General features: G+C 41.3%; 1 protein-coding gene across 1 annotated transcript; it reads right to left on the minus strand.

The window, feature by feature from the left end:
- Window positions 1-14,374: 14,374 nt before the first annotated feature.
- LOC114643268 (carboxy-terminal kinesin 2-like) lies at window positions 14,375-57,358 on the minus strand. Its single transcript, XM_051935581.1, has 11 exons — window positions 57,263-57,358; window positions 56,837-57,001; window positions 53,602-53,724; window positions 53,212-53,499; window positions 52,880-53,044; window positions 52,656-52,788; window positions 21,408-21,544; window positions 21,216-21,282; window positions 16,387-16,393; window positions 15,447-15,522; window positions 14,375-14,419 (listed from the first exon to the last, which is right to left on the minus strand). The coding sequence occupies exons 1-11, from the start codon at window positions 57,356-57,358 to the stop codon at window positions 14,375-14,377; spliced, it is 1,302 nt and encodes a 433-aa protein (XP_051791541.1).
- Window positions 57,359-72,089: the final 14,731 nt, after the last annotated feature.

A 72,089-nucleotide genomic window follows, 5' to 3' on the forward strand; every position in this document is an offset into this window, starting at 1 on the left:
AAATCATTAATGCCTATAGTATGAAACCTTGCAAGATACTAACAGATCAAGAAGTCCTTAACTTAGTCCATATTACTCTCCTTCTAAAATCATTTCAACCCGGCGAAGTTCTGCTTTTAAATTTTTATTAAGAAGAAAAGAAAACCTTTTAAAATTGAGGTAAAATATACAAATAACAGTTTGTTAAGGATCTGTTCTTTTGTGAAGCTGCCTTCACTCGAGTGATCACTTCGAGCTTTAAGCCTGAGAAATCACCCCGTAAATACACACGTTTAATTGCACATCTGTTAATATGTATGCTTACACAGTATTAAAAGACACTCAACAATTAATAATAATAATAATAATAATAAATTTTATTTATATTGCACTTTATATTTTAGCAATTGCACTCATGAATATATCTGTATGTGTCAGTCGCTGAAATCCCCGCGCTTGGCACCGGCGAAGTACTGCTTTTAAACTTTTATTAAGAAGAAAAGGTGTCATTTTGCTTGGCTTTTCTCTACATTAAGAAGAAAATCTTGAAATCTCAGCAGGAATTTCTCCCTAGCCAATTAGTTAAGCTAATTCAATTAATTCGAGAATAGCATTAGAAAGGTTTGCATTGTATTGCTTTACTTCGGGCGGCACGGTGGCGCCATGAGGGCTGTTTAACCTTGTTAAATAGATCACTTGATGTTTTAAAAATCGGGAGATTATAAAATTACTAAACTCCCGTACTGAGAAATGCCTGGTAGAATTTGAAAAGTAAGCGCTTGTTGGTATAGATTTGTTTTCTTTTAAAGTGCCTTGGGAAGGCATTGCCTCTTGAAAGGCACTATATGCAATACCATAAGCTGACAATAATCACGCCGTTTACCTGCTCTTTTCCATAAAAATACTCTCATGCAGCCTTGCAATGGTGATCACCATCGAAAGACGCTATATTTGTCATGGAGAAAAGTAAATGTATATCAGCCATATGAAAAAGTAAGTACGCCCCATTATTATTATTATTATTATTATTATTATTATTATTATTTTTACTTTTGTAACGAAAAGCCCAAGATTTGCTCTCCATTTAAACACTATCTTCAGATGAAGGTGAGCCAATAACCTAATTGACTATGCAAACTGTTGAATTTATGTCCAGGGATGTTATGCTCAAACTTTATAATGCACCCATAAGACATCATCTGGACTACCATGTGCAATTCTGGACACCTCGCCATACAAAAAAGACATGGTGGCACTTGAGGATGTGCAGAGCAACCAAGTGCATAATGGGACTTGATGACGTTTCCTAGTATGACAGACTCAGAGAGTTAAACCTGTTTAATCATCCAGGTCTTCAAACTTCTTAAACGCAATGAAGCAGAATCCAGAGAAAGTGCATTTAGGACTGAGGCAGTGGCATGGAGGCTAGAAGATGCCCGGGGCAAACTCTCTGATTGTATGCCCCCTTAGGTGAGGTGCTGTCAAAGAGAATGGTAAGGAAGGCATGTGGATATGATAAAGAAAGGCTTATTAAATAAGAAATAAACACTTTATTCCAATTAAATATTCATTTAAGTTCGTTTCCCCTTTAGATCAACTGTACAAACAATTACTACAACTACTATGTGAGGAATTCTTTTTCAATGCTGATTAAAGTCAGGTTGGTCAGACGCTCTCGTGACATGGAAGATCTCAGATGAGTTTTTATTGATTTCAGTTTCAAAGGTCTTGAAGACGAACACGGCAGGTCTTCATTTTTCCGTTTTCATCCATCTATTATCCAACCCGCTATATCCTAACTATAGGGTCACGGGGGTCTGCTGGAGGCAATCCCAGCCAACACAGGACGCAAGGCAGGAAACAAACCTCAGGCAGGGAGCCAGCCCACCCGGATGGGTGGGTGGTTCTTATATGTCTGTGCAGGTTTGTTGTTGACCCTGCTCTAACGGATATTTTCATATTACAAATTCTGCACTTAGCTTTGCAGTCTCCAATATCACTGAAATGCAGCCAGATGCTGCTTCTTTTTCGGCTTTCACTCATTTCTTCACGATGCGCTTGTATTTAAATCTGGCTCCTCGTCTGTCTTCGGAGCATCTGCCCCCCTTCCTTCTTTCACATAATGGTACGATCCTAGTCCGATGTATGGTTCGTGAACGAGCCGGCATTATGAGCCAATGCTCTGTGTGCCTATATAAGTAAAGTCCCGCCCCTGCCGAATGGATTTTCAGTAGAGCTGAGCAGCAGAAGCTTCGTCTCTGCTCGACGGGCATCGGTTCCTCTCGTTCGCTTAAAAGCATCGGCTCTTTGAGCCGGCTCGTTCGCGAACGACACATCACTAGTGAGAGTTGAGTTCTGACAAATTTGGATTGAGTGCCGGTGCGCATGTTGTGAATTTTTTCTTTCTTCCTTTCGGAAGCCAAAGTGATCCTTGAGTTCAAAGAGAGAGACAGCGGTCTGAATTTACAAGCGTCTCAGGTAAGGATGCACCGATACCACTTTTTTGGAAAACGAGTACTTGCATTTCAGTACTCGCCGATACCGAGTACTTAATAAAAACATGATTTAAATTTACAGGTAACCGCTTTAGTCATATAATTTAACAAAAAAAACAGGAAACTCTCGTCTATCCACTGGGAGGTTAGGCTAATTAGCGACACGGGGCTAACACTGCTTGTCCAAATATACGTGGTGAAACTAAACGCAGAGGAGGGTTGCAGTAGGCTGTGGATATGTTTTTTCATGGAGTCGTGTAGTTTAGGCCAGGGGTAGGCAACGTCGGTCCTGGAGTGCCACAGTATGTGCAGGTTTTTGTTCCAACTCAGTTCCTTAACGAGAACTCAATTATTGCTGATGAAGCACATATTGCTTAAGTGACATTTTAATGCTTCATTTTAGTGGTCTCGCTTGTTAAGGTTCTCCAACCTTAATTGCTTATTTCAATCTTAAACTGCTGCATTCAGTGTTTTAATTGCTCCTTATTAGCAGTAAGATGTAAAAGACAAAGCAGCCAGCAGTTCTCCAGCTAGCTTTTTTCCAATTACATCTGTGTGTGTTCATCATGCACGGTTTGATTTAATAAAACACTTAATAGAAAAATGTGACAGACTGAAAATGATCTGTTTTAGGCTTCAAATCATTTGGATGATATCCTTGGAAAGGAAAAAAATCTACGATATAAAAGCCTTACATTGCACAGACTAACAAGCCATAAAATTAAATAAGGTCTGAGATTGGCAATGATTGGTTTCTAATTAAGCAATTGGGTTGAATGAAAACCTGTAGCCACTGCGGCTCACCAGGACCAACATTACCTACCCCTGTTTTACATCTTATTGCTAATGAGCAATTAAAACACTGAATGCAGCAGTTTAAGATTGAAATAAGCAATTAAGGTTGGAGAAACTTAACAAGCGAGACCACTAAAATGAAGCATTAAAATGTCACTTAAGCAATATGTGCTTCATCAGCAATAATTGAGTTCTCGTTAAGGAACTGGGTTGGAACAAAAACCTGCACATACTGTGGCACTCCAGGACCGACGTTGCCTACCCCTGGTTTAGGCAGCTCCGTGTCAGTCATGTAGCGGCGGCTTGGGACATCATATCTGGGCTCCAGAACATGGAGGAGACGCAGGAATCCCACATTTTCTACCTCCGAGAGTGGCTGGTCACTCAATGCAATGTACTCGATAATTGCCTGTGTTATTTTCACAGCACGTGGATTGTCTCTGGACATTTTCTCTCCTCTTGCAAGAGTTTGCTGCAGCGTGGGTTGTGTTGGTTTAGAAGCGTGGGTAAACTTTGTACTCGTTGTCGTGTTGGGATTTTAGGTGCTTGATTAAATTACTTGTGTTAAATGCGCTACCTTTTGAGCCTCCTCTGGACAATTTCGCTGAGCATAATTTGCAGTCCGCCTTTGTTTTGTCGTCTTCATTCACTTTGAAGTAGTTCCACACGGCTGACATGTCTCGCCTCGCCTTCTCCCCCTCTGAGCTGCAACCGGGGCCTGGAGGCGGGCACTCGGCGCCTGTGATTAACCCCTTACACGCCGCTCAAACAGACATTTCTCAGACCGTGGTATCGGGGGACTTTTAACGAGTACGAGTACTTTAGAAAATGTGGTATCGAGACCATTGTACATTCATCTATAATTAATAGTGTGGCAAGACGGATGTCACGTGTATTGTTACTGTGCATTGTCATAGTGGATACCGATGTTTCTGTGATTGGGACCGGTATTTGGAATAAGGAGTGACGTGTTTTTGGAGCCGACACATTTTTTTCTTCCACGGTTTCAGAAGCGCTTTGTAGGTCTTGATTTGTTTCAGGGTGCACTGTTCCAATGCGATGTAATATTTGTCCACATACGCGAAAGCAGTATGGGTCATTGCCTTTTGGTGACCTGATATTTAATCCAGTAGATGCAAAGTCAAATGAACTATTGTAGGATGTAATGCAGTTCATAAAGTTTTTACTTTCAGGTACTTCGTTAGTTAGAAGCTTCTGTAGATATGCAGGATATGAATGTAAAGGAGGCAGTGTAATTTGAATTTGACAACAACATGTAAATTCATTCCTTGTATTGCCATTTGTTTCTTCAGGGAAGTTAAGTGAATGACAATGATTGCAAATGACATTCATTAATTCCAATGAATTTTCATGAAAAGTGGACTTATTATTGAACACGCTGTCAGCTAACTGGCGCAATCGTTAGTGTGGTCGTGGGTCTGAATCGTCCTTTTTGTGGACGTTTCTCGTGCTGTGTCCGTAGTCTGTCCCGTTTCGTGTCCAATGGGCTTTGTGTGTCGCTCGCGGCTTTTTTTTTTTGTGTGCTGGGGGCTTGTTGCCGGAGTTTTTATTTTTGTTAGTGGAGGGGGTGTTTGTGTGTCGTGGGGATGAATCGTCCTTTTTGTGTGCGAACCGTTTCGTGTGCCTGTGTGTGACTCCTTTGTTTTTGGTGTCCTAGGGGCGTGTGGCCTCATATCTTATTTCAGTTACTGGAGGGGGGGCTTTGGGTGTCGTGGGTCTCAATCCTCTTCTTTGTGTTTCCCGTTTAGTGTGCAACTAGGGGGCTCTGCCCCCTGCTCGCTTCGCTCGCCAACCCCTGGTGTTCTGAAATTACAAACAGCGTGATGTATGAATGAGATATAGCATAGTGTCAAGGTGTAGATGACGCATATAGGAAGAAAATAAAGTTGTGCATGTAGGGGAAATTAAGATGGTCATTGTCGTCATCAGAGTCAACTTTGTCAGAGCTTAGAAAGAGCTGTGCAACTCCAGGAAGTAATGAAATGACCTGGTTACTAATGTGATCAACATTAATATTTTTTGGACATAATATAGTTTGTTGTGTTTAAAAGGGGTATTTGGTGTAATGAGATTGCTGTTCCAAATATCTCCGTAACTCTTTTGAAAGCAATGCCAATTGTCTGCGTATTTTAAGGTGGACTGCAGAATAGCTGAGCGCATGGAATGTGGAATAATAGCTAAGCACTGTGTAAAATCTCCTCCTAATTAAAGTACCTTTGCTCCAAAGGGAATATTATTTATCAACGTTTGTAGAAGTTTATCAATGGTGTTGAGTAAGTGACTGGATGGCATTAGATGCAAAAGCAAATGAACTATTGTAGGATGTAATGCAGTTCATAAAGTTTTCACTTTCAGGTACTTCGTCAGTTAGAAGCTTCTGTAGATATGCAGGATATGAATGTAAAGGAGGCAGTGTAATTTGACCCTTTTGACAATAACGTGTAAATTCATTACTTGTATTGCTAGTTTGTTCAGGGAAGTTAAGTGAATGATAATGATTGCAAATGACATTCAGTAATCCCAATGATTTTTCATGAATTGCGTTTATTTATTTTGTCCCTTCGCTGCCGTTTTTGTATCTCTGAGACTCGGTGTTTCGTTTTGAACCCTTGCCTGTTTCGATGCAGCACTTTGAGACGCGTGCTGTATGCGTGTACGTTCATTGTCTGTCCATCTGCGCTCGTTTCTGTTAATGTGTTAGTTGAGCTTTGCGTTTTTGGAGCCGAGACCTTTTTTCCTTCCGGGGTTTCAGAAGCGCGTTGTATGTGCTGACGTGTATTTTTTTTTTTTTTTTTTCATGCGGGTTCGTGTGTTTGGTCCTGTCACTTGAGCCGTATCGTTTTGTACCTGTGATCGTGAATTCATCACTTGTTCTTCAGCGTTAGAGATATGGATAAGTAATAAGGAGGATCGCACTCACTGTTAATATGTAGCCTTTTCTGTGGTTAAACGGTTAATAGTGGATGAGTATAATGAGATCGACCTATGCTGCCTAATTTGAATGTGTTCAGATGACGTATGTTTAATACGGACGGTTCGTTTAGTAATGGGCAGGTTTGCCACCCGTCCTGTAAAATACGGAATAGTCCCGTATTTGAGAATGAAATTGCGCGTCCCGTTTTGAATCAATACGTGCGCGGTGTAGACATCTGCGTTTATTTTGTCCCCTCGCTGCCCCGAGACATTTTTTCTTCTAGAAATATGGATAAGTGATAAGGAGGATCGCAGTCACTGTTAATATGGAGCCTTTTCTGCGGTTGAACGGTTAATAGTGCCTCATTGTAATGAGATCTACCTATGCTGCATATTGTGAACGTGTTGAGATGACGTATGTTTAATACGGATGGTTCATTTAGAAATGGGGCTTTGTGTGTCATTTGTTGTTTGTTACTGTGGTCGTGGGTCAGAATCGTCGTTTTTTGTGTACGTTTCGTGTGCTATGTCCGTAGTCTGTCCCGTTTCGTGTCCAATGGGCTGTGTGGTGCTCGCGGCTTTTTTTTGTGTGCTAGGGGCTTGTTGAATCCTCCTGTGTGTGTGTCCCGTTTCGTGTGCAATGGGTTTCGTGCTCCTTTTTTTCTGTGGTCTGACTCCTTTTTTTTTCTGTGCGCGACGCCTCATTTTTTATTTTACGTTGCATTCCATCCGGTTCCCGTTGCTTGCGGGGGGGGGGGATTTGTGGGGCGCCTGGGCAGTACGTCTTTTGCGGCCACGGCCCATTGCCGGATGTCCCTGCGTCCATCCGGTTTAGCATTCTCAGTTAGTAATATGGAATATAGAGCTCACTGTGAATGAGTAATCAATCTGTTACAGTCCATAGCACGCTATGATGCACTCTGTTTACTCGTATGGTGACTGTGTAAAGTGGATAATTGACCTGTCGTGCATACCTTTAGGATGCTGGAGGACACAGGAATATCCATTGAAAGTCCAAATGTGTAAAGAGAGAATGAATAACGTCCCGTCTTTAAGCCTGGGATCAAAATCGGGTCATTGAAGTGGTGGCTCCATTTTGTTGCTTTTTTGTTTTGACTTTCAAAATGTTTTACGTGTTTATGCATAGGAATGTATGATCACAAAAGGCACCATGTACAATAATATCTGATTAAGTGTCAACAAAGTTTTGTACTATTTCTTCAACATTTAAAAAAATTTTTTTTTTTAAATTAACCAAAAGAATAAATTCTGTTATATGCAAAAACGTGAAATGGTTAGATCCCTAGTCAAGGTCCCCTTTTTGTGAAGTTTCCATGTTCCTGTTGATTTTTCTCCCACAGTCCAAAGGCATTCTGGTCTCCTGATTGCACTCTGAGTAAATGCTGACATGTCCAGGATTTGTAGGCTAGGTAAGGTAGTTATTGTTACATGGCATCAGAGTGTGAGAACGTGTTGCACGTTGATTAGCACATGCAAGGAAGAATTTCTCTGTACTTGATACATGTGACACTGTTTATAAAACTAAAACCTGCTTATCCTGACAGACTCCAGGTTGAGAATATGAATAGAGGGAGTTAACCATATCTGTGGCCAAGCAATTTGTTTTGCTGAAGCTCATAAATATTTACAGTAGGCCAATGTTTTGACCTTTGGTCCTAGAGATGAGTTACCTTTTTATTATCTTTTTTTAAACAAGAAGCCCATGCCCTCTTAGGTTTACAATTCATGGCTGGGTGCTGCTATGTGGAGTTTGCATGTTTCTCCAGGATGTGTAAGCCATTTACCATTTTTTTTCCCCCTGGCCCGCTTTTTTTTAAAAAAAAAAAAAAAAAAAAAAAAAAATCGTGCGTGTTCAGTTGGTTGGTGATTTTTAAATTGGCCCAGTTTTGGGAGGAGGGGTGGGTAGGGGTGTGTGTGTGCAAGAGTGAGCTGTGACATGCAGTGGTGTGCCATCCAAGGTTGGTTTCTACCGTGGGGTATGAATTAGATTAGGTTAGTTTGAGAATCACTTATTACCTTTCTGTACACCAAACATTTTTTTTTTTTTTTCCTCTTCCCTGTTTGAAGGTTCCTTTTGTCGTCTTGTTTAGCTTTAAGCTTAAATTCAAAAAACTGAGGCACTATATATTCTAACACAATTTTTGAGTTTGAAGTTTTTTTGTTTTTTTGCTGCATATGCAGGATTTGGTTCTAAAGGTGAAATTTGCATAGTATCCATTCCCTTAATGACTTTATGTCAAAATGTTACCCAATGAATATCAGGGTGTGCATCTTCACCTGAATTTTTTTTTTTTTTTTTAAATATAAAAGTTCACTGGAACATTTCCATTACTGCAGATCTCAGAATCCATACTGAATTTTTCCTCAAATATTTGCTTCACAGATTATTCCTTTTATAAGAACTGAGCAGTATGGCATTCCAAAATATATTTATTGTAGACTTGCACTATAACATGAATATTTACTTTGCTTGTTGCTTAGACTGATGATTTCCCAAAGATAAGCTGAGATAGCATGTCATTATTAGACCGCCTCTTCACAATAAGAGATTTAAATTCTCCACAATTAAACTAAATCTGAAGATACTAACTACATTTTCTTGACTAATATTGATTTGTGTCTACAACTGTTTCTTTGTAAAGTTAATAAGTGAAATTTTAAAGGTACTGTATAAAGCAGCTATTGATTCTGCAGTTTTCTTCTGCTCCTCAGGACAAAGACTGAGCATTCCTGTTTAGTTTAGAGCAGCCTGCTTCAATGGCAGGAAGTACAGTGCATCCAGAAAGTATTCACAGCGCTTCATCACTTTCTCCACGTTTTGTTATGTTACAGCCTTATTCCAAAATGGATTCTATTCATTTTTTTCCTCAGAATTCTGCACACAACACCCCATAATGACAATGTGAAAAAAGTTTACTTGAGGTTTTTGTTAATTTATTAAAAATAAACTGAGAAATGACTTGTACATAAGTACATGGGCTGAGGATGGTCTGTCTATTCAGTGAAAAAATATTGGGATGGTGAATATGGTGATAAGTATTTCAAAGCACCACAAATTTGTCCTAGAGCAGAAGTGGGCAGCTCTAGTCCTGGAGGGCTGCACTTTTTTGCAGTTCCTTAATTTGATGTTTACTTGTTTTTCATTTTTCAGTTAAATCAGAAACAAATACTAATGCACCATATGGCTCACTCTGGAAATCAAAAAAAGTCACTTAACTCCTGGGGTAGCATGATGGCTCAGTGGTGAGCACTGCTACCTTACAGAGTCGGAGTTCTTGGTTTGAGTCCCACACCTGGTCCTTGTAGAATCTGCATTTTCTCCCCATGTCCTCGGGGATATGCAGGTTAGGGTAAGCAGTGTTTCTAATTTCTCCTTCAGAATTTGTGGGAGTGTAATAGTAAGGTGTAGTTATTGAAGATTAGTCACTGCTGTAATAGATGGTTTCCTTATTTGTAGTCCAAGCAGTCGTTTGACTGCAAATAATAAAACACACTCTGGTACCTCTGCCCGTCACAGTAAAGGAAGATAGGGTCTGAAAACAAGCTTTTCTGTTTCAGTTGCATAGCCTTATGCATCGTCTCTTCTATATTTCTGTGTGCTTCATGAATGTTAGCTTTTAGGTCAGTAAGCAGTTTTGCTTACTGTCTGTCAATGTCAACATATGACCAGCGAATTCCATACCACTCCTCATCCTAAAAGTGAAGTTAAGGCTTTGCATTCCTATTCCCCATAAAGCCCTGATCCCTTGTTCTAATTTCTTGTGTCCCAAGGAGTCAGTTCTACTATAGCAGACAATGAGCTTGTGATGGGAGGAAGCCTGGGTTCTGCTTCAGGCCCCCCTTTTCACATTGCCCCAAACTTTCTTCATTTGTCACATGACAATTGGGGAAATGGCTGTACAGGTAGTCATGTGATGGGAAGTGGTCCAGAATCGCATGTATTAGACTTGAGAGAACTTTTACTTTGTGTCTCTAGTATTTTAGTGCTTTGAGCTTTATGTTGGCACCTTCAAATGTTTTTGTCCGTATTTTGTTGTATACTTTGTTCCTTGATCCTCTGAACTGTAATTTTTGATTATGGAACTAAATAAAATATTCACTTTATTTTTACTGTCTATCTTTGCAGATTCAATATCCGTGTGAATCGCATTTGCTTTCTGTTTGGAGTTTACACATCTGTAAGGGTGTGCTTTTTCTTCCTCTGGTTCTCCTCCTACATCCTATGTGGGTTAGCATTATTGCTGACTTTAAGTTGCCGTTCTGCGGGTGTGGTTCTTGCCTGGTGCTTACCTCGTTCTCCACTGTTGCTGAGACTTTCTAGTCTAGTCACCTAAAGCCAGTTATATTTGATGCCTGCTGTGCTCCATTTGGTTCACATGGAGTGGACTTGAATAATAAAGTGATCTTCCTCGGTCTGCCTAAAACTTGGCAAGCAGGTTCCAACTGAGCAAAACTAATCCTTTCTAGGATGTACTGATTGGCGCAGTGTATCACAGCATGTGTGAGGAGGAAGTACAAACTCCTTATAAAGTGGTCAGACTGGTAATCAAACCAGGTCCCTGGGTCGCAGTCCACTGTGAAAAAGGCGTTGATATCTACTGGTCTGATTTTTATCTTTTAGCAGTGCAAGGTATTCTGGGCCTTGGATATTTAAACTGAAATGGATAAATCGTGACATCTTGTGAAGTATCTTTGTGTAACTTTTTTTTTCTTTCTTCAAATCGCTTTATTTTGTTAAAGCAGATTTATTTTTTCTCCTCTGGGTTTTTTCCATGGCTTCTATGAATTGATATCATGGTTTCGGTTTGTTTTTTTCTTTGTGTACCCCAGGATGTACAGTAGATGACAAAGTTCATGGTTCGGTTCACACTATGGTTTGGACATCACAGATTGGTACGAGTTCAATACAATGAGATTTAAGCAACAAAAAATTGAAAAGCATAAGGCTAGGTTTCCCATCACTTATTTTGAGCAGACAGCAGTAAATGTTACCATCCACCAACCCCTACAGTAGTCTAGTTGATAGCCCTGTAGTGACTGAAACATCTCTTGTTATTTAAAGAAAACACCCTTAGTAGTAGAGAGAGCAGCTACAGTTGGGTATCATTTTGCCAACTGCCAGCTTTGCTTCGTTCTTTGTAAAAAAAAAAAAAAAAAAAAAAATGGGAACTAAAATGTTTTCATGTATTACATAGTATAAACAGCAAACAAACTCACACTGAACATTTTGTATATGCTGAAATGTATTTCTTATGCAATGAAAATATTACAAAATAGCAATACAGTGCTGATTAACAAAATTAAATACCTGTGCCTTTTAAGAGCAATGAATCACATTTATGATGAACTTTGTGATTAATGGATTGATACAGTAATCAAACACTTTGTGTACACCGGTAAAGTGTCGGGACCACTGATTTGCACATAAACCAATGGGATGGAATCTTTTATCGAGTCTTGCGCCCTTTTAATAAATATTTGAAGCCGAGATCATCTTCCACTGCATATGGCTGCATAGCTAATGAAATGTAAATGCCAATTGCTTCTGTCAATTTTTTTTTTTTTTTTTGCTCTGTCTGCAGTCTCATCTAGAGGCGGCTTAAAGACATCGGGGATCAGTAGTTGGACTACTGTTCTGTTGTGTGTGTTTGGTGATTGGAACATATTGTATGGGTGATACTGTCGAATACGTGTTAGAATGTTTAGATGTTTCCACACACTGTTGTCTGATCTACCACTTCCTAACCATTATTACTATAATTCACTGGATACCCAAAATGTTCCACAGAGCGGATTTTAAAAGAATAAGGTGGGTCTTCCAGCTCCTCTGAAGCGTTTACATTTGCCATAGTGTGACTGATTTCATGAGATGCCAATCAGCTTGTGGCTAAATGTGCTAAAGGCTTAGTTTAATGTAACGCGGAACCAAAATTACAAGCATAATCTTCGCACATTCACAGCATATTCTCTGTACAACTGTATGTACCAAAGTACAATGCCTGTAACAGTGATGGCTCCTATGAATACATGTACTGTTGCAGCTCTAGTACGTTCCATTTCAAAGAACTCGATGGCAATCTGAAAAACACTTTGTCGAGGGAACATATTTGTATTTTCTACAATGTCCCCTGTTCCTCCAGGTGAATGGGGATGAGAGACTGCCCTAAGTGTCCACAGTGGTCCAGTCAATGTGAAGCTTCTAGTTTATTACCTTTCCTTTCCAACCTTTGTACGTCTTCCCTTTCCCAAATCACTGTCCACATTCAACATTAAAACACAAGACGTCACCTGAAAGGCCAGACTTTTGAATGCTAAAATTTGTATTCTTCTTAACACTCTTAACCCCAACTAGATGGTGAAATTCATCACTTCAGCCAAAATCATGGCCAAAAGAAATGCATAAGAAATCAAGCAAACACCACAAACGGCCAATATGGAGTCAACATTAACTCAGTATTTTTAGGTGACAATCTTTACCATAAGAAGTAATAAATTAATCATTATTAATACGGCTGTTTCTTACATCCCCATTGATAAAACACTGTTACCATCATAGAAACCTCCTTAAGGCTGAAAACAAATAAGGGTAAAGTACGACAACACAAAATTGACCATAATTTTAATCCTGAAAACTTTGGCCTTTTTCTGTCTCTCTCTCTATGAAAGCCTGTCTAATTTATCACATGACAGGCAGGCAAACAGCTCTTGTGTGATTTGCTCCTACCTTTTATATTCAGACTGAGACAGTACCATAGTGCACAAATAATAAAACCAACTAAGTAGGTCTGTACAATACCAAGACCATGCATCTCGGCATTAATGAGAGATCTTTTGGCCTGAAAACCCTAGAAGACTTTTTTTCCCCCCTTTGCAGCTTAACTGGAGTTTTTGGATTTCATTTTGTTTTTCTGTCCACGCTAGCCCAATGACCTTAATATCAGACCACCATTTAGAGACTGAAAGAAAAAACACACATGGAAAAACTAAGGATTTCTATTTCTCAGTGTTATGTAAGTGCATTTTTGAATGCCATTTTGAATTATTTTTCTTTAATTTGTTTTTTTTTTTTTTTTTTTTTGCAAGCAATGACTTCTTAAGCAACCTGTAGAGCACTTTGAGGTGCATCACTGGTATGAAAATGGGCTACAGAAATGTAGTGATGCACAGAGGAGGAGGAGAGAGAAAAATAAAATATCAGGATTGAATGCTTTATACCTCACAACCGAGTCGGTCTTATTTTTTTGTACATTTGGTTTTGTGCTATTGTATACGGCCTACGTTCAATACATGCTATTCAACAAAATCAAATTAATGATGTTGGTTAAAAATCCTTTAATAAAGTGTAAAAGGAAATATAAAAAAATAGATAATTGGATAAAAGAAAATAATAAAATGTGAGCCATGTTAGATGGTCAAGGTGTTTTGTCCATTTTTGGCTAACAAGTCGTATGGATCCACATTGTTTATGAAGCTCAATTTGTTTAAATGGCATTGCTTTGGATCCAAATTCGATTTGCTCTGAATGATCCTTTATCTTTCTCCCTTTCTTTTTATATTTGCTTTTATAAAAACTGTTGCAATTCCTAGCAGTTATGTTACAACTGCTCATTCCTTGTTGTAAACAAACCAGTACAATCCTCTAACATTTATTTCCACATATTATAATGCAATGTCAAATCTCACATACACTCTAAAGAACATTCCAGCATCATTTCTATCCCCCCCCCCAAATCACACTCACAAATTGACCTGCATTTTGAACATTGCAGGTGACAATATGAATTTTAAAAATGTCCACACCCATTGGCCAGTCCACACTGCCCAGATTAAGCTACAGAATGATTGTATTTCACTTCTGGAAATCTAATCATTTGTCTCTGCATGCATTTTAATCATTCAATAAGGGTACAATGAAGTCTACATTTCAAAGCTTTCTTGATCACTATTTAAAACAGTTACATTAAATAAAAAAAATAAAAAATCTACTACTTTACATGATTACATGCATTGCACAAATAAAGCCTGATTTGAAGGTACTAAAAAATGCAGATTTGATTTTTAATGTATAAAATGTATACAAGAGATTGTTCTAAAAGAGAAAAATCACATTTTATTTGCCATTTTTGTATTTACAAAAGTAAAAGTATCACTCATTTTCTGTTGGCAACTGCTGTCCCAATCACGCATTTATTCACCTAAATAGAGAGAGAAATCCGATTAAAACAGAATCGGACCTGGAGTCAGTGTAAAGGCTGTACAGCATATCCCAAAGATCTGTGCCAGAAAGATGCTCAATGCCCATAACCAGCTGCTCCATCTTATTTGTTAGAGAAGGTGTACTTCCAGATCACAAAATTCATGTACAACTAGAGCACCACACGAGAGAGACTACCACCATCTACCCAAAGCACCATGATGTTCCAACAATGATGGATGGATTAAAAGCCAGAAGTCTGTATGACCATCAGCATCAAGTGACTCCGTGAGAACCCTAACTACAAAGAGGACCATTTCATTTGTTAGGTAGAATACCCAGAGGGGACTGGGTGGTCTCGTGGCCTGGAACCCCTACAGATTTTATTTTCTCCAGCCTTCTGGAGGGTTTTTTTTTTTTTTTCTGTCCACCCTGGCCATCGGACCTTACTCCTTTCTATGTTAACTAATGTTGTCTTATTGTAATTTCTTATTTTGTCTTTTATTTTTCTTCTCTTCATTATGTAAAGCACTTTGAGCTACTTTTTGTATGAAAATGTGCTATATAAATGTTGTTGTTGTAGATGAGTCTCAGGTTCTGCCGCAATCTGCCTCCCTAGATCTAGAAACATTCCTGGCCAAAGTAGACCTACAGAAGACTTAATTAAATTAAACACAAACTATAAAGAGCAGCTTTTGAGTACACAATTTGACAACCATGTTTGAAATGCAGAGGTTAACTTTAAAGAAAAGCATAAAACTTCACCCACTTCTCCTAACTCAACCATAGGGCAACAAGGAGCCAGTGCCTGTCCTAGAGCAGCACTGAGGGCAAAGAAATAGCCAGCACTTAATGAACTGGAAGTGTAGTTGTTAAAACTGAAGTTGGAATGTTTAAAATGGTCTCTTGAGGGTGTGAGGAAACTACCCTAACCAGGTCACCATCATTAAATTATATAAAAACACTCCAGCTTCACCATAAGTGAACCTACCCACATTACCTAAAACCAATAAAATAGTTGTACTGACCTTGCTAGCAAATCTCAGCGAGTTGAGAGATTCACCAAAGCTGCTGTTCTTTGGTGAAATGTTCACAAACATCAGCCTGTGGAATGAAAGATCAGGAGTTCAGTTTTAATCTTTCACAAATGAAATATTTCAAAATTTTCACCTCATTAACCTAATCTCATATAAAAGGTAATTACATTGATGGTTTGAAGTTTTGCATTTAAATCATTCTTTAAAAAAAATGCTTAACGATGTATTTTAATTTCATCAGGGTCTGTCCATTTTTTTTAAAAGACTGCACCGTCATTACAAGCACATGTGACAACAGGAAGACTATTTTGTGATGCTGCTCTGTAATTACTGAATCAGAAAAATGAAGAAAATGCAAACTCCTATTTAGTTCATTATCAGCTGCAACCATAGAGTACTCCCAGCTCACTGTCAAGTGTTCAAAAGGCCCATCTGCTGGTGGTCCGTTCTTACATTAAGGATACAAGCAGTCAAGTAGGAGGGATGAGAAGACTCTTCCTTTTTTCAGCATTGAGAATAAAGGTTGTGTTAGTTAAGGCTTAACTTAAGAAAAGAAAAAACGGCAACCAAAACTAAAAGTACATTTAACTGAGAAAGGCAAACTCAACCATTCAACATGCAAGGCAAACAGTACATCCGTTCTGCATCTACTAAGCACTGCCAATGTGTTTTGATAAGCCTGCATGAATAGAGATTTGCTTGACTTTTCTATCTCGTACCACAGAAATATAACTATCAATCTTAACCCCAAAATAGTGTTTTGTATCATGAATTAAAAAACAATTTTAAAAAGAAATAGTATGCCAAGCCAAGAGAGTAATTATTTCAAGAGCTCAAGGTGTGTGTATTTTATTTATATATAATACACACACACACATACTGTATACTTATATATTAATATACCCCAATTGGGGGGTCATCAGGTGTACACACTTTTTCTTCCCCTTGCGGGAATCAAACTTCTGATGTCAGCATCTGAGACTTTGTGCCATGGTGGTTGGTTCCCTTTCTGTCAAGTCCAACACATGTGTAGTGTACTTATTTGACAGGCACTCTATAGCAGGTCTATGATCTGCTTCTCGCAACTGAGAGGGCATAGCGGATGTCTGCCGGCCAACTAGAAGTATTACCAAATCCTATTATGGGATATCATCTACTGTTAAATTCTGCTCCATACTTGTACATTTTTATACTGTATTGAGGATTTGTTCTGTGTATTGTATTGTCCCCCTTTTTGACACCCGTTGCACACCCAATCCATCTGGAAAGGGGTCTCTCTTTGGACTGCCTTTCCCAAGGTTTCTTCCATTTTTTTTCCCCTACAAGAGTTTTTTTGGGAGTTTTTCCTCGTCGTCTTAGAGTCAAGACTGGGGTGCTGTCAAGAGGCAGGGCCTGTTAAAGCCCATTGCAGCACTTCTTGTGTGATTTTGGGCTATACAAAAACAAATTGTATTTTACCTGGTAGAGAACCACCCAAATATGAGATTTCAATCAGACCTATGCATGCACATATATGTACACACACATCTGTCAAACACATATATACATACACACACTTTTTGTTGGCCCAAACGTTCATACATCATGTTATACTGAAATTTACATTTCTTTAAAATGTAATTTGTGTAACAAATACTTTTCGATCAAAAATGGCCACAGAAGAAGACGACAATGCAATGCAAAAAATACTTAATTCCTTCCTATGTTGAGTCTTGGGAGCCCTGCAACAGGCCGTCTCCAAGAAAGTGACAAGTCTGAGAAATTTCTGGTCTCGGGCAAGAGTGTAGACGTGACATCATACACATAGCCAAATTCTGAGTCAGAGCTCCACCTAGTGTCCACATGGGTAGTTGTCATGGGTGGATATTGCACTGCAGAGTTTCATAACAATTGGGGGAAAAACAAAGTGAGAAATTGTCTGTTTATGCTGAAAGAAAAAAATGATCAGATCAGAAGAGCGTGAGTGAGAGTAGGCCAAAGCCTGGTGTTAAACGTTCTAAACATTGTTCATCAAGCATGTAACACGGTAAGCTTGATCCTGCAGAGAACAACCAATTAATTGGCCCTTGGTTTACTGTTTACCAAATGGAGATCGAGACTCACGAGAAGAGTGAATGAAGTCAGTGTGTTTATCAGCAAGAAACAAGGCAATAGATTTCAAAAGAAAAAAGAGGCACAAAGCTAAGAAAGAATTGCAGCATATTAATTAGCAATAAATTACAGTACTTTCACAACCTAACAAGACCAATCAGGTGGAAAATTTGATATCCAAAACTAGGGATGCACCGATACTGAAACGGGTATCTGGTATCGGCCTCGATACCACATTTTTCTAAAGTACTCGTACTCGTTAAAAGTCCCCCGATACCGGGGACCGATACCACGGTCTGAGAAGTGTCTGTTTGAGCGGCGTGTAAGGGGTTAATCACAGGCACCGAGTGCCCGCCCCCAGGCCCCGGCTGCAGCTCAGAGCGGGGAGAAGGCGAGGCGAGAGATGTCAGCCGTGTGGAACTATTTCAAAGTGAATGAAGACGACAAAACAAAGGCGGACTGCAAATTGTGCTCAGCGAAATTGTCCAGAGGAGGCTCAAAAGGTAGCGCATTTAACGCAAGTAATTTAATCAAGCACCTAAAATCCCAACACGACAACGAGTACAAAGAGTTTACCCATGCTTCTAAACCAACACAACCCACACTGCAGCAAACTCTTGCAAGACGAGAGAAAATGTCCAGAGACAATCCACGTGCTGTGAAAATAACACAGGCAATTATCGAGTACATTGCATTGAGTGACCAGCCACTCTCGGAGGTAGAAAATGTGGGATTCCTGCATCTCCTCAATGTTCTGGAGCCCAGATATGATGTCCCAAGCCGCCGCTACATGACTGACACGGAGCTGCCTAAACTACACGACTCCATGAAAAAACATATCCACAGCCTACTGCAAGCCTCCTCTGCGTTTAGTTTCACCACGGATATTTGGACAAGCAGTGTTAGCCCCGTGTCGCTAATTAGCCTAACCTCCCAGTGTATAGACGAGAGTTTCTTGGTTTTTTTTTTGTTAAATTATATGACTAAAGCTGTTACCTGTAAATTTAAATGTTTTTATTAAGTACTCGGTATCGGCAAGTACTCGGTATCGGCGAGTACTGAAATGCAAGTACTCGTACTCGTTTTCCAAAAAAGTGGTATCGGTGCATCCCTATCCAAAACCATAAATATAAGAGTTTAAAAAACAGACAATAGAATGTGGTCACCTACATACTGTACGTGTGCACAGCCCGAAACCTCAAAGTAAAAGCATCAAGTAGTATAAATATCTCAAACAACCTGGGAGGGAACTGGCGGGTACCACACCATTTGTGAGTGTTCATTTTATAGAAAAACACAATATTAAAGTGGCCTTTGCTGACTAAGCATGGAAAAAGCATTTTCTAAATGTATTACTACTACTACTACTGGTGGTATACAGTAATAATGTACATTGGTGGTGGTGGGGGTCAATTTATTTGTTTGCAATTATGAAAGTATAAAGTGCATGAGATGAGAGGTTAACACACAGCTCTTTATTTTTCTATTAGGGGAAAGAGCAAGTAAAAGTTTAAAGTAAAACGCATGGAAAAACATACCAAAAAAAAAAAATAGCCACTTCATTATTATTGTTTCAGTATTTAAAACAAAAAAAAAAATCATATATTGAGTGCTAATGCTCACTGTCATTTCTTTTGTAGTTCTGTATCATGAAGTTTTTTCTGAATTCTGCATCATTGTTGTCCCTCAATTAATCCAATTTCCTATTGCCACTAGTAAATAGGTGTAGAATATTTGTTTAATAAGTAATGCAATTTTGTTACAGTAAATTAAAAAATGACTCTTTAAATGTGGCCCTGAATTTAACTTGGTATACAAATGTTCCCACAAAACAATGCAACTGTAGAGCTGTGCTGCTTAAATAAGACACATTCCCACATTTAAGGTTTAATAGAAATGGTTAAAATTTGACAATTGTTTTTTTCCTCTCCTCCTATAAATGTAAACACAAAAGCCCCATTCTAGACATTAACTTGATAAACGGTATAAATAACTAACTTTAAAAGCAGCAAGAACACGTTCTACAGAGCAATACTGAATAATTAAAGCAGGCTTATTCAAAATGCAGCCCAGAAGCAACCTCTGAGTGGCCCAGCCTATGGTCCCATCAGGGCTCCAGACTGCAACTAAAAATGATCAGACATTCGACTAAAAACAGGTTTGGTGATGATCATTTCTACTTCATTCGCCAGTAGCGAATTATTGAAACTTTGAAATATTGTATCAGATGCAAAAGACCTTTATTTTTTTTTTATTGTGCTGTAAACACACTGCTTCCCAAACTCGGTCCTGGAGGCACACTGTGGCGGCAGGTTTTTGTTGCAAACAGCTTCTGTTTTTAATTGGACTCCTAGGCTAATTAAGTGATGTCTTATTTCCCAAGTGCTGTGTTTTGGAAACAGTATAGAAATTAGAAAACTAAGTTTAGTTAAAAAAAAAAAAAAATGAAAATGTACTAAGCAGTTGTATTGGAATAATGCATTTTCTTCTTTTTAACAATATTTTCATCTTGATTTTCATTCTACTTTTCTAGGCATTCTAATTGTTTAACTAATCCATTATTTTTCTAATTAGTAGTGCTGACGCTAAAGTAGTTGCAGCCTTTGATTATTCAGTGTCGTTTCTCCGGATGTCTGCGCTGCCCATTTTTAATTGTCATTATTAAGATACAATGAAGGGAGCAAACACAGAAAATGGGCCAAATAGAAAGAAATCAACAAAAGGGAGTCGAGCATTTAAATCTATAGCAAAAGCAGAAATTTTTCTAAATGTCTTGTAAAAATCATGCGGCCGTGTTTTTCTGAATGTAGAATAAAAGAAAATACCAGCTAATTACAGTAAATGAGATTAGTGTTATCCGGTGTTGACAAATACATACAGCCACAGTTGGACCCCAGGACCGAGTAGGAGAACCCCTGTGTGAATATATGTGTTGGAATGGGCTCCCCTTGCATATCCATGAGCTGCTTAAAAGCTGCTTTATATCCCGCACTGGGTGCGAGATATTTGAAATTCCTCTGTTCATCATGCATGTCCCCTGTTATGATTACATCTGTGCCCTGTGGAATTCGGCTGTCCCTTCTGATTTCGCACAGGCATACTAAGGTGGATGACAGTAGAAGGGGAAAAAAAAAAGTATCGCTACTACCTCAGATTCTGTTCAGTTAGTCGTTTTGTCGTTTTTGATGTGCCTGTCCCAGATATGACCAAATTGAAAAGGGAAACAATGAATGAACATTACTTGACACATTTTAAATCAACACAAATAAATGTAACATTACTTGCTGGTTACCAGTGGCTGAAAATGTCTGGCCCAGCTAAATTTCTTGGTGTGAAAATCTGGCCCAACTTAATTTGTAATTGAATAACCCTGAATTAAAAGTATACACATTGTATTTGTTCAGCCGGTCTAGAAAAGACAAAAACTGAATTTTATATATGGGTTTAAAAAAAAAAACAAAAAAAAAAACACATCTGCTTTGATTTCCATAAAAGGCTATATAAAAAAAATGTAAGCAAATAAATAACAAACACTTCATTTGTTTTGCAGGTTCAAGGAGTAATAAACTACCATTTATTCTCCTTCAAGAGAGAGAGAGCTTAAAACTCTTAAGGTTCTATGTTCATATTCTTACCCAGTGTTCGCATTACAAAATACTTAAGTTTTACTGTTTCCCCCTAAGCAGTTCTGCAATAAGTAAGTCAGCTTGGAGTTTCTGTAAGGCACAAAAGTATCCTTAAAAAAACAAACACATGAATTAAGACCTGCACCTTCAAGTGAGAGAAGAGAGAAAATTAGCTCAAAGGAAATGGTCCAAATTGAGAAAAGTGGAACTACATAAAGAATAAACAATGAATTACCTTGTTTGCCAAAGCAATGAAGACACCCCCCAGGTTGGAAAGACTGCAGTTAATGGCCTTTGTTTCCTTTAACCGGTCTCGTGACTCCGATTTATCAATCCTCTCACTGCCGACAAGGTCAATTAAGGTCAACGTAGCTGTTTAAATTTACATTCAAATTATATTTTAAGGGTACAAACTAAGGTTGGGCGGTATCCAAATTTTGATACCGTCAAACCTCCTCCCTATTTTACCTCGGTATACGGTATTACCGTGAATAATAAAAAAAAAGTAACGTAAGGCTCAGACAGCGTCACCAAACTGTTGGCTTGTGCCTAAACCGTTCAGAAACTGAATATCAAACACTAATACTGAAACAATAACAAAATAACATGCAGAACAATATTATCAACTTTTATTAGCAACAAATAGCAGTTTATAAAAAAAGTGCAAATACAACAGTCAAACAGAATTAAATTGACATAAACATCCAGAACAGTTTTCGCGTGGAGACGCACACACAAATCAATTAAATTAAATCACACCGCCTGAACAACTTTTAATAACAAAGAGCAGCTTATAAAAAAAGTGCAAATAGACCTACAACAGTCAACCAGAGTTGAATTAACATAAACATCATCCATATTATAAAACGTATTGCAAAGCAATAGTTCTAAACAAAAACTTCTTTCCAGTCTTCTTTCCAATATTGTTTACGTAAACCAAATAAAAATACCTGAATCAATTAAATAAATAAAAATAAACACAATGCGAATAGGAACGAATGGCAAGTGGCATCAATCTAGTCCAGATTTTTCGCTAGAAAAACCAGCATGTTTACTTTGTCCGGCTTTAACAGGGCACGTTGTGGACCGACAACTTTACCTGCGGTGCTGAAAACCCGCTCCGATAGTGTGCTTGTGGCACAGACGCACAGGTACTTTCGTGCCACTCGCGACATCTGGGGAAAACGCCCGGCAGCATTTTTCCACCAGAGAAGTGGGTCCTCGTCTCCTTGAGTAACTGGCTCCAAACAATAGGCTGTTGTTTCAGCTCCGACTCGGTCCTCTACGGTGCCGATGCCGACGGGACCTGCCATTGCATCAGATTTTTTTTTGCAGCATACTTCCCAGAGTCATCTTTTTTTCGTGAGGGTGCAGGTTGCGCCTCTCCCTCTTCCACTCTGATGGCCACTGGACCTGCTGCCTCTAAGCTTACGATCTCAGCCTGTAATTCAGCCTTGGTCTCAGCCAATGCGTTGTCATCCGTCTCATATCCTCCACGGTAACGAGGGTCGAGGAAAGTGCATTTTCGCAATATTTTGCGCACTGAATTGGATTCATACTTGGCCTCCAGCTTTGTTAGAATTCCAGTTTTGATTGACTTTGTTAGCTGGAGGTCATTTTCTGACGCAGCCAACCCATTGTCCCTGCAGAGCTGTAGTATGGGGAGGATACAGGAACTGGTCACAATTTTCTCTTGACAAAATATCAGTGAAGTCACCGATTGGTTTCAGTGCTTCGTGAACAGCTTTCAAGACGTCCATGTCCTGCCAGGTCAGGGACAGGCTGCTCCTTCTGTCATCAGACAGGACGTGTCTGATCGCTTGAGCCTGCTCGAGGATGCGCTCCACCATTGCCAGTTTGGAGCCCCCGTGAGTTGCACAGTCATGCCGACAGATGGATGGATGAATTTAATTAATGAATGATGAATAAACGATTAAATGAATGAATAGGCCTAAAAACAAACAAATAAATGAATAAATAGGCCTAAATAAGCGAATGAATGAATAAATAGGCCTAAATAAATGAATGAATGAATGAATAAAGTCCATTAATATATATTATTCCATTTGGTCAAGTTTGCATGCACATTTATTTTAGGCTAAATAAGTCCCTTATGTGCATCAAGCCTTCATTTATTTGATAAAAAATACAGGAAAAAAATTACAATTTAAAAAACGGTTTTCTATTTTAATATAGTCTACTTTTCAATATTTATGTGATGCAAAGCATATATATATAATGCCCCTTTTTTTATATTTGAGCCCCTGAGGAACACTCTGCACATTTTATGCTTACCGTTATGAGACTATGTTTTGGGAGTCCCAAGTCCACTTGCTTCTTGTGGAGTTCATGCTTACGTTGCCAGCTGTGTGAAAAGGCCCCGACAATATTACGGCATAGTCCGAGGGCGCGCTCGGTTTTTTGCCTCTGGTCATGCAATCCATTTGTGACAGCCAAGTTTAGATTGTGACCGAAGCAGTATAGCCACGGCCAATGCAGGGACCTGATTGCGGCATGAATATTGGCAGCGTTGTCAGTGGTTATGGCAGAAAGTTTTTTCTCGTCAAGTTGCCATTCCTGAAGTGCAGCTCTGAGCGCAGCAGCAAGATTGTCCGCTGTATGACTCTCAGGAAAATACGTAGTTTGGAGGCATTTGGATTCAAGTTTCCAGTCAGGTGTAATAGTATGGACAGTCAGAGACATATATGGTGTCATGTTAACTGACGACCACATGTCAGTTGTTAAGGAATAACTGTCTGCCGCTGACAGCAGCACTTGAACATTGTCTCTAACTTTACTATATAAATGTGGGACGGCTGTTTGTGAGAAATATTTCCGTCCAGGCAGCTCATACTGGGCATCTAGGACCTTTACCATGTCCGTAAAGGACTTTTTTTCCACTGTGTGGAAAGAGACCATTTCCTTCGCCAAGTATTTTGTCACTGCATCAGTACAGGTTTTCCAACGGACACTGTCCCTTTTGTACTTTGTTGCTTTCCCGAAGGCCCCCATTATCGTCGGCTGCGTACTGGCGGTGGACCTAGATGTTGTTGGTCCTGCATCGGGAGGCATTGAAACTGTTGCACTGAGTGAACTCTGGTCCATCCTCGCAGCAGTGAGTGGATGGTGGTTTCGTATATGCGACCTTAGGTTCGAGGTATTTCCATCTCACGCGATCACCTTTCTGTTGCACAATTTGCAAATTGCCTCGTCCGTATTTACCGCCTCTCCCTTCTCGTTCGGTCGAAACCCGAAATACTGCCAAACTGCAGAAGTTGTGTTCTTTTTCGAGACCAGGTCACTTGGTGCGCGACTCGCCATCTTTCCCCACCTCTCTTTCTCCTCCACGCTGTCACGTGATGACAACCATGCATACGCATTTTTAGGCATTAAATAAATATTTAATATTTAATCCTTGTCTCCCATATAAGTGCATTGTTTTTATGACGGTATAACGGTATTGAAACAGATACCATTGCTATTTTTAGATCCCGCGGGATACCATATTACCGCCCAAGCCTAGTACAAACTGTAGTGACTGACAGACAATAGCCAGTAATTTAGTCTTTTGCCAAATAGTAGCCACATTACTTGCCCACAGAGCAGGGGTGCCCACACTGTTTTCAGCTTGCGAGCTACTTTTAAAATGACCAGGTCGAAATGATCTACCTACATTAAAAATACTATATACACACACACACACATATATATCTCATCCGGAAAGTATTCACAGCGCATCACTTTTCCACATTTTATGTTGCAGCCTTATTCCAAAATGGATTAATTTTTTTCCTCAGAATTCTACACACAACACCCCATAATGACAATGTGAAAAAAGTTGACTTGAGGTTTTTACAAATTTATTAAAAATAAAAAAACTGAGAAATCCCCTGTACATAAGTATTCACAGCCTTTGCTCAATACTTTGTCAATGCAGCTTTGGCAGCAATTACAGCCTCAAGTCTTTTTGAATATGATGCCACAAGCTTGGCACACCTATCCTTGGCCAGTTTCGCCCATTCCTCTTTGCAGCACCTCTCAAGCTCCATCAGGTTGGATGGGAAGCGTCGGTGCACAGCCATTTTAAGATCTCTCCAGAGATGTTCAATCGGATTCAAGTCTGGGCTCTGGCTGGGCCACTCAAGGACATTCACAGAGTTGTCCTGAAGCCACTCCTTTGATATCTTGGCTGTGTGCTTAGGGTCGTTGTCCTGCTGAAAGATGAACCGTCGCCCCAGTCTGAGGTCAAGAGCACTCTGGAGCAGGTTTTCATCCAGGATGTCTCTGTACATTGCTGCAGTCATCTTTCCCTTTATCCTGACTAGTCTCCCAATCCCTGCCGCTGAAGGACATCCCCACAGCATGATGCTGCCACCACCACCATGCTTCACTGTAGGGATGGTATTGGCCTGGTGATGAGTGGTGCCTGGTTTCCTCCAAACGCGATGCCTGGCATTCACACCAAAGAGCTCAATCTTGGTCTCATCAGACCAGAGAATTTTCTTTCTCATGGTCTGAGAGTCCTTCAGGTGCCTTTTGGCAGACTCCAGGCAGACTGCCATGTGCCTTTTACTAAGGAGTGGCTTCCCGATCGCTCAGTTTAGATGGCCGGCCAGCTCTAGGAAGAGTCCTGGTGGTTTTGAACTTCTTCCACTTATGGATGATGGAGGCCACTGTGCTCATTGGGACCTTCAAAGCAGCAGAAATTTTTCTGTAACCTTCCCCAGATTTGTGCCTCGAGACAATCCTGTCTCTGAGGTCTACAGACAATTCCTTTGACTTCATGCTTGGTTTGTGCTCTGACATGAACTGTCAACTGTGGGACCTTTATATAGACAGGTGTGTGCCTTTCCACATGTCCAATCAACTGAATTTACCACAGGTGGACTCCAATTAAGCTGCAGAAACATCTCAAGGATGATCAGGGGAAACAGGATGCACCTGAGCTTAATTTTGAGCTTAATGCAAACGTTGTGAACACTTATGTACATGTGCTTTCTCAATTTTTTTTATTTTTAATAAATTTGCAAAAATCTCAAGTAAACCTTTTTCATGATGTCATTATGGGGTGTTGTGTGTAGAATTCTGAGGAAAAAAATGAATTTAATCCATTTTGGAATAAGGCTGTAACCTAACAATATGTGGGAAAAAATGATGCGCTGTGAATACTTTCCGGATGCACTGTATATAAAAAAAAAAAAAAAAAAAAATTATATACACACACACAGTGGAACCTCGGTTCACGACCATAATTCGTTCCAAAACTCTGGTCGTGAACTGAAGCAATTTCTCCCATAGGATTGTATGTAAATACAATTAATCCGTTCCAGACCGTACGAACTGTATGTATATATATTTTAGTATTTAAGCACAAATATACAGTAGTTAGTTATACCATAGAATGCACCGCATAATGGCAAACTGGTAACACTACAATAGTTCGCGCTATAGTGCTAGGAACCGCTCTCTAAAAACACTTTTTTTTAATGAGTTTTAAGCACAGGGGGAAAAAAATGAACATTTGAAAAATCTGTAATTTAATAAACCACCAAGAAAAGTAACATTGCAACAATGCAGGCTACGAACCGATCACTAAATAGAACTGAAAACAAAAACAAGCCTTCTCTACCTTATGCGTCCCTCGCTCGCTCACTCTCTCGCGCTCTCTTGCACCTGTGTGTGTCGTGGCTCTCTCTGTCTCGCTCTGCCTGTGTGTGTGTGTGTCTGTGTCACGCTCTCTTGCTCGCTGCACAGGAAATGCACAGGAAGAGACTGAACGTACAAACCGAAAGGGAACCTGGCTTGTTCGTATACCGAGTGTGTGGTCGTGAACCGAGGCAAAAGTTTGGTGAGCTTTTTGGTCGTGAACAGAGTTGTACGTGTACCAAGACGTTTGTGAACCAAGGTTCCACTGTGTGTATGTTATGTGTGTGTGTGTGTGTGTGTGTGTGTGTGTGTGTGTAATTAATATATAATGTATATAAAATCCATCCATTTTCCAACCCGCTGAATCCAAACACAGGGTCATGGGGGTCTGCTGGAGCCAATCCCAGCCAATACAGGGCACAAGGCATGGTGCCAACCCACCGCAGGACACACACACACACACAAACACATCCACACACCAGGGCCAATTTAGAATCACCAATCCACCTAACCTGCATTTTTATATATAAAGATAGATATATACATACATACAGTGGAACCTCTGTTCGTGAACATCTTGGTACACGTACAGCTCTGTTTACGACCAACACATCCGGCAAACTTTTGCCTCGGTTCACGACCACACACTCGGTATACGAACAAGCCAGGTTCCCTTTCGGTTTGTGTGTGTCGATTTACGCACCTGTTGCTTTGTTCTCGGTCAGACGTGCGTACTTGCACATGCGTGCGTGCTTTCGCTGTGAAGTCTTTGTGCTCTACAGTATTTCGTGTGCTTTTGCAGTTAACCATGGCTTCTAAGCAAGTGAAGAATGGTGAGAAGAAAGTGTTGCAATGTTACTTTTCTCTTTTTTTCAAAATGTTTATTTTTTTCCATGTGCTTAAAACTCATTTAAAAAGCGTGTTTCATGCGATCGGGTTGTAATGCTATTAGCCTGAACTCCTGCAGTGTTACTGTCTTGGTTGGCTTTTAAATAAAGTTCGGATTTGTTCAAATGTTCCTTTTTTTTCCCCTGTGCTTAAAACATTAAAAAAAAAAAAAAAAAAAAAAAAAGCGTTTATACAACGATCGGATTGTAAGGCTACAGCCGAACTGCTGCAATGTCAGAGAGAGAGAGAGAGAGAGAGAGACCTCGTGTGCTGCTGAGAGACGGAGCCTGGGTTTTTGTGTCAGTGTTTGTGCTTAAAAAATCTTTAAAAAAAAAAAAAAAATATATATATTTACATAGTTTGTACGGTCTGGAACAGATTAATTGTATTTACATGTAATCCTATGGGGGAAATTGCTTCGATTCACGACCAAATCGGTTTACAACCAGAGGTTTGGAACGAATTATAGTCACACACATACATACACATATACACAACAATTCAATAAATGTGATGTCACTACAGTATTTCGATTTAATAATGTGGGAAAAGGCTGACTCGCATAAATGAGTAGAGCCGAATAATGCAGTCAAGGAGGTAGCACATTTCCTCATGTTTGGGTACTTTTCCTCTGAGTAAGTTCCAAAACTGTCCATGAGCCCCATACTTCAGCTGAAGGTCATCCTGTAGTGTCAAAATCTCATCCTCCACTGTAGAGGAGTTTTAGGTGGAACAGTGTTGCAATTTTTGATGCGGGTGAATCACTCAACATCTTCCCTAAATGGATAGCACTTAAATGTAGAGATTGGCTCAAGTAAAGCTGTGTCTTGAAACCATCTGTCAAAGTCTTACAGACAATTTTCAGTCTGCTCCGTGTAGCGTATGTTGTCAAGTTGCACTCACACCTTCCATTGCATCTCCAGCACTGATGTGAGGTTTTGGATGTTCCCCAAATCAAGGCGCTGCAGCTTCGAGGACAGATGTTGCATTTTTCGTTTGAAAGCATTAACTGAGCTAATCATATTGACCATAGTTTTCTCTTTTCCTTACAACTGTAAATTAAGCTCATTCAACATATTGGCCAGATCGTTATTAAGTTGCTTGTATTCTGCATGTTTAATGACAAGGAGAAACTCCTTTTTCTCCAGCCAGGGGTCTTGAAATCTCAGGAGGAATTTCTCCCTAGCCATCTTCCTCAACAAAGGCTTCTTTTATCATCTCTCCATCTTGGAAGGACTTCTTATGCTTAAAGATCGAGTGACTCACCCGGAACCATCCTTCGTTGTGTCTGCCTTTTGCTTTTGAATTCAGCCGAGTGAAAAATGACGGCTGTCCGATTTAACGGCAATTTTAGCTTTTCGGAAGAAAGTCAAACTGTTCATAAAAACTATGAAACAAAGTGCCTTTCCACATTTTCCTTCTTTGGAATAGCAATGATAGATTGACAGATCAGACAAATAAATGCACTTCGATTCTGGCATTGTGAGAGAAAAAAAATCCTCTTCCAATTCCACATCCAGCCCATAACCAACAAATTTTTTTTTTTTTTTTTTTTTTTTTTTTTTTTTTAAATCCCTTCTTTAGTCGATATAAATTGGAAGGCTAACTAGATCACTTAGCCAGAGTTTTGCAGTAGCTTGCGCATTTGATCGATCATGCGTGCGTGATGACCAGTGTGTTAGAAGAAAAGAGATCTCAGACTGGCTGCCCTGTATGTCAATCAAGTGGCAAATGCCATAGGGAGGATATATGATAGACTAACATTTAAAAAAAATTTTTTTTTGAATGCAACGCGATCTACCTGTACTACCTTTCCGATCAACATATTGGGCACCCCTGCCATAGGGTTTATCAAGGCTAAGAGGTCGCTCCTTGAAAGAAGAGACAACTGCAGTAAAAGCAGAGCATATGGTTTGGTTGGTGGGTGGCATAACCAAAAGAGTTGTGATGACACTTGTATGTCCGTCAGTACTGGTGATAGTAAGCTCTTAAGTAGAGACTCCTATAGAATATTTATATGTGAATGTGAGGGGGTTCGAAGTAGAATATTGCAGCGTGACAATTACGCTTTCACCCGAGACTGTCTACAGGATCGCTATGTGTTTGTGTATCTGCTGTATGTGTGACAATCTTAAGGTGCAAGAGTAGACCAACCTGAAAAAACTTGGGAAGTCCTAAAGAAACTCCGCACTTTGGGGGGGCAGAAATAAAAGCTGGGCTTGGGAGCAAGGCAGTTAAAATTAATGAGAAAGGTTCTTGTTGTGATGCATACCAAATGCCAAGTTAAACTCTCCTTCTAAAAAATGTCAGAACCAAACAAAAGGGTAGTAAGAGATACAGAAAAAAATAAGAAAGCTAAAAATCAACGTAAGGGATATTCATTAAAGCAAGATGGAAGACAACCAATAATGGTGAAAATGCTACACTGCAAATCTTTCAAAAAAATATTTGGCCACGTGGATCATACAAAGAAATTACAAAGTGTGCCAAACAAAACAAAATGACCATTTTTCTAAGCTTGCATAGTTACATCATTAAAAGCTTTTCAAGGCCAGCCTCTGGGAAGTACAGCTATAGGTCTACTGAAGTAAGCCACCCAACATAAAAAAGGTCAGTCATTGTCCTACCCGCTATATCCTAACACAGGGTCATGGGGGTCTGCTGGAGCCAATCCCAGCCAACACAGATTGCAAGGCAGGAACAAATCCCAGGCAGGGTGCCAGCCCACCGCAGGGCACACACACTGGGGACAATTTAGGATGGCCAATGCACCTAACCTGCATGTCTTCAGACTGTGGGAGGAAACCCACACAGACACGGGGAGAACATGCAAACATGCACATGAAAAGTGCTCAAGACAAAGTTTCAAATTTTGACAATCACATCACTCTTTTACTTCATATTTAGGGCTAATTTTTTTTTTGATATGGTAAAATGATACCAGGGAAAAAAACAAACTGTAAAGCCAAAACACAATTTAAAGCTGTATACCTTCCTGTTCAAGATGCAGTACCAAAATTCAAATCAAACAGACTATTCTTCAGAAAAAACTTTTATTCAGCAGAGCTAATCAGAACCTGTACTTGTGTTACATTTATTGTACATTTAATACTGAAGATCTTCTCTTTCCACACAGAAAAATGCCCAATCATTTTGAAATGTGGACTTTTCTTAATTAAATATGCTTAGATGTACACTATAAACAGCATACAATTTAATAATCACAAACTGGCTGAGTGTAAGTGAGTGAGGCTCATGATAGTAACAGTATTTGATCTTAACTAGATATTCCTGAAAACTATTAAAGTATTCAGAGCTCATCTGTTGGTCAAACATTTTATTTCATTATTATCTGCAAAAAGTTAAAACGCAACACTGCTTCTAGGCAGAGAAATGTCCCCATCCCCCCCCCCCCAACAAGGACTGATCTACCGTTCCATCCTTGTTCTTTAAGCTCCACAGCTGAATTAAACACCTGATGTACTGCACGGGGTATTATCCCCATGGTGTCCTCCTGAAGTTGATCTGGACCTTCCATGGTGTAAGTCTTTCCACTTTCAGTCTGGCCATAGGCAAAGATACAAACATTGTATCCGTCAAGTGCCGACTGCACAAGAGAAATCTCTTCAAAGACTTCTTGTTGCGAGGAGCGGGGTGGAAAAACTCAGTCCAAAGCTGAACCTGTATTTTAGCTGGTCTTTGCTATCTCTGCCAATGTGAGACTATTAAAAAGATGAAAACAGAACAATGAAATTAAGAACTTCTTCAATGGAGGAGATGCAGTGCTGGGGAGAGGTGGGATGTTAGGGTAGTCACTACTATACCTCTTCAGTCCTTGCAAGCAAGATTGACTTCTCATCATTTGGGAACTGAATGTGTTCTAGGTTATCAGCATGGTCACTGGGCAGGAGAGGACATACTCTGCAAAACACTCTTATGTTCCCCTATGGAAGAAGTAAAAAAAAATAAATAAAATTCAGGCTTTCGCTATAAATACTTCAGAAGAATTTAAAGGGATTTTCACACTCTTGTTCAGTTGGCTTTGTGGTGAATCAGGAAGTTAGACACATTGTTTCAATCTTCAGTTTAGACATTTTTTCACACAGCAAAAGAGAAACACCCTATGGGTAGGTCTTACGCTTCTCCCATTGGGCAGAAACAGTTTGTCTCAAGAATTATCATGGAAGGTCGACCCCTGCTATGTTTGAACATCACCACAATTGCAATAATTGCCACAGTTCAAGTACTTGGGATCATTGGTCACGGAGAAGAAAGCAGCGTCTGCAGCCGAAGAACAGAATTTCTTCTATAGTCATAGACAATGGTATAGTCTTTTTCCCCCTATCGGTTAGTAAGAGAGAGAATCTCCTTGCTATAATTGAGAAACAGTGCGATTATTAAGTTTAGTTGTGTTTAGAACAGGTCCCAGTAAAGAGGGATTTGATAAACCCATTTTAAGTTTAGAAATGGGTTAAGCATACAGTTTTCTGACCGTTTTGAAATGGTTCAGAAATTATAAGTGACTAGTAACGATTTAAGATGTAACAAGATTAAGCTTGGAACTAAATTTTTTCTTATTATAATTTTTCTTTTTGCCATTTTAATTTTTCTTCATTTTTGTGTGAACGGTTTTACTTTCAAAATTTAACTAAACTTTTAAAAACGAAGATATTTTGTCTGTGGAATCATTTCTGCGCGTCAGGCTTTTGTTGAAACCCATTTTTTAAGTTGGAGCTGCTGAATTTTGGAAACTTTGGGAAAACGCAGCTACATTTTCGTCAGAAAACCTGCCATCTTAAGGCCTTGAAACTGGAATCTACCATCTGAGGACGCTTCTGCACCTGAACTTGTCAACGAAAGAAAAAGAACTGAGTCATCACGAGGTACAGTGCTCTTGCTTTCATTACGATAACGCAGTGGTAGAAGGTAAGGTCGCCGCACCTGAACTTGAGAAGATTTTAAGAGACTGTGATGATATAAAGACTTTGTGGATGATTGCTTTTTGCCTGAGTTTTTGAAGCCTCGCTATAAGGAAATGTCTGCCTTGTTGGAACGTTCCTGTTGTGACGTTTGTTGCCGTCAAGAGAACCAGCTGTCATTCTTTGAGCTGTTATCATGGCAATGTCTAAGCATAATTCCAGTGAAATTAGTAGTGAATTGAGTACAGACTCGGTCAGAAAATGTTATCGGAGATCTTAAAGGACACATTAGTCAGAGGAAAGAAACTTTCTGTGCTTATAGCTGAAATAGAAAGTCTTAAAGATACTCCAGAAAATCATTTAGAAGTGGCTGAAAGACTTTTACATTTTTTGCGAAACGCACAGTGAGAGAGAAGAGTTGAATCAAAGGCTAATATCAATGTTAAGTAAACAAGGCGCAATTAAGAAACAGAAAACGACATTCGCCGAAAGTTCTAAGAATTGGAACGAATTTGTTAATGTTACAAAGCTATGGCTGAAAGATGCAAATAGACTGTTAACACCTAAATCCGATGATCAGCTAGTTAAGCAATTCGAAGAGATGCAATTGCAAGAACGGAATCGCTCAGAGTCAAGGACACGAAAGACTTCTCCGCAGTTAAAGCGCGCTTTAGAAATTAAATGTGACTTTTTAGCCCAGAAAAGCGCTGCAGCGGCATCACCCTCATCGACAGTCACACTTGAACGCACAGAACTTGATAGTATTCTACAAATGTTTCATGAACTTAAAGCTAAAGTAGAAAAGAACAACCCACAACTAGTGCACAAACTGACGCTCAAAGCTCCAGAAATGATATACTAGATGTATTAGTACGAAATCAAGCCGAATATCAGAAAAATCAAGCTGAGTGTCAGAAAGCAATTACTGAAATGGCTAAATCGTTAACCCAACAAAACAGAGCTGCTACTCCACCTCCAGCACCTGCACCAGTACCAGTGCCACGAGGTGAAGTACCACATAGACAGGTTCCTTTATTTTCAGGTGACCCACTTGAATATGCAGATTTCATCAGAGCCTTTAATCATGCTGTGGGTGATGTATTAGCAAACTCGCAAGACAAATTAGATTACTTGATCCAGTACACCAGAGGTTCGCCTCAAGAAATGATTAAAGGCTGCGCACGAATGTCACCAGATGAAGGCTACTCAGAAGCTAAAAAATTGCTTGAAAGATATTATGGCAACGAGCTATTCGTAGCAGACGCATACCTCAAAGCATTGAAATGGCCTCAAATAAAGCAAAACGATGGGGAAGCTCTAAGAGATTACGCTAACTTCCTCTCTAGCTGCATGAACACTATGAATGATTCAGGGAACGGTGGGGAATTTAATAACAGTAATAATGTGCGTGTTGTGTGTAAGAAATTTCCACCCTCACTGAATAACGAATGGATGAGGTATGCATATAAGCTTACAAGAGACAATAAAAAGAGACCTGGCATACCTGAACTAATTCATTTTTTGCGTGACGAAGCTGAAATGCTTCTAGACCCTTTGTTTTCACAAAGTGACACTTTTACAGAGAAAAAAGAAAAGTCTGAGAGAGCTAAGTATCCTCAGAAATACGGACAGAGATCGGGAAGTATTTTTTCCACAAGTATTTCCGATGTCGATGAAAAGGAGGCAAGAGAAACTCTGGTCGAAAAGACTGTTAATGATAACTGTGCATTTAAAAATCCTTGTGTATTCTGCAATGGTCAGCATATCTTTGCTGAATGTAGTAAAATCAAAGAATTGCCGCATAGAGAAAGAATTGACTTTTTAAAATCCAAAGGTTTTTGTTTTCGCTGTCTCAAACAGGGGCACCTTGGTAAGAATTGTAAAGAATGAATGACATGTCAGACATCCTGCATATCAAAAAAGATTCCGGGGCAACATCTAAATCTACAGCTAGTGTTGCGACATCTACTGACAAGGAAACGGACTGGAACTTGTGCCTAAACTGGGGCCGGTGAAGAGTGTGCACTACAAGTAGTTCCTGTTAAGGTAAAATCTAAGAAAGGCGAAAGGTATGTAGAAACCTATGCCTTTATAGACCAAGGCAGTACAGTAACAGTTTGCACTGAAAGGCTCCAGAAACAATTAAACCTTCAAGGGAGAAGAACACAAGTATTTCTCAAAACTATGAATAACTATGATGATGATTCAAAAGTGCTAACACAAAGTTCTGTCTTATCAGATTTACAAATCTGTGGTCTCAATGATGATAAATACTTTGATTTGCCAAAGGTCTTTACACAGGTCTCCATTCCAGTGGACAGAGAAAATATTCCAATACAAGAAGATATTGAAAAGTGGGCATATCTTAGAGGTACGTCTAACTCCTATTGACTCTAAAGTTGATCTTTTAATAGGAATCAACTACCCAGAAATCCTCAAGGAGTCACGAACCATATAGCCAAGAAGGTGGACCCTATGCTATGAAGACTGCACTTGGATGGGTAGTTGGTGCACCATACAAAAAGAGAGATGACCTCACAAAACAAAGTGGTAAGATACCCAAACATTCAATCAGTCGTGTGTCAATAACCGAGATTGAGGATATGTTGTTGCAACAGTAGAAGACAGATTTTCCAGAACGCAGCTGTGAAGAAAAGGAGATGTCACAGGAGGACATCAAGTTCATGCGCATAGCCTCAGAAACTGCGAGTCTGGTAGGTGGCCATTACTCTTTAAATTTGCCTTTGAAGGATGAAACACTGAAAATGCCAAACAATCGCTGTATTGCTGAACAGCGTGCTATTGGACTCAAAAGAAAACTGAACAAAAATTCAGGTTTCCACGGAGACTATAAAGCCTTCATGAAAGACATTCTAGACAAGGGTTACGCTGTTAAGGTACCCAGAGAAAACCTAAATAGTAACGAAGGTAGAGTGTGGTACATCCCACATCATGGTGTGTATCATCCAAAGAAAAATAAAATTCGAGTAGTCTTTGACTGCACTGCCACCTACCAGGGAATCTCACTAAATGAGCAATTCTTAACAGGCCCCAACCTAACTAACACACTCATTGGCGTCCTTACAAGATTCAGAAAGGAGCCAGTAGCACTAATGGCAGACATTAAGTCAATGTTCTCCCAAGTTCAAGTACCAGACAGAGACACTGATCTTTTACGTTTTTTATGGTGGCCTGAAGGTAATCTAAGTAAAGACCTTGAAGAATATAAAATGACAGTACATCTTTTTGGTGCTACTTCTTCACCCAGTTGTGCTGCTTATGCTTTGCGTAGAACAGCAGAAGATGCCAGAGATACATTTCCTGAGGAAACTGTTAACACCATTCTCAATAACTTCTACGTGGATGACTGCTTAAGGTCGGTGACAACAGAGGAACAAGCAATAAAGCTGGCAAAGGACCTCCAAGCTCTATGCCTCAGAGGGTTTTCACTTGACTAAGTGGGTGAGTAACAACAGAGAAGTTGTATTGTCTATTCCAGAAGAAGACCGAGCTCATGAAAAAAAGGACTTAGACTTGAGCCACAGTCTCCTTCCCACAGAACGTGTCCAGTGGTGCACACAAACGGACAGTTTCAAATTTCAGATTAAGTTACAAAACAAGCCCGCTACAAGGCGTGGTATTCTGTCGGTTGTTAGCTCAGTTTATGATCCACTTGGTTTTCTAGCACCCGCCCTACTGCCAGCAAAACTTATTCTAAGAGACTTATGTAAAGAGAAATTTGGGTGGGACGAAGAAGTAGAAGTCAAACACATTCAGAAATGGAAAAAATGGAGGGATGATTTGCAGTTACTTAGACTATAAAGTAAACAGATGCTTCAAACCTACCAGGTTTGGAACCATAAAGACAGCACAAATGCACCCTTTTGCAGATGCTAGTGAAGATGGATATGGCACTGTCACTTACCTTGTCTTAACCAACGAAGAGGGCAAAAAGCATTGTTCATTCCTGATGAGCAAGTCAAGAGTTGCACCATTGAAACAGGTCACGATTCCAAGATTGGAGCGGACTGCAGCCGTTGTGGCAGTTAAAATGGACAAAATGCTTAAAGGTGAGCTACAAATGCCCTTAGAAGAATCTACATTTTGGACTGACCGCACCACGGTGTTAAAATATATTTCAAATGAAAGCACTCGGTTCAAGACCTTTGTTGCCAACAGAATCTCCGTGATCAGAGATCATTCACAGCCTTCACAATGGAAGTATGTCATATCTGCTCTTAACCCGGCTGATCAAGCATCTAGAGGGCTAAGCATAGAAAACTTTCTCAAAAGCACCACATGGTCACAAGGTCCAGGTTTCTTATTGAAGCCTGAAAAGGAGTGGCCAAAAAGACCAGATCAACTGAATGATCCACAAGTTAAAACTTGTGCATTTAACGTGACAAAAATAGAGGAAGCAACCGAGCCTATCAACAAACTAATCACCTATTTTTCAGATTGGCACCGCTTGAAGGAAGCAGTGGCTTGGTTCCTCAAGTTTAAAGACTTAATGCTGAACATAAGAAATGAAAGAAAAACATTCCAACTAGAAGTCAGTCAGACTAAAAGTAATCCGGAAGAACAAAAATCACTCATTGCAAAGCACATGAAAAAGTATAAACTGACCTTAAAAACAAATCCAATTTCGCTAGACGATTTAGTTAAAGCCGAAACAGAGCTTATCCGCCTCAGTCAACGGCAAGAATTTCTAGAGGAATTACAGGTTTTAAAGAAAAAGACTTGTGTTAAAAAGAACAGTCAAATCTATAAACTTGACCCGATCATACAAGATGGAATACTGAGAGTTGGAGGAAGACTTTGCAAAGCTGCAAAGCCCGAAGAAGCTAAACATCCTGCAATTCTACACAAGCATTCACATGTTGCTTGTCTCATATTGCAGCACATTCATAAACGAATTGGACATTGTGGGCGCAATTATGTGCTCGCACAGCTACGCCAGAAATACTGGATACCTCAAGCAAACTCGGCTATCAGAAAAATAATTTCAAAGTGCACAACGTGCAGAAGATACAATGCCAAAGTAGGTGAGCAAAAAATAGCAGATTTGCCAGAAGATCGCCTAGTACCAAACCAACCACCGTTTACAAATGTTGGAGTCGATTATTTTGGCCCCTTCCTAGTCAAAAGAGGAAGAAGCCTAGTTAAGAGGTACGGAGTAATCTTCACATGTTTAACAACCAGAGCTGCACACGTAGAGATCGCACATAGCTTAGACACTGACTCTTGTATCCAAGCCATACTCTGATTTACTGATAGAAGAGGACAAGTTAAAATCATGGGCTCAGACAATGGAACAAATTTTGTAGGAGCAGAAAGAGAGCTACGAGAAGCTATTAAGTTGGAACACAAAAAAATCAGTGATGCTATGATGCAAGAACAAATCAAATGGATTTTCAATCCACCATCAGCTTCTCATCAAGGTGGAGTGTGGGAAAGACTAAGGAGCATAAAGATCTTAAATTCAACACTAAACCAACAAACACTTGATGATGAAAACCTTCCTACAATGATGTGTAGAGTGGAATCAATACTCAATAACAGACCCCTTACAAAGACATCAGATGACCCAAATGATTTGGAACCACACACATCCAATCACTTGTTGTTACTGAAGACAAAACCTAAATTACCACCTGAACTCGTTTCAGAAAATGAACCATACCCAAGAAGACGCTGGAAACAAATTCAATACATGGCTGATTTGTTTTGGAAAAGATGGACTAAAGAGTATTTACCAATACTTCAAGAACGTCAAAAATGGCTAGCACCAAGAAGAAATTTTGAACCAGGGGACGTTGTTTTAATTGTAGATAGCTACACCTCGCAATTCCTGGGTAATGGGTCGAGTTATCAAGACAATGCCAGATGCCAAAGGTGCAGTCAGAAGAGTTTGTGTGCAGACCAAAACTAGCACACTGGACAGACCCGTGAACAAACTGTGCCTGCTTCAAGAAACAGCCAATGTTTGAAATATGAAATTTTTTAAGTATTTGTTTGCAGTGTTATTGCTAGTGATTTGAAAACAATAGTTAATATAAAGTTAACTGGCTCATATTGAAGTAAAGAATAGTAATTGTCTCCGCTCCTGCATAGCCAATTAGGGGCCAGAAATGTAAGAGCCAATTTTAGAAAGTTAGTTTTGAGTTAAATTCATATTAATGTTTTCTTTATTTGAATAGAACAGAATTTCTTCTATAGTCATAGACAATGGTAGTCTTTTTCCCCCTATCAGTTAGTAAGAGAGAGAATCTCCTTGCTATAATTGAGAAACAGTGTGATATTAAGTTTAGTTGTGTTTAGAACAGGTCCCAGTAAAGAGGGATTTGATAAACCCATTTTAAGTTTAGAAATGGGATAAGCATACAGTTTTCTGACCGTTTTGAAATGGTTCAGAAATTATAAGTGACTAGTAACGATTTAAGATGCAACAAGATTAAGCTTAGAACTAAATTTTTTCTTTTCTTTTTTTTTTGCCATTTTAATTTTTCTTTATTTTTGTGTGAACTGTTTTACTTTCAAGATTTAACTAAAGTTTTAAAAACGAAGATATTTTGTCTGTGGAATCATTTCTGTGCGTCAGGCTTTTGTTGAATCCCATTTTTTTTATTTTAAGTTGGAGCTGCTGAATTTTGGAAACTTTGGGGAAAACGCAGCTACATTTTCGTCAGAAAACTTGCCATCTTAAGGCATTGAAACTGGAATCTACCATCTGAGGACGCTTCTGCACCTGAACTTGTCAATGAAAGAAAAAGAACTGAGTCATCACGAGGTACAGTGCTCTTACCTTCTACCACTGCGTTATCGTAATGAAAGCAAGGTCGCCGCACCTGAACTTGAGAAGATTTTAAGAGACTGTGATATTATAAAGACTTTGTGGATGATCGCTTTTGCCTGAGTTTTTGAAGCCTCGCTATAAGGAAATGTCTGCCTTGTTGGAACGTTCCTGTTGTGATGTTTGTTGCCGTCAAGAGAACCAGCTGTCAGTCTTTGAGCTGTTATGGCAATGTCTAAGCATAATTCCAGTGAAATTAGTAGTGAATTGAGTACAGACTCGAAGTCAGAAAATGTTATCGGAGATCTTAAAGGACACATTAGTCAGAGGAAAGAGAAACTTTCTGTGCTTATAGCTGAAATAGAAAGTGTGGACACTTTTTGTGACTGAAGACAGAGAAGAAATTAAAATTAGTAAAAACCTTTTATTGATACATACCAGGCAAGGGTAAAATGACAGAGAAATACAGTCCTAGGACACCGCACTTCATCTGCCTTGAGCGCAGATATCCTTGCTCTTTTATACCTTTCTAGTCTCCTGATCGTTGACCACGTAAGCAATAAAAATAGCGTCCTGACTCATTTTGTATTATTCCAATTGGTAAAGTCTTTACCCTAAAGGTATATTTTCTTGTCACACACATCATTGAAAGAAAACTTCCAGAAAGTATATATGCTTTTTGTCACGTATGCAAAACACACAAACAAGTTTGATCATTCTGTCCTATTTTCTGTACTTACACACATGCATTTTGTTCAATGACATTTTGTTTTTACACTCCTCCCTTTTTGAACAAAATGATGTGGGCAGTAGAATTAAATTGAAATGGTTGATGAAGGGGAAGGGGGGAGAAAAGGGGATGGGGAGGAGAAAATGGAAGAAGCTATACGAGACATGTGCTCCTCATGTAGCATATATGCCCTTTCCATAGAGGCGGTAAAGTACTTAGAGATCACCACCCATCCTTGGGTAGCCTGAGAGGGTGCGGGTAACAGTCAACAGAAAAAGTATTTTTAAGAGAGCCATTTCTTGCAGTGCGATGCGTGGATCCAGGCAGGCAGTCCTTCAACTTTCACGGCATGTGGTGTGGATAGAAGAATTTGGAATGGTCCTCTCCACCTAGGCTGATGCCAGTGTTTCCTCAGAGTATCTCGATCCAGGATCCAGGTGCCCAAGGGAATTGGTAAATCCTTAGAAGGTGGGCTGGTCCTCCAGGCTTGATTAACCTGCTGGTGGACTTCCTTCAACGAGGTTCGGATACCTGCAAGACTAGAGAGAAGATCATTGTCCACAGTATGCAAATTCACATTTCCTACAACCATGCAAATGGGCATGGGACGTCCGGTCAGAATCTCAAACGGCGATAGTCCCAGTTGTCGGTGTGTCCGTCCCCTTAGTAATGTCATGACCTAGATATTTTACAGTTTTGATTAGCTGCAGCTTAACTTTAGAAACTTTATGGCCATTGTCCCCCAAAAACAGCAACAATTTCTGGGTATCTTTTGTACAATCTTCTTCCGTAGCGCTACATATCATTGTCATCTACATACTGTATCAATGTACTACCTCTGTCCGGCCAAAAGCCTTCTAAATTTTGGGCAAGAGCTTGTCCATATACACAAGGGGCTTCAGTGTATCCCTGAGGCATGACGGTCCATGTCCAACGGCGGTTTTGGAAAGTAAAAGCAAACCAAAATTGAGAATCAGGGTGTACAGGGATAGAAAAGAAAGCATTAGCTAGGTCAATAACGGAGAAGTACCGAGCGGAAGGAGGGATAGTAGAGAGGATAGTGGAAGGATTAGGGACGATAGGGGCCCTAGGGAAGATGGCAGAATTTACTTGTCGCAAGTCTTGTACAAAACGCCATGAACCGTCAGCCTTTTTTACAGGTAGAATGGGGGAATTGACTGGAGAGTATTCAATTGGAATAATGGCACCGCGTTTGAGATCGGAATGTACGGCGGAGATGCCAGCCTCTGCTTCGGGAGACGGAGGATATTGGGCACGGTGCGGGCGGAAGGAGGATTTCGGGTGGATCACCAGAGGCTCACAATGGGCTATCCTTCCATAATCATTCTTTCCCTGGGACCACAGTGAATCAGGGAGCATAGAGAGCCAAGAAGGGAAAGTGGTTTGCAATGAACAAGCAAAAGAGGAAGGACGGCACAAAGCGCGATGTACTAAACAATCAGTTTGAAACACCACTTGAGTTATTAAACGGTCAGGAGTATCAAAAATACTTGGAGTAACTTGTAACCAGTCTGTTCTTTCAAGGCATTTTTCTACCCATGGTCCTATTTCCCCCCATTTAACAGTGCGTGATTTAGCTTAGGAAATATGAGCCGCCAAGATAAAATATATGCTATGAGCATGTAAGATGAACAGAAGCAGCTGCCTTTTGTGGATGAAATAAAAACACAGATGCGAAGGGTTTCGGGGTGAGTACCAGAAGTAAGGAAAGATTCTAGCCAGGGGGTGTCTACTTCTATAGGGAAGTATTGGGCAGTACAGTGTAATGTCAGGGGCCTGTAAATTGGGAAAGACAGGGGGAAAAAAAGAGTGTAGGGCTTTGAGGAGAATGGTGTGTGGGGAAATATCTAAAGTCCAAGCTGCAAAAGAGGGTTTGGGGTAAGGGGCAATTTGACACCACAACTTGGGGGTAGAACAGAAAAAACCTGTCAGTCATAGAAATAGAAAGTTTTGTCATGAGATCTCTTCCTAAAAGGTTAACTGGACAGAGCTGAATTAAAAGAAAACGATGCAGTAAGGTATGTCCGCCAGGACGTGACTGGACTTGAAGAGGTTTTGATACTTGAAGAAGGTGAGGTTGTCCAGAAGCAGTAAGCACAGTAACAGTCTCGTTCGAGGCAGGGACCTTTGCCAGCGAGAGGGTAGATCGAGTGGCACCAGTGTCGATTAAGAAAATAGTCTCCGTGCCATCAACGAACAATGTAAGTAAAGGATCTGAATTATGGGTAAGCAAAGGTAGTTGAAAAGAGTGGCTGGAGGTCCCTGCGTTTTCCTATGGCCAGTATTGTTGGTCAGGGGTGTCAGGAAAAAAACCGGTGGAATAGGGGGAGGTGGGGGCTGTTGCTGTCTGTGAGGGCACTCCCGACGAAAATGTCCAGTTTCACCACAGGCATAGCAAGAGTAGGAATTAACATTGGGATTAAAGGAAGAGGGAATAAAAGGATTCTTATTGTGGTCAGCAGGAGGAGCTCCAAAACCACCTCTTCCTCATCCTCGTCCCCTTCCTCTAAGGCCATATCCTCGGCCTCGGTCAGGAGTATTCCTGGTATAAAATAGTTCATCTGTGCTGCCAATAATTTGGCATGAGAGTCCGATTCCTTCTGCTTAGTTTGTTTTTCGGCATGTTCAGCATGTTTGACTTCATCAAACGCGGCACTTTCCCACTCAATACAGGAAGTGCGGACCTTGTTTTGTATATCAAGGCGCAAACCGGAAACAAAAGGTGGAACTGCAGCTCGGGTGCGGTCATCAACATTTTCCAAGCCCGAGTGATTAGCCATAAGGTCTTGAATCCTATGTGCCCATTCATCAACCGTCTCGTCTCTTTTGTTTTGCAGCAGAAATAAGGGACCAGTCCGTTCCTTTTTTTTTTATATTTTTCTGCAATATTTTGTCTCCACGCCTCCCATTGTGGGTTAAATTCGCCTTCTCCACCAATCCCCTGTCCTCGAGTTAAAGCTGGGTTCCATACCCATGGAACGTCATTGCGGACACCCCTGCTAACAGTGGCCCATGTGGTCCCAAGCTTTCGACGAAGTACCTGGGTCCATTCAGCAGCGTCAGGCTTATACATGCTATCTAACTGATCAAGTTGTTCAACAAATCTTAGTCCTCCTACCTCCTTTGGATCTGGAAGTGCATTCACGACATCCTTTAGTTCTTGGATGTCCCAGTTCCGATTTATCATAACTGTGGTGGGATTTTGGGGTCCGGCTGGATGGGCAGGGTTATAATGGGGATTGGGAACTTCTATTAAAGGGCAAGTAAGTAAAGGTGAAGGATTTGGAGAGAATAAAGTTGGAGCTGGTTTGTGAGTGGAGGTTTGACTTCGAGTGCATTGGGAGACGGGGGTTTGTCTAGTACGGGGTGGGTCATAGTGATCTGTGCGGGGGGGCAGTCGGAATGGGGGATAGAGGAGGGAATAATGGAGGTGCCTGAGGTTGGTACTGAGGAGAGGAACAAATAGGATAAAGGGGGTCTTTATTTGGATTATTCTTCCTTTTCCTCCCGTCTGCCTGTGGTTCAGTGCCTGTCTGAACTTTCTGTAATGTAATTAGTAATTCCTCTTTCTCCTTTTAGCCTTTCCCTCATTTGCCCGCAACAAATTCATTCTGTTTCTGTACTGCTTCTAAATTTCTGTCTTTTATTACTAATTCCCATCTATCGAACATATCCATTCGATACGGTCCACTATTATAACAACCCTGCTTATTCCTACACAGGATCTTCCTAGCTTCCTGTATTTCACTTGCATCTCCTGTCCCCTCTATCGGCCAACGCCCACCACTCTGTCTATTCCATTTCCTACATGCCTTCTTGAAATCTAAACCTGTCTTTTCTATAAATTTCCTAGGAGACCCATTTTTACGAGGCGTCTGTTGATCCTCCGAATATAATTCTTCCAGCATTAATGATTTTGATCCCCCTGTGTGGCGATTAACAGGCTTACTGTTATAAGTTCCCATTATGTCCCCTTGCTCTTCCCGGGTCCTGTATTTAATTTTCCAACTATATACTGATTCGTCTAATCCCTTGTACGTATGAATCAGCAAGGTATTAAGTGTGCCACTCACTATTCCCTTTAGTCCCAAGGGGAGACACCCAACTATCGGTCCTGTCCCAGTTCCCAGGAGAACACGGTATTCCTATTAGTATGTAGATTTATTTTTTCCGTCCTAACAGCAAACCTGCAATCTGTGCTCTTTTTCTGTATGTTTCCATATATATAATAATATACCACCCCGTTACTTGTCCCGTTAGCCTGTCCGCTCACATCCCCGGATTCCAGCTCAGGTGACTTCGTGTCCGATTCGGTTCAGCAGAATACTACATCAATACGTCCAGCCGAGTCTAGGATATGGGTGAGGCTAGTATCCTTTCGTCAGACCTTTCGTATGCGTCAAACTGCTTGGGTCAAGTCTCCATCACCTTAAGCAACCCGTTGAGATATGAATATGACTAGACGGTCAACAGGAAACTCGCCCTCCCATAATTTAGAAAATAAAAAAATGTTCGGAAATTCCCCGGTGCTTACCCCAGCCTGGAAGTGTGCAAGCTCTGTCTGGAAATCCGTTCAGTCACCGTGGATGTAGCAAAGAGGAGACCAGGGGCTCCTCACGCAAGAACTCTTTCAGGACCGGGCAGTCCTAACTTTTACCGGAGCTGCATGCTCTGCTGCCGGAGCTCAAGTTGACGGCAGTCCGCTGGTAAGACGGATCACTGAAATGGTCTCGCTGGAGGAGTCGACCGGCCGTCTCTTGCCCCACGTCCGGGCGCCAAAAAACTGTGGACACTTTTTGTGACTGAAGACAGAGAAGAAATTAAAATTAGTAAAAACCTTTTATTGATACATACCAGGCAAGGGTAAAATGACAGAGAAATACAGTCCTAAGACACCGCACTTCATCTGCCTCGAGCGCAGATATCCTTGCTCTTTTATACCTTTCTAGTCTCCTGATCGTTGACCACGTAAGCAATAAAAATAGCGTCCTGACTCCTTTTGTATTATTCCAATTGGTAAAGTCTTTACCCTAAAGGTATATTTTCTTGTCACACACATCATTGAAAGAGAACTTCCAGAAAGTATATATGCTTTTTGTCACGTACGCAAAACACAAAAACAAGTTTGATCATTCTGTCCTATTTTCTGTACTTACACACATACATTTTGTTCAATTACATCATTTTGTTTTTACAAAAGTCTTGAAGATACTCCAGAAAATCATTTAGAAGTGGCTGAAAGACTTTTTAAAATTTTTGCGAAACGCACAGTGAGAGAGAAGAGTTGAATCAAAGGCTAATATCAATGTTAACAAGGCGCAATTAAGAAACAGAAAACGACATTCGCCGAAAGTTCTAAGAATTGGAACGAATTTGTTAGTTACAAAACTATGGCTGAAAGATGCAAATAGACTGTTAACACCTAAATCCGATGATCAGCTAGTTAAGCAATTCGAAGAGATGCAATTGCAAGAACAGAATCGCTCCGAGTCAAAGACACGAAAGACTTCTCCGCAGTTAAAGCGCGCTTTAGAAATTAAATGTGACTTTTTAGCCCAGAAAAGCGCTGCAGCGGCATCACCCTCATCGACAGTCAGTCACACTTGAACGCACAGAACTTGATAGTATTCTACAAATGTTTCATAAACTTAAAGCTAAAGTAGAAAAGCAAGAACAACCCACAACTAGTGCACAAACTGACGCTCAAAGCTCCAGAAATGATATACTAGATGTATTAGTACGAAATCAAGCCGAATATCAGAAAAATCAAGCTGTGTCAGAAAGCAATTACTGAAATGGCTAAATCGTTAACCCAACAAAACAGAGCTGCTACTCCACCTCCAGCACCTGCACCAGTACCAGCGCCACGAGGTGAAGTACCACATAGACAGGTTCCTTTATTTTCAGGTGACCCACTTGAATATGCAGATTTCATCAGAGCCTTTAATCATGCTGTGGGTGATGTATTCGCAAACTCGCAAGACAAATTAGATTACTTGATCCAGTACACCAGAGGTTCGCCTCAAGAAATGATTAAAGGCTGCGCACGAATGTCACCAGATGAAGGCTACTCAGAAGCTAAAAAATTGCTTGAAAGATATTATGGCAACGAGCTATTCGTAGCAGACGCATACCTCAATAAAGCATTGAAATGGCCTCAAATAAAGCAAAACGATGGGGAAGCTCTAAGAGATTACGCTAACTTCCTCTCTAGCTGCATGAACACTATGAATGATTCAGGGAACGGTGGGGAATTTAATAACATAATAATGTAATAATAATGTGCGTGTTGTGTGTAAGAAATTTCCACCCTCACTGAATAACGAATGGATGAGGTATGCATATAAGCTTACAAGAGACAATAAGAGACCTGGCATACCTGAACTAATTCATTTTTTGCGTGACGAAGCTGAAATGCTTCTAGACCCTTTGTTTTCACAAAGTGACACTTTTACAGAGAAAAAAGAAAAGTCTGAGAGAGCTAAGTATCCTCAGAAATACGGACAGAGATCGGGAAGTATTTTTTCCACAAGTATTTCCGATGTCGATGAAAAGGAGGCAAGAGAAACTCTGGTCGAAAAGACTGTTAATGATAACTGTGCATTTAAAAATCCTTGTGTATTCTGCAATGGTCAGCATATCTTTGTTGAATGTAGTAAAATCAAAGAATTGCCGCACAGAGAGAGAATTGACTTTTTAAAATCCAAAGGTTTTTGTTTTCACTGTCTCAAACAGGGGCACCTTGGTAAGAATTGTAAAGAATGAATGACATGTCAGACATCCTGCATATCAAAAAAGATTCCGGGGGCAACATCTAAATCTACAGCTAGTGTTGCGACATCTACTGACAAGGAAACGGACTGGAACTTGTGCCTAAACTGGGGCCGGTGAAGAGTGTGCACTACAAGTAGTTCCTGTTAAGGTAAAATCTAAGAAAGGCGAAAGGTATGTAGAAACATATGCCTTTATAGACCAAGGCAGTACAGTAACAGTTTGCACTGAAAGGCTCCAGAAACAATTGAACCTTCAAGGGAGAAGAATACAAGTATTTCTCAAAACTATGAATAACTATGATGATGATTCAAAAGTGCTAACACACAGTTCTGTCTTATCAGATTTACAAGTCTGTGGTCTCAATGATGATAAATACTTTGATTTGCCAAAGGTCTTTACACAGGTCTCCATTCCAGTGGACAGAGAAAATATTCCAATACAAGAAGATATTGAAAAGTGGGCATATCTTAAAGAGGTACGTCTAACTCGTATTGACTCTCAAGTTGATCTTTTAATAGGAATCAACTACCCAGAAATCCTCAAGGAGTCACGAACCATATATAGCCAAGGAGGTGGACCCTATGCTATGAAGACTGCACTTGGATGGGTAGTTGGTGCACCATACAAAAAGAGAGATGACCTCACAAAACAAAGTGGTAAGATACCCAAACATTCAATCAGTCGTGTGTCAATAACCGAGATTGAGGATATGTTGTTGCAACAGTAGAAGACAGATTTTCCAGAACGCAGCTGTGAAGAAAAGGAGGAGATGTCACAGGAGGACATCAAGTTCATGCGCATAGCCTCAGAAACTGCGAGTCTGGTAGGTGGCCATTACTCTTTAAATTTGCCTTTGAAGGATGAAACACTGAAAATGCCAAACAATCGCTGTATTGCTGAACAGCGTGCTATTGGACTCAAAAGAAAACTGAACAAAAATTCAGGTTTCCACGGAGACTACAAAGCCTTCATGAAAGACATTCTAGACAAGGGTTACGCTGTTAAGGTACCCAAAGAAAACCTAAATAGTAACGAAGGTAGAGTGTGGTACATCCCACATCATGGTGTGTATCATCCAAAGAAAAATAAAATTCGAGTAGTCTTTGACTGCACTGCCACCTACCAGGGAATCTCACTTAATGAGCAATTATTAAAAGGCCCCGACCTAACTAACACACTCATTGGCGTCCTTACAAGATTCAGAAAGGAGCCAGTAGCACTAATGGCAGACATTAAGTCAGTGTTCTACCAAGTTAAAGTACCAGATAGAGACACTGATCTTTTACGTTTTTTATGGTGGCCTGAAGGTAATCTAAGTAAAGACCTTGAAGAATATAAAATGACAGTACATCTTTTTGGTGCTACTTCTTCACCCAGTTGTGCTGCTTATGCTTTGCGTAGAACAGCAGAAGATGCCAGAGATATATTTCCTGAGGAAACTGTTAACACCGTTCTCAACTTCTACGTGGATGACTGCTTAAGGTCAGCGACAACAGAGGAACAAGCAATAAAGCTGGCAAAGGACCTCCAAGCTCTATGCCTCAGAGGGTTTTCACTTGACTAAGTGGGTGAGTAACAACAGAGAAGTTGTATTGTCTATTCCAGAAGAAGACCGAGCTCATGAAAAAAAGGACTTAGACTTGAGCCACAGTCTCCTTCCCACAGAGCGTGCCCTGGGTGTCCAGTGGTGCACACAAACGGACAGTTTCAAATTTCAGATTAAGTTACAAAACAAGCCCGCTACAAGGCGTGGTATTCTGTCTGTTGTTAGCTCAGTTTATGATCCACTTGGTTTTCTAGCACCCGCCCTACTGCCAGCAAAACTTATTCTAAGAGACTTATGTAAAGAGAAATTTGGGTGGGACGAAGAAGTAGAAGCCAAACACATTCAGAAATGGAAAAAATGGAGGGATGATTTGCAGTTACTTAGACTATAAAGTGAACAGATGCTTCAAACCTACCGGGTTTGGAACCATAAAGACAGCACAAATGCACCCTTTTGCAGATGCTAGTGAAGACGGATATGGCACTGTCACTTACCTTGTCTTAACCAACGAAGAGGGCAAAAAGCATTGTTCATTCCTGATGGGCAAGTCAAGAGTTGCACCATTGAAACAGGTCACGATTCCAAGATTGGAGTGGACTGCAGCTGTTGTGGCAGTTAAAATGGACAAAATGCTTAAAGGTGAGCTACAAATGCCCTTAGAAGAATCTACATTTTGGACTGACAGCACCACGGTGTTAAAATATATTTCAAATGAAAGCACTCGGTTCAAGACCTTTGTTGCCAACAGAATCTCCGTGATCAGAGATCATTCACAGCCTTCACAATGGAAGTATGTCATATCTGCTCTTAACCCGGCTGATCAAGCATCTAGAGGGCTAAGCATAGAAAACTTTCTCAAAAGCACCACATGGTCACAAGGTCCAGGTTTCTTATTGAAGCCTGAAAAGGAGTGGCCAAAAAGACCAGATCAACTGAATGATCCACAAGTTAAAACTTGTGCATTTAACGTGACAAAAATAGAGGAAGCAACCGAGCCTATCAACAAACTAATCACCTATTTTTCAGATTGGCACCGCTTGAAGGAAGCAGTGGCTTGGTTCCTCAAGTTTAAAGACTTAATGCTGAACATAAGAAATGAAAGAAAAACATTCCAACTAGAAGTCAGTCAGACTAAAAGTAATCCGGAAGAACAAAAATCACTCATTGCAAAGCACATGAAAAAGTATAAACTGACTCTAAAAACAAATCCAATTTCGCTAGACGATTTAGTTAAAGCCGAAACAGAGCTTATCCGCCTCAGTCAACAGCAAGAATTTCTAGAGGAATTACAGGCTTTAAAGAAAAAGACTTGTGTTAAAAAGAACAGTCAAATCTATAAACTTGACCCGATCATACAAGATGGAATACTGAGAGTTGGAGGAAGACTTTGCAAAGCTGCAAAGCCCGAAGAAGCTAAACATCCTGCAATTCTACACAAGCATTCACATGTTGCTTCTCTCATATTGCAGCACATTCATAAACGAATTGGACATTGTGGGCGCAATTATGTGCTCGCACAGCTACGCCAGAAATACTGGATACCTCAAGCAAACTCAGCTATCAGAAAAATAATTTCAAAGTGCACAACGTGCAGAAGATACAATGCCAAAGTAGGTGAGCAAAAAATGGCAGATTTGCCAGAAGATCGCCTAGTACCAAACCAACCACCGTTTACAAATGTTGGAGTCGATTATTTTGGCCCCTTCCTAGTCAAAAGAGGAAGAAGCCTAGTTAAGAGGTACGGAGTAATCTTCACATGTTTAACAACCAGAGCTGCACACGTAGAGATCGCACATAGTTTAGACACTGATTCTTGTATCCAAGCCATACTCCGATTTACTGATAGAAGAGGACAAGTTAAAATCATGGGCTCAGACAATGGAACAAATTTTGTAGGAGCAGAAAGAGAGCTACGAGAAGCTATTAAAAAGTTGGAACACAAAAAAATCAGTGATGCTATGATGAAAGAACAAATCAAATGGATTTTCAATCCACCATCAGCTTCTCATCAAGGTGGAGTGTGGGAAAGACAAATAAGGAGCATAAAGATCTTAAATTCAACACTAAACCAACAAACACTTGATGATGAAAACCTTCCTACAATGATGTGTAGAGTGGAATCAATACTCAATAATAGACCCCTTACAAAGACATCAGATGACCCAAATGATTTGGAACCACTCGCACCCAATCACTTGTTGTTACTGAAGACAAAACCTAAATTACCACCTGAACTCGTTTCAGAAAATGAACCATACCCAAGAAGACGCTGGAAACAAATTCAATACATGGCTGATTTGTTTTGGAAAAGATGGACTAAAGAGTATTTACCAATACTTCAAGAACGTCAAAAATGGCTAGCACCAAGAAGAAATTTTGAACCAGGGGACGTTGTTTTAATTGTAGTTAAAGCTACACCTCGCAATTCCTGGGTAATGGGTCGAGTTATCAAGACAATGCCAGATGCCAAAGGTGCAGTCAGAAGAGTTTGTGTGCAGACCAAAACCAGCACACTGGACAGACCCGTGAACAAACTGTGCCTGCTTCAAGAAACAGCCAATGTTTGAAATATGAAATTTTTTAAGTATTTATTTGCAGTGTTATTGCTAGTGATTTGAAAACAATATTAATATAAAGTTAACTGGCTCATGTTGAAGTAAAGAATAGTAATTGTCTCCGCTCCTGCATAGCCAATTAGGGGCCGGAAATGTAAGAGCCAATTTTAGAAAGTTTAGTTTTGAGTTAAATTCATATTAATGTGTTCTTTATTTGAATAGAACAGAATTTCTTCTATAGTCATAGACAATGGTAGTCTTTTTCCCCCTATCAGTTAGTAAGAGAGAGAATCTCCTTGCTATAATTGAGAAACAGTGTGATATTAAGTTTAGTTGTGTTTAGAACAGGTCCCAGTAAAGAGGGATTTGATAAACCCATTTTAAGTTTAGAAATGGGATAAGCATACAGTTTTCTGACTGTTTTGAAATGGTTCAGAAATTATAAGTGACTAGTAACGATTTGAGATGTAACAAGATTAAGCTTAGAAGTAAATTTTTTCTTTTTTTCTTTTTTTTTTTTTTGCCATTTTAATTTTTCTTTTTGTGTGAACTGTTTTACTTTCAAAATTTAACTAAACTTTTAAAAACGAAGATATTTTGTCTGTGGAATCATTTCTGCACGTCAGGCTTTTGTTGAATCCCATTTTTTTTATTTTAAGTTGGAACTGCTGAATTTTGGAAGCTTTGGGGAAAACGCAGCTACAATCTTAACTACATATTCCTCAAAACTATTAAAGTATTCAGAGCTCATCTGTTGGTCAAACATTTTATTTCATTATTATCTGCAAAAAGTTAAAACACAACACTGCTTCTAGGCAGAGCTTTGCAATAAACTCACACACACCGAAAAACTAAAAGTATTAAACAAGAAGCATAATAGAAGAACGGGAAATCTGACCAGGAAAGGAAGAGGATTCATTACCCAGATGGGAGGCCAGAGAAGAAAGTTAGATGAACTGGCAGGCCAGACAATAAAATAATTTTATACTTGGGCCGTTGTAAGTTAATGGTTGCCTATTCGATAGCCGGGAATAGACAGCAGTTCCATTCCCCGTATACCAAGTGACAGTGGTCCTCACATGGCAACCCAGTCAGGACACCTGCAGGGGTGCTTGGGATATGGAGTCCAGAAGTGCTGTCCTGTCTAGGTCCTTATGGGCCAATGGGGGTTAGGGTGCTGTAAGGGGAAGAGCTCCCTGCTTTTCTTATGGCCCAGAAATGTTTCCCTCCCAAGTATATGACGTGGCATCGGAAGCCCTCCTGGGTCCAGCCTAAAAGAGAGCCCACTGCCTTATGATTGAGTCAGTCTCGGAAGACAGCAAAACAACACTCAACTGGATGATGGAAGGAGGAAGAATTTATTAATTGTGTATTTGCAACTGGCATTGAAAAGGTGTTTCAGAAATGGTGCTTCTAGGAAAATTATTGTTTATCTTATCAATACCCAGCACACTTTTTTTTTTTTATATATATATATATATGTCTAGGGTTGGAGAGCTACAGTACGCCTTGGTGGATACACCAATAAACTCCAATATTAACATCAAGGCATAAAAAACTGTTAAAACTTGTTCACAGCCTGCAATTATCAACATACACTTTGCTACTTACAGGTGATGTTTCCCTTCTTATTGAGCCCTTCAATCTTTAGCTGGAACACACTATGGCTGCGTGAAGATTGGTCATTCATCTTGGTATGGGCTGTAGCACGATTCTGCTTTGCAACTTTGATTAGAGACATCACCTAAGATAAAAGGAATTTCAGTCATAAAATACAACTACTTTAGTATATATTTATTATATACTGTTTGACAATTTCCTCCAGTTTTATTTACCTCTTCTACGGTCTCCACATTTAAATATTTAAGGTTAGAAACATGTACAGCATTAGAAGTAGGTCTCTTGATTTCATGTTCCATTTTTTTCACTGTTTTGTTAACAAGCAGGTCCCGGATTGTCTCGTCGTATATTTCCAGGAAGCTTGCAGTAAATGTGTACTGTGGGAAAGAATGTACGAAGGGCTTTATTAATAGAGATTTAAAATGTTACAAGCACAATGTTGATTATAAATCCAAATTCAATGTGAATTTCCTCGTCCCACACATGACCTTAGAACGGTCACTTTGAGGCCACAATCTTGACTCTGTTTTAGTGCTGATCTTCCCTTCCATCCTTGGTCTTTAAGCTCCACAGCTGAATTAAACACCTGATGTACTGCACGGGGTATTATCCCCATGGTGTCATCCTGAAGTTGAGCTGGACCTTCCATGGTGTAAGTCTTTCCACTTCCAGTTTGGCCATAGGCAAAGATACAAACATTGTATCCGTCAAGTGCCGACTGCACAAGAAGAGAAATCTCTTCAAAGACTTCTTGTTGCGAGGAGCGGGGTGGAAAAACTCGGTCAAAGCTGAACCTGTATTTTAGCTGGTCTTTGCTATCTCTGCCAATGTGAGACTATTAAAAAGATGAAAACAGAACAATGAAATTAAGAACTTCTTCAATGGAGGAGATGCAGTGCTGGGGAGAGGTGGGATGTTAGGGTAGTCACTACTATACCTCTTCAGTCCTTGCAAGCAAGATTGACTTCTCATCATTATTTGGGAACTGAACGTGTTCTATGTTATCAGCGTGGTCACTGGGCAGAAGAGGACATTCTCTGCAAAACACTCTTATGTTCCCCTATGGAAGAAGTAAAAAAATAAATAAAATTCAGGCTTTCGCTATAAATACTTCAGAAGAATTTAAAGGGAGTTTCACACTCTTGTTCAGTTGGCTTTGTGGTGAATCAGGAAGTTAGACACATTGTTTCAATCTTCAGTTTAGACATTTTTCACACAGCAAAAGAGAAACACCCTATGGGTAGGTCTTACACTTCTCCCATTGGACAGAAACAATTTGTCTCAAGAATTATCATGGAAGGTCGACCCCTGCTATGTTTGAACATCACCACAATTGCAATAACTGTGTGGTTTATTTGCCTTAACACAGCTCTGTAAGTAGAATGCGATTACCTGATAATTAGAAGAACACATGTAGATGAGCAAATTCACTTGCTACAGAAAGTAGACATTTTATCACACATCACAAGGTCTGTGAAGGGCGTAATATGATGTGCTTCAGTTTCGTTTAGACCAGACAAAGAAACAGGAATGTACTTTTTATTTCACTGTAGGATGTTGCATATTTACTCAACTGTAACCTGCTATTATAAAACAAAAAAACTACTGTTCATCTTGAATAACTAGTCTATTCTTTTTAGACCTGTAATTATCTGCAGACAATGAAGCAGATATTATACACAGGTTTGATAGCAGTAATAAAATATACTGTATACACAAATAATTGTTAATTTGAATATCTATTAATGGACTGCTTCTATCCCCTCCTGGTACACTGGATTACTTGGGTAAGTGGAGTGAGAATGTGGGGTGTGGAGGAAAGTGAAAAATTCTGCTGGTTCCATGCACCAAAGAAAGTAAATGTTTAAAAAGGGACCTGTGGCTTAAGATTTTTAAATGAAATATGAATAATGTTCATTTTAACATTTGCTACACTATTCCCAAGTTAATGTACATTCAGACTCCACATCATGGCCAAAGAGCTATAATACTGAAAGTACTAACTCTGTGCATATCACTCTTATGGTACAAGATTAAGGGAGTTTGATTGTTGGCCACACAGGACATTGCTGTTCATTTCTCACCACCTCTAGAAGTGGTTTGATTGCTCTGATCAATTGACAGTATTTATAAAAACACAAAACCAACACTACAACCTTTATTAGCTGCTGTCCAATCACAAGAGAGGGGCTCCGAGCATGAATCACAAACGAGACATGCTACGATGGAATGGTACCTATCCATGCAGTTTTATTGCAGTTATGCTAAATTTTTTATGTAGGTCTGCCTATTTGTACATTTTACATTTAATTGATTATTTAAGCTAAGTTTAACATTTCTTTCACTTACTGTAGTTAGATCAGTGTAATGTCAAATCATTTTCATACCTTACACAACCCTCTTGTAGTTTTGGTACACACTAGAATGTGACTGTCATGTTTACATCTACCTAAATGAACCAGAATTTGGTTGTGGGCTTTGGGATCACTCTAGAGATTGAGAGCAACTTCTCCAAAACAAACTAACCTTACAGTTTTTAGCAAGCCATTTATTCTAATGTATCTAGGCTTTGTATGAGAAGAGGCGATACATTAGGATGGTTCCTTGCCGTGGCGAAACTTTCTAAGGCACTATCAATATAATGCACTACAGTGTAGTGAACAGATGGGACTCTTACCCGGCTGGGACTTCTTGTGATGGAAGGACTGGGGGAGAGTGCTCACACACTGCATTACCATTCCAGGGTGGTGCCTTCTACTGTACAGGAGGAGGTAAAGCACCATGGGCTTGGAGCTTCATAAATCAACCCTATAGGGGTCCGTGGTCACCACCAGGGAGCACATGAAGAACTACAGAACCCTTTATTGCAGCACTTCCAGGTACACCCAGAACTGCCAGAAGGAAATCATGGGACACCCGGAGCACTTCGAGGGGCTCTATAAAAGGAGCCAAAGTCAGGAGGAAGATGGACAAAACTTTGCCGAAGGAGGAGGAGTGGAGGTGGAAGGAGAGACGGAAGAAAAGGCAAAGAAAAAAAGTGCAGAGTGCTTTATTCTGTGCATTGGTAGGAAACAAAAGAAAAGCGTTTCCCACTGTAAAAATAAAAACAAGTGTTGTGCTGGATTTGTGTCTGGTGTCCGTCTGTGTTGAGTTTGGGGAGCTAGTGTGGCCACAACACACACACCACAAATAGACTAGACTAATAAAAGATTTATCAACTTCTATGAAATTTACCCTTAACCAGCAACCTCAGTTAATAATGCATTTTAAAAAGAGTTCTCTCCAATCTGATCAAAATTTACAATGAAACGTTTATTCTGAAAGCTCCAAACATATCAGCAGACACAAAGAAGGTTGTCCTTTGCTAGTGCAGTCGCAGACCAGTGAGCACATGTAGGTTTGTCTTTCAGCATAAGTACAGTCTTTGGTCCACGGCCAGTGTTTCAATTGTGTCTGCATGTAAATGCAGATTTATGTACATGGCAGGTATAAGTTGGTCTTAAGGCACTAAACACATTAAACCATGCTGCCCAACAGCAAACGACAAAAAGTGTGTGAACCTCAGCTTCTTCACTAAATTATAATTTATGTTTCTGCGTCTGAATTGAGATTAATTTAACTCTAAAATTCCATCTGTGTGAGTCAATGCAAGGGTATGTTACAATGCACTGGCACCATATCCAGAGGCAGTTTCTGACTTGCACATGATAAATTTTTACTACCACAACCCTAGCATTGGATAAGGCAGGTTTGAATATTACAAGTTCAATCAAATCACACATTCAAACCTGACAATTCTCTTTGTCCTAAACATATTTTATTATATCCTCCAAAAACCATCCACTCCAAAACAAGAAGTTCTCTTCGCATTAAAACATTCTCCATACCTTTGAGCATTTCTGGCATGTAACATAACTACACGATTCTTTCATTTAGAGCATTTCAAATAAAAACCATTTTGCACATAATCTGAGCATGATTTTTTATTGAGTGCTACATGGTTTTATTAGATTTTTTTTTTTTAAATAAATGGGTGTATACACAAATTTACCAGCTCTGAATACTGTGTACTGTATATGCAAAAGACATATAACAAAGTCTAAAGGAATTTTGCATTTCACATTTGCAACTGATCCAATTTCCTCTTAGATGAAACAGCACTTTGAATTTACCTTCAGCTCCAGTATCTGATCGTGTAGCTTCCTTCGGTCCATTTCACCTTTGTACAGTTTTTCTGAAACTTCAGATAACTTTGATTGTACACCATCTATCTCCTGTTTAGCCATTTTAAGTTGTTGTTCTTTAGCCAACTCTGCTGTTTTGCTTCTAAGATGCAACTATGGGGAAGGGAAAAAAGGAATAAGGCTAATGAATCATTTAGAGGATAAATTTATTAACTGTTCTTTACAAGAATTAATAATACAATAATTTATTAAAACACAGACGGAGCTAAAAGTAGCCTGTAAATGCATCGTCTTCATCAATTTCAAATCTGCCTTCGATTGCATCGATTGGACCAGTTTGTGGAGAGCCCTAGAGATCGAACATGTGCCGCTGAAAATCATTCATCTTCTTCAAGCATTGTACGACGGCTCAACCAGCAGTGTCCGTATCCGGAATGACATGTCTGAGGAGTTCCCGATCCGAACTGGAGTCCGGCAAGGAGACGTCGCCTCGCCGCTTCTTTTCAACATCGTGATCGACGCGATTATGCGAAAAGCATTCGATGGGCGACACGGAGTTCGATACGACGACACAAACTTCTTAACCAATCTGATGTTCGCCGTGACAGCGCTGTTTTCGCCGACACGGATACTGAAGCAACAGACACTTTGTATGACATTTCCCGCATTGCACAGTCATACGGATTGAGAATCAACGTGGATAAGACCAAAGTACTTCCAACAGACGGATCGGAAGCCAGAATTTACCTTGATGGAACTCGAATCGAGCAGGTACCACAGTTCAAGTACTTGGGATCATTGGTCACGGAGAAGAAAGCAGCGTCGGCAGCCGAAGTTCACAGCCGGATCGGCCAGGCAACAGCAGCATTTGCCTCACTCAAGTGGTGCATATGGAAGCGGGCAAATATTACCATCAAAACCAAAATACGCCTATATAGGACGCTGATCCTTCCAATCCTTCTTTACGGATCGGAAACATGGACATTGCTCATGCCGGACCTCAACAAGCTCGAGGCCTTCCAAATGCGATGCTTGAGACAGATTCTTCGTGTCTCACTCCGCGACCGCCTCCGAAACGAGACAATCAGAGAAAGGTGCAACCAACAGGCACCGATCGCGGAGGAAATTCAAAAACGTTGATTAAGATGGTTCGGCCACGTCTGTAGGATGGATGGAAATCGACTACCGCACAAACTTCTATGGAGAAAACATCCTCCCGATTGGAGGATACAACAACAAGCAACGAAGATGACATGGTTGAAACAGGTAGAGAACGATCTAAAGAACCAGCGACTGACAACAATCAAAGCAAGAACTGTCGCAACCGATCGACTAGCATGGAAGAGTGTGGTGAACAGAGCATGGAATCCAGCGGCACCAACAGCAGCGTATTGGCTACGAGGTCGACCCCCTTTCCAAACGCCAGCTATGGAATAAAGAAGAACAGAAGAAGACTCAACCTGCTTGTAGACATCGTTCTCTTCTATCAACTTCTGATTTTGTTCATTTAGTTCCTTCATTTTCTCAGTCTCTTGGTCCTAGACAATAAAAAAGCAGTAAATCTAATTTTCATAAGTAATAGTTAACACTCTAAACACTTAACGATAAAAGATCTAATAGCAATTTCAAATTTGTCCGCTAAAGCATTTTGGAAAACAGGTCTATAATGTACCATAAAAAAAATGTATTTGACAACACAAGACAACTATTGCCCTCATCTTAATGCAATAACTGGAAAGAAGGAAAAAGGTCATCATGGATGGTTAAAATCTCTACAAGAATGACAATACATGTCTTATTTACTCTTTGTTGGTTGGTATTTTAGGATTGCAAATTTCACTTTAGGTTTTTTTTTTTACTCTGTTGTGGTTTCATTATTAATAAGGACAGAACCTTGAAAAATGTATGCATAAATAACTAATAAGGCAAATCAACTCTTTGTAATGGTCTTCACACATTAAGAATTAACTGGTTACAAGATACACAAAACACCATTCAGTCCAATCCTGAACCATTCTCAAAACTCCACAAAACCCAATCAAGCAGCTAATGCTATAAAAGTTGAGATCTTCCAAAACAAGGCTTTTTGAGGCTCTAAAATACTATAAAGAAACTGGTGACAAAACCTTTCAACTCTGATTCTACTGTGATGCCTCAATGGTCCACACTAAACACCTACTTTTTTCTTCTGTCATTTGTCAACACTTTGTTTTCAAGTTAAACAAAACCTCTTTTACACTGTGACAGTACTGCCATGGTGTACACTGTACTGTATACTATACCTGTCAGGGACAACCAACAGGTGAAGTGAATAACATTGACGGTCTCATCACAATAGCACCTGTCAAGGGGTGGGACATTAGACAGCAAGTGAACAGTCAATTCTTGAAGGTGATTGTTGGAAGCAGGAAAAACGGGCAAGCATAAGGATCCAAGCGACTTTGACCAGAGCCAAATTGTGATGGGTAGACGACGGAGTCACAGCATCTGTAAAATGGCAGGACTTGTACTAACCACTGCATGCTGGGAACACCCCTACCTGTCAAAAGTGGCCCAAGGAAGGAAGAACGGTTGACAAGATCATTGGCACTCATGGCTCACTGATGCACATGGGGAGCGAAGGCTAGACCATCTGGTCTTGTGCCCACATAAGAGCTACTGTAACACAAACCGCTGAAAAAACTTCAATACTGGCAATGACAGAAGTGTCAGAACACACCGTGCATTGCAGCTTGCTGCATATGGGGCTGCGTAACTGCAGTCTGATCAGAGTGTCCATGTTGACTACGATCTACTGCCAAAAGCACCTAAAAAGGGCATCAGAGTGTCAGAACTAGACAAAAGCAATGGAAGAAGGTGTCCTGGTCTGATGAGTAATGTTTATTTAGATCATGTGAACAGCTGGGTATATGTTAGTCTTTTAACTGGGGAAGAGATGGCTGCAGATTGCACTATGGGAAGCAGCCAAGCCGGTAGAGGCATTCATGTTTATGTTTGACACGTACCTATCTAAATATTGTTGCAGACCATATACATGCCTTCATGGTAACAGCATTCCCTAAAAGCACTTATTTGCCCTGCCACACTGCAAAAAAAAAAACATTTGGAGTTGTATTATATATATATATATATATACACATACACACACACACACATACATACACACAGTATATATTGTTAGAGAAATTGTGAAAACTACAGTAACACTTTACATTAAGTGTTCATGATTACACTTGCCCAGACCACAGAACATCTGTTACATAGCTGTAATTACATACCCTGTTTTTATTACATTTTGAATGTACAGTTACATAATAACTATGTAAGTACACTTGTTTTTGGATCAGTGATAAATTGTTACATTGTAATTATATAAACTTTGGAATAACAATTACAATTGAGTAATTAACTATAGCGTTACTTTGTATTACACAGTAAGTACGGAGTAATAACTCAGTTACACTGTAACTACTATGTAAGTACCTGTATAAATACAGTGTAATTATGGACTCTTAATGTAAAGTGTTACCAAAACTATTGTTTTTAATTAACCCTGGTTTCAAATAGGTACATTACAGAAAAACAAACTAAATATGACAACTTGTAATTCTATTTCTTTTGTGCCATATGTATTCTGTATAAATACTTCTGTACACATTTTATTAGTTAATGTATTTAAGGGAAATTTTACTTAGTTTAGTATTTTATGTTCACTGAACAATAAGCCTGTACAATTTAATTTTGTCAATAATAAAAGAATAGTTAGTTTAATTATAAAAATACACTTTAATATAGGACATGAAACTTCAATATGTCTCATTAGGCAGGAGAGTAGTGTAAAGTTTTTTAAAGGGATAACGAAAAAACGCCCTTGACCCTCTGCAGTTTGCATACCAGGAGAAGGTGGGAGCGGAGGCTGCCATCATCTACATGCTACACCGATCCCTCTCCCACTTGGACAGAGGCAGTGGTGCTGTAAGAATTATGTTTCTAGACTTCTCTTGCGCCTTCAACACCATCCAACCTCTGCTCCTTAGGGACAAGCTGACAGAGATGGGAGTAGACTCATACCTGGTGGCATGGATTGTGGACTCTCTTACAGACAGACCTCAGTATGTGCATCTCGGGAACTGTAGGTCTAACATTGTGGTCAGCAGCACAGGAGCACCACAGGGGACTACTTTCTCCGGTCCTGTTCAGCTTATATACATCGGACTTCCAATACAACTCGGAGTCCTGCCACATGCAAAATTTTGCTGACGACACTGCTATCGTGGGCTGCATCAGGAATGGGCAGGAGGAGGATTATAGGAACCTAATCAATGACTTTGTTAAATGGTGCAACTCAAACCACCTACAACTGAACACCAGCAAAACCAAGGGGCTGGTGGTGGATTTTAGGAGGACCAGGCCCCTCCATCATCATCATCATCATCATAGGTGACACTGTGTAGAAGGTGCAAACCTATAAATACCTGGGAGTGCAGCTGGATGATAAATTGGACTGGACTGCCAATACTGATGCTCTGATTAAGAAAGGACAGAGCCGACTATACTTCCTTAGAAGGCTGGCGTCCTTCAACATCTGCAATAAGATGCTGCAGATGTTCTATCATCCGTGGCAGAGCGACGGGCGCTGAGCAGGCTCCTGTCAATAATGGAGAATTCACTGCATCCACTAAACAGTATCATCTCCAGACAGAGGAGCAGCTTCAGTGACAGACTGCTGTCACCGTCCTGCTCCACTGACAGACTGAGGAGATCGTTCCTCCCCCACACTATGCGACTCTTCAATTCCACCCGGGGGGGTAAACGTTAACATTATACAAAGTTATTATCTGTCTGTATACTTGCATTGTTATCACTCTTTAATTTAATACTGTTCTTTATCAGTGTGCTGCTGTTGGAGTATGTGAATTTCCCCTTGGGATTAATAAAGTATCTATTGGAATTGGCCGATCAAGTAACATGAAATTGTTGATTGGTATCAGCCTTCAAAATCCTCATTGGAGCATCCCTATGCAACTGTCTATAAGATAAAATCAGTAGGGCTTGCAAAAAAAATGACCCTGAATGTGGGAATATTAATTGGTTTTAAATGGGGCAGATTTTACCAAATGATAACCCTATAAATCTACATACTGTAGATGACGAGAAGGTTCATAAACATGCCTGATCTGAAATGTTGCCAATTGGGCTTTTATTTGTTACTGTAACTATTGGCTATCAACAAAACAAAAGCTCATCCCACTGGCTCCACTTTACTCTTCCCCATTTAATGCTTTACCTAACTTAATTTGACTAATTTAGGCATTTAAAAATGTACTACGGTATCAGCAGGTTTATAGCTGAAATCAAGCATTGTTTATTACTTCAGCTATTAAATAATTAATCAAATTTCAATAAGCAATACATTTGTACTGTATATGATGCAGAATAGTATTTTGGAATGATATCTAGTATCTTTTCATAAACAAATGTACTACAAATGCATAATAGCAAACAGGACAGTGCTTAAAGCCACACTTCCATCATTTTCCATAGGTCCCAAAACCTAATTGTTTTTAATAAACAGTAAAATAGAGAATTAACAGTTGAGAAGTACCTCTGTACGGGTCTGCTTTGCGAGTTCATGGTAAATTTTTCAAAATTAAGACTTATTTTAAGAGGAAACAACACCACCTTAAAAAGACACAACCATCAACATTACCCTTGCTCTTAGTTGTTCAAGATGTCAGTGGGACTATGTCCATCCATCCATCCATCCATCCTCGTCCGCTTATCCGAGGCCGGGTCGCGAGGGCAGCAGCTTGAGCAGAGATGCCCAGACTTCCCTCTCCCCAGCCACTTCTTCTAGCTCTTCTGGGAGATTCCCAAGGTGTTCCCAGGCCAGTCGAGAGACATAGTCCCTCCAGCGTGTCCTGGGTCTTCCCCGGGGCCTACTCCCGGTTGGACGTGCCCGGAACACCTCACCAGGGAGGCGTCCAGGAGGCATCCTGATCAGATGCCCGAGCCACCTCATCTGACTCCTCTCAATGCGGAGGAGCAGCGGCTCTACTCTGAGCCCCTCCCGGGTGACTGAGCTTCTCACCCTATTTTTAAGGGAGAGCCCAGACACCCTGCGGAGGAAACTCATTTCAGCCACTTGTATTCGCGATCTCGTTCTTTCGGTCACTACCCATAGCTCATGACCATAGGTGAGGGTAGGAACATAGATCGACTGGTAAATTGAGAGCTTTGCCTTATGGCTCAGCTCCTTTTTCACCACGACAGACCGATGCAGAGCCCGCATCACTACGGACGCCGCACCGATCCGCCTGTTGATCTCACGCTCCATTCTTCCCTCACTCGTGAACAAGACCCCGAGATACTTGAACTCCTCCACTTGAGGCAGGATCTCGCTCCCAACCCTGAGAAGGCACTCCACCCTTTTCCGGCTGAGGACCATGGTCTCGGATTTGGAGGTGCTGATTCCCATCCCAGCGGCTTCACACTCCGCTGTGAACCGATCCAGAGAGAGCTGAAGATCACTGCCTGATGAAGCAAACAGGACAACATCATCTGCAAAAAGCAATGACCCAATCCTGAGTCCACCAAACCGGACCCCCTCCACGCCCTGGCTGCGCCTAGAAATTCTGTCCATAAAAGTTATGAACAGAATCGGTGAAAAAGGGCTACCCTGGGGGAGTCCAACTCTCACTGGAAACGGGTTCGACTTACTGCCGGCAATGCGGACCAAGTTCTGACACTGATTGTACAGGGACCGAACAGCCCTTATCAGGGGGTCCGATACCCCATACTCTCAGAGTACCCCCCACAGGATTCCCCGAGGGACACGGTCGAACGCCTTTTCCAAGTCCATAAAACACATGTAGACTGGTTGGGCAAACTCCCATGCACCCTCCAGGGTGTAGAGCTGGTCCAATGTTCCACGACCAGGACGAAAACCACACTGTTCCTCCTGAATCCGAGGTTCAACTATCCAACGGACCCTTCTATCCAGAACACCCGAATAGACTTTTTCAGGGAGGATGAGGAGTGTGATCTCTTGTAGTTGGAACACACCCTTCGGTCCCCCTTCTTAAAGAAGGGGACCACCACCCCGGTCTGCCAATCCAGAAGCACTGTCCCTGATGTCCATGCGATGTTGCAGAGACGTGTCAACCAAGACAACCCTACAACATCCAGAGCCTTGAGGAACTGCGGGCGTATCTCATCCACCCCCGGAGCCCTGGCACCAAGGAGTTTTTTGACCACTTCGGTGACCTCAGACCCAGAGATGGGGGAGCCCACCTCCGAGTCCCCAGGCTCTGCTTCCTCATTGGAAGGCATGTTAGTGGGATTGAAGAGGTCTTCGAAGTACTCCCCCCACCGACCCACAACGTCCCGAGTCGAGGTCAGCAGCGCACCATCCCCACCATATACAGTGTTGACACTGCACTGCTTCCCCCTCCTGAGACGCCGGACGGTGGACCAGAATCTCCTCAAAGCCATCCGAAAGTCATTCTCCATGGCCTCCCCAAACTCCTCCCATGCCCGAGTTTTAGCCTCAGCAACCACCCAAGCCGCATTCCGCTTGGCCTGATGGTACCTTTTAGCTGCCTCCAGAGTCCCAAAGGACAAAAGGGACCGGTAGGACTCCTTCTTCAGCTTGACAGCATCCCTCACCGCCGGTGTCCACCAACGGGTTCAGGGATTGCCGCCACGACAGGCACCGACCACCTTACGGCCACAGCTCCGGTCAGCCGCCTCAACAATAGAGGCACGGAACATGGCCCATTCGGACTCAATGTCCCCCACCTCCCTTGGGACATGGTCGAAGTTCTGCCGGAGGTGGGAGTTGAAGCTGCTTCTGACAGGGGGCTCTGCCAGACATTCCCAGCAGACCCTCACAACACGTTTGGGCCTACCAGGCCTGACCGGCATCCTCCCCCACCATCGAAGCCAACTCACCACCAGGTGGTGATCAGTTGACAGCTCCGCACCTCTCTTCACCCGAGTGTCCAAGACATGTGGCCGCAAGTACGATGACACGACCACAAAGTCGATCATCAAACTGAGGCCTAGGGTGTCCTGGTGCCAAGTGCTCATATGAACACCTATATGCTTGAACATGGTGTTCGTTATGAACCATCCGTGACAAGCACAGAAGTCCAATAACAAAACACCACTCGGGTTCAGATTGGGCGGGGCCATTCCTCCCAATCACGCCCTTCCAGGTCTCACTGTCATTGCCCACTCATGCAGTATGAGGGAGTCGCCAGAAGGTATGCCCTCTAGCACCCCCTCCAGGGACTCCAAAAAGGGTGGGTACTCTGAACTGCTGTTCGGTGCATACGCACAAACAGTTAGGACCTGTCCCTCCACCCGAAGGCAGAGGGAGGCTATCCTCTCGTCCACCGGGGTAAACCCCAATGAACAGGCTCCAAGTCGGGGGAGCAATAAGTATACCCACACCTGCTTGGCGCCTCTCACCGGGGGCAACTCCAGAGTGGTAGAGAGTCCAGCCCCTCTGAAGGAGATTGGTTGCAGAGTCCAAGCTGTGTGCCGAGGTGAGTCCTGCGTGAGTGCGTACGTACATCGTGCGTGTACGTAAACACAATGGCCTAAAGAGTGGTGTGTCCCCAGCTTGCAAAATTCCAATTTAAATGCACGGTTGTTCAAGACTGAAATAAACTTGACGAATCCAAGGATGTTCCGTCTTCACAATTCAGAGTCCCTGCAGTTCAGGAGTGTGCTGGTCAAATGACCAAGACCTGGGCATCTTTATATCTAGAAGACCAGAATGTGTGGAGCTTAGTGGGATCAGACGTGATGTGACTTGGTGTTGGGTAGGACTTTAGCTGCTGGAGGACGAAAACAGAAATGTTGAGGTAGAACTGGTGCAACTCCCCTTATACCCTCTCCAAGAATTTCCCTTGAGAGACTCTCCAGACTTGCACTTGTGACAGTATACCGTGTCTTTTGAAGGACGGTGTTTGTGATGTCCTGTCACCAGTTGCTTATCTTGTGTCTCCTTTAAAGATTTCATTGTGCCCTGTGCAAGGTTCTTGTATGGTCAATTTGTGGTTCTTCATGTGCTGCGACGACTTGCAAAGCCTTTTATATTTTTCATATTCTTTCCGGTGATCAACACGAAGATAAGGAGGTTAACGTTTCAAATTCATTTTCATGATCTGCCTTTTATTACACCTGCTGTACAGTTTGAAGTTAATTTTATTGTTTTAAAAGGTATCCTTTTTATTAACATCTCTCTTTGTGTGGTTTCTTTGTGGGGTTAATTTAGTTAAATGTAGTGCCTGATGACATCTTTACCATATTCCTATGCTCCTTTACTCCGATGAACCTCCTAGTGAGCTTCTGGAAATCTGCGAACTCAGCCTGGACAAGATGGGCGCCGTGTTTGAGGACAGCAATGTCTATATGTTGCATATGATGTACCAAGCGATGGGAGTCTGTCTGTACATGCAGGACTGGGAAGGAGCGATGCGATACGGGGAGATGATCATCAAACCTTACAGGTATGGGAGGTCTATAATCCTCGAGTTCACCCTGAGAATTCACTTTGTGGCTCCTCGACCAGCCACCTTCAGGTTACAAAGACCTTAAATATCGTAGAGAGGCAAATGAGAAGTGTCAGGCACTCTGTGGACAGGACAGCTTCTTAGCAGTAAGTGTCGCTCCTGTATACGCGACATCAGGTTGGCTCCCAGTGTCCCAGGCCTTGACTCCTCCACACTTTTCCGGAAGGTTGCACTATCCCAAACTGACTGATCACTCAGCACCCGAGGGGCTCTTTGCCCAGTTGAAGAGAACTGGATTAATCCAAGTGCCTTCCATTTAGGTCTGATCTGCTGGTTTGAATTAATTCATTTAGTATTTCTTTCATTTTAAGAATCTTCCATCCATCCATTTTCCAACCCGCTGAATCCGAACACAGGGGTCTGCTGGAGCCAATCCCAGCCAACACAGGGCACAAGGCAGGGAACCAATCCCGGGCAGGGTGCCAACACACTGCAGGACACACACAAACACACCAAGCACACACTAGGGCCAATTTAGAATCGCCAATCCACCTAACCTGCATGTCTTTGGACTGTGGGAGGAAACCAGAGTGCCCGGAGGAAACCCATGCAGACACGGGGAGAACATGCAAACTCCACGCAGGGAGGACCCGGGAAGTGAACCCAGGTCCCCAGATCTCCCAACTGCGAGGCAGCAGTGCTACCCACTGCGCCACCGTGCCACCTTTTAAGACTTTTGAAGTGTAATTAATTAAATTGTCTCACTGAGACATTATGTGAGGTCCCAGTAGTCTTTTTGACTGTTAACGTTATAGTAAAAAGAGAATGTCACGGTAGTTCTGTGCTAAATGAGCATTGCAGGCTATTCTCCAGAAATAATGCAAATAATAATAGCAATACATTTTATTTATATAGCACCTTTCCCATTCTCAAGGAAGTCTCTTGGATTGACATTAAGATGCCATTTTGCCTTTTTTTGTTTTCAGTAAGCATTATCCAGCATACTCTCTAAATGTGGCCTCGATGTAGCTGAAGTTAGGAAGACTCTATATCGGCCTGGAGAAGAAGTCTCTTGGAGTGAAGGCCTTAAAGAAGGTGAGTAGTTTTTAGTGTGTTCTCATTCCTCACCTGTGGTGGTCTGTGTGGTACAGGGGTTGGAGAAATGTAACCCAACCCAGGCATCTGCTGTTTGGAGGTGGGCACCTGGGGGGCCATAAATTGTCACTAAGACAGCTTTAGGTGTTAGACTCCAAATCTGTATGTCAGGTTGCTTGGTCTGACATGGGTGTCTCAGGCCTGCTTCTACCACCACAGAACTAAAGTGGCTGACCTGGCAGTTGTGATCCTTCATTGTCCAGCTCATCGACTTGCCCACCACAGTTCATTCAAACATGGCAGCAAGAATCGCACTTTGAGCATCGGCATGCTGATACTGGGGTGACAGATTAGTGATGCGTAATGAACAGTGCCAGGCCGACTCCAGCCCCTTTCGGCTTACCACACATGGCTAAAGTACACCGTGGCCTGTGCCAGACCAGGACAGTCCACTATGCAGGCACCCTCTCTTGGCAAATAGAGCAGCCGCGCCCCATGCCCTACTGACAACACGAAGGCCGACTCTCCAGGCCTCCTGAAATCCACGTCCTGTAGGAGGCAGAGAGCCCCCAACTGTGGGGAGGCCCAATTCATGTAAAGCACACCTGACGGCTCGCCGGTACTTTGGCACAATGTAAGCCCGCCATACCTACCCTGCCGCTCTTCACATTGGCTTTAATGAATTGAACTAATTGTCTTATTGGCTGTCACTGCACCCATTCTGTACTCTCAGTGATTGTGATTGGCTGTCACTACGCCTGTCCCATCCTCCTTCTCATCACAGCGTCCTGCGGTGGCACTTGATGTGACTGTCATTTCAGTCGGGTTGTCCTTCCTGGCTTTGAATCCTGGAGTCCGTCCTTTGTCTTATTCTGCCTGATTTCATTGAGGTATGGTGGCTCCACTCACGAGGGCCCACAAGAAGCCTGGCAGACGAGAGGAGCCCCCGCAGTCCATTGTGCCCATTTGGCCTGATGTGTCCTCCAGGTACTTTTCAAAATTTGTCATTTCAACTCCATGACTCCATGTGGCTTTTTTACACAAATCTGTTGTGAAGAGGTTCTGCATTTTAAATGCATTTCCCCTTGACTTCCACTAGGTGTCCTCGCACATGTGATTTGCTGTTTAATTTAACAAGTTCATCTTTGAGAATCTGAATGACCCCACTTCGGACCCCAATAGTGGACGACTTGGGACAGCTGGATTCTGGGATCAGAATTTTGCTTTCTTCTTCCCATAATTCCATTTCTTCCCTCAGTCTGGCTATGGACCTCCCTTTGTCGCTCATATTTAGATACATTCACCAGGGGGCGCAGTTTTTTGTTTTTAAGAATCGCAACCCAAAGTGCAAAGAAGACCCAACTACACCAAGCAGGCCTCAAGGCCTACACCCACAAAAAGTTAGGGAATTCCAGAAATCCTGGTGCAAATCAGCACAATGATGAACACCTGATGACCATCCATCCATCTGCCCATTTTCTGGACCTACTGTGTCCTGCGCAGGGTCACGGGGGGCTGGAGCCTGTCCGGGCAGCGAGGCTGGACAGGGCGACAGACCATCACAGGTGTAATACTGAAGCGTAGCTAATCAGCAGAGAAACTGAAAACTAAACATGAACTGAAAACAATATGCTGAAGTAACAAAACTCAAAATACAAACATTTAAGGACAAAGCATGAGGCTCGAAAACCAGCACACCAAATACCAAATAAAATAACGAACAGGAAGCCAGTAACAATTAAAGCTACAGAAGCCAAAACGAGAACCAGGAGGGAGCCGAACAACAAACGGCTCAGCGTGGCACTGTGTGGCACTGCGGCAATCAGGGGACCAGAAACAGGAGGCTCTGGTGACAAAATGACAAAGAAGTGAACAAATGGGGACAAAGAAGGGAGTGTGGAAAAAGAGCAAGACAAAGAGAAAACACAAAAGCAGGGTCATTGGGCGGGGCCACAAAGCCATCGCCTCCCTCTGCAGTGACATTAAGACTAGGACACGTCGTCCTCTGACTGCCCCTTTCACTGCTGTAGGCCAACAGCAGGGCCTTCTGGTGGGCTCCTCGATGCCCAGATGTCCCCTTCAGGTGAGCCTCGAGTGCCACACATCGCGTTCAGTCATTTTACTCCCCTGGGACAGCCCCCTTTCTCATGAAGTAGCCAATCGAATAAGCATCCCCTTGTCAGCTGACCGTGACTACACATTACATCAGCGGCTTTGCCAGGACGTCATCCTGGGGTGGGCAGTTGGACTTGCAGGAAGAAAAACAAAATGCCCAAATCAGGTCAGTGTCTGTTTACCTCGCCCAGCTCCTGCCAGCTGTAGCCATGCCCTCTGGCTCCAGTCAGCTGATCACACCCATCTTCCCTTAAGTGCCGCTGACCTTTGCTGCCCACTGATTTCTAAGCTGTGAGTGGAGCTGCCAGCCTGCTGCTGGTCACTCAGGGCTCTCATTGGTCTCTCTTTGTACTGTGACAAATTTGTTGATTACTGGTCACATGTCGCATAGTCACCTGTCTTCATTCTTTGTTGGATTTCTGCCATGTGCAGCATGCTGGCATGAAGTATAAATGAAGAATAAAGTGAAGTGAATGTGGAGCCCAGGAGTGCCACCCACCATGGAGACTCAGGCCTCATCTGAACATCCAGTCAAGACAAGGACAGACGCATGGACAGTGGCACCTGATCAAGCAGCCACACTCACCATGTGAGAGCAGCATGACCACAGCAGAGTGACCAGCCAATGCCACCTTGGATGGCCATCAGTCTCGTGGCTTATGTAGGTCACTGTGGCTGACATGCCAAACTACTGGTGCAGGCGGGAGGTGCAGCTGGGCAGACGAGTGCTGCTTTTATTGACTCCATTGTGCCCGGTCCTGGGGTACTTACCAGAACGGGAAAAGCAGTGGAGAGGGCAACAACACCCAGGTAACCTCAAAGCGAGAAGACCTAAACCCTCTGGTGGGCTCTCTCGGGGGCCCAACCTGGCATCCTGCTCAAAATGTCACGTCTCAGGACTTTTGGACAGTTGAGGATTCCTGGTGTGCCCTGCCAGGCCTGCTGCCCACCTGCTTTGCCCTTCTTTCTCGGCTCTTACTTGGGGTTCCTGCACTTTTCTTTTCCAGGTATTAATGGAGCCCCTCAGCACCTCAGCTGTCTGCCCAACGCTGATGTCCCGTCCATCTTCAGGAGTCTGAATTCACGGTGCTCGCTTGGTCTGTGGCCACCTGGGAGTCATGTGGGGGCCTCCTTAATGTCTCAGAGCTGGGACTCCATGATGTGCCGGTCATCTGAAAGTGGCGACGTGTAACTGGATTGAGGTGGACGTGGCGGGCAGAGGGCACTTCTAAATCAGGGTTTAACCTGTGACCTCACACTCTACCTGTCCTACCACTAGGGGGCACACTGCTTGATTTCTCTCATCCCCTGTATCTCGTCTATGAGTTTTGTGCCCGTATTTTACCAAGCGTCCTACCTACATACTGAAAGGCGCACCGGGATTTGAACTTGTCAGAAGATGAGAAGAAGTCGTGAAGCGTCCTGCAGCCACCCTGAGGTAGACGTTCACGGCTGAGGATGAGTGATGTCACAAACTCCCGAGACTCCGAGCCACAGATGGCAACTTACGATGACACTAAAGCTAAGGCTGCGTCACAAAGTTGAAGATAATGATAATAATAATAAAAAGAACCTAATAAAGTAGGATTAGTTTACTAAACGATGGCTGCTCTGGCCGTAGATAATAGATGGAAGGAAAGAGGGATTGAGATCCACCGCCGCACTTTCAGATGCTGTTACGCCAACGGAAAACGCCTCGTGAAGTCCCAGCTTAACTGCATCTGAGGTCACGTTCACTCCGCTTGCTCGTCCGTCCACCCGTCGGTCAGTCTGCAGTGCAGTGTCTACACTGAATATGGTGGGGATGGTGCGCTGCTGACCTCGACTCGGTACGTTGTGGGTCGGGGGCGGGAGTACTTCGAAGATGTTATCAAGTTTTGCCCCACGAATGTTTCTTATTCCTCCGTGCAAAGTGTTCTTCACGTTGTTGTTTGTTTCTATTATATTCTATTAAAACAGTAATACAATATATATCAGCATAAAGCGACCTGCACAAGTGTCAGAAAAGCTACCCAGTGATGGGCGAGGCATGTGTTTGAATATTAAGATTCTTTTTATTGAGCTATGTGTTAATTGTAGATAAGGTTACATCTCAATCAATCAAGTTTTATACAGACTTGGATTACTGAACCGAGAGAGAATATACAGTATAACACCAGAGATGACAAATAAATCATAAGCCCTCGCTCATGATGGTGTAACGTAGGATAAAATTAGACAGTAAATGTTCATTCGATTAAATACAGGTAATATTCCTATCCCCTTTCTATTATAAGACTCATGAGAGGACCGAGCAAAGCCGGCAGACAAGAGGTGAGACTTCTGTTGAGACACAAGCATTCGGCAAGCAGAGTGTCTCAGTGGGAGAGTTTGGAAGATGAAATGTTGTTGTCACACAGCGTGTAGCTTTGGACATCGTAGCACCAAAGGTTGTGTCCTCCATTGTTATATTTAAACTTGTACTGAGGCAAGGATGGTAGCTAATTAGCAGCACATTCAATACTCGT

The sequence above is a fragment of the Erpetoichthys calabaricus genome, chromosome 13, assembly GCF_900747795.2.
Source record: "Erpetoichthys calabaricus chromosome 13, fErpCal1.3, whole genome shotgun sequence".
Classification (NCBI taxonomy): domain Eukaryota; kingdom Metazoa; phylum Chordata; class Cladistia; order Polypteriformes; family Polypteridae; genus Erpetoichthys; species Erpetoichthys calabaricus.

Coding starts and splice junctions, on each gene's coding strand:
- LOC114643268 (XM_051935581.1), bottom strand. CDS start 57,358: ATGTTGAAAAGAAGCGGCGAGGCGACGTCTCCTTGCCGGACTCCAGTT. Junction 53,045..53,211: donor AGCTTAAAGACCAAGGATGG/AAGGGAAGATCA, acceptor CATTCTTTCCCA/CAGTACACATTTACTGCAAG. Junction 14,420..15,446: donor CGCTGAGATTTGCTAGCAAG/GTCAGTACAACT, acceptor CTCTCTATTTAG/GTGAATAAATGCGTGATTGG.